Genomic DNA, 72,089 nt, shown 5'->3' with positions numbered 1-72,089 from the left:
GATTCCTTCCAGGATTCAAACACCTGGTTTTCTGAACTGTCAATTTTAATAAAGTTGACTTAAGGTATAAGTCTCAACAGGCAGAGCTATAAACTCATTTTTCTTAACCCCTGATTTGCATGCCTTATTTTGCTTATATTATCTGGCTAAATACACTAACGACCCTCAGACTTTATGGACCTGTGACAACACAACTTGACTAACTGAATAACAGAATTATTATCCAAAGTGTCTCTTTATGCCTTGCCTCATCTATAAAATGAGAAGTGGTAGAATAGATAATATGTAACACATACTTGAAACCATTTCTCTACTTAAGTGTATTCTTGTGTTCATGTGGATGGAAAGTAAGGCTAAGAATATGCATTTTGTAAGCTACAGTAGTTGTTATGGACCATAAAAGTGCATACAATCTCATACTTATGGAAGATTCAGATATCGTCTTTCATTTATTCTTATATCTATTAATGTACTCACTTGTTTGATAAGTATTTATCAGTGATCAGTATGTAACAAGTGAGTAAGTTAAGAGAGCTAAAAATGGTATCTAAATGCTTTCTCAGTGTTTAATTGTATAGTTTTATGGCTATAATGGTTCATAAAAAGTATTTTAGGAGTGACAACCTTTACAAATATAATTGAGTTAGAAGCTATGTTCACCACTTCATGTCTATAGATCCTACATCAGTAGTAGGTGACCTAGACATGAGAGAATAGGCTTTAGAATCCACCAGAACTGGCTCCAAGCCTTGGCTCTGCTTCGACCTACCCATGTGATCTTGGACAAGTTATTTCACTTCTCTAAACTTCAGTTTCTTCCTGTGAAATCTGGAGATTATAATAGAACTGATTTCAGAGTGATATGTAGGGATAAAATGGAAACAGCATATTTTCTGGGTCATGAGTACTCAACAGGCTTAAACCATTATTAACTGACTTACAGGTTATTATCTTATAAGCTTTGGAGCCCAGTCACAGCGCCAACACTCTCATTTGCTTCTCCGTTGCCCTAGTAAGATAAAACTCTTGAGCATTTTAATAGCAGCATTCAACAGTTCAACTTGAATAGAATGGAACTGAACTGATTTGGATGGCCATTGCCACAGATTAAAACCAACTCAGCTTCAGAAGTCAGAGATATCCACTGAGACAATACATTCCATAAGAGTTCAGTTTCATTTTACCAAGCACTTTTATTTGTATTATCTGCTTAATCTTCTAGACAAATCATTGAGATAGCAATTATTGGATTTATATGACTATTGAGTAAACAGGTTTAAAAAATTAAAGTGACTGGTCTGGTCCTTAAAGTGACTAGAACCCACATCTTTTGATGGCAAAGCTAGTTTTTGTGACCACAACTCTATCTTGGAAATCCACAAACCAAATTAGGTCTGTGCTGTGAAAAGTATGTCTAAAGAAAGTGAGTTCTGATTTTTACCCAGTCATTTTATCTGTGATACCACATATTTCATTCACTTCTCGGTTGCTTGGTGCCTAGCAGTTTTTACTAGTAAATAAGACAAGATACACTTTTAGACCCCAATTAAAAAAAAAAACCATTGATCAGTCACAGCAGGTGATCCATGAGTGTTCTCTGTGCAAAGTTAGGCATTTTTGAGCATTTATTATTCATTCATTCAATCATTCCTTTATCATCAAATTCCAGAATAGTATTTTCTTTTCTTTTATTTTTAATGGCAATTATAATATTACACCTTTATTAGAATTTTTATTTGCTTAAGTTATGCAAATTTCAAATGCACAGGAAAGGGCAAATTTCAAATGTACAGAAAAATTATTAAAAAAGAATTTTAGTTCTTTTATTTGCTTAAGTTATGCAAATTTCAAATGTACAGAAAAGGGCACAGAATAATATGATGTTCATGAATCCACACCCAGCATATCTACATTAATATTGTGCCTTATTTGATTATATTTTTTTAAAAGAAATAAAATGTTAGTTACTGTTGAAGTTAACATGAATCCTTCCCATTCACTTTTTGAAATTTTCAGGGCATATGTAGAGCCCATAAACACTATAAAGTACCTTCCTCTATGCATCCTTCTTCAATATATCATATATCATACCCATGATACACAGGTATCTTTTTTAATTTCAAAAGCTACTTAATAAATATTCCACAATTTACTTGTTTGTTGTCTGGTTGATGGATATTTATGTTGTTTCCATTTTTTTCCACTAAAACAAATAGTATACCCTTATGCACTATTAACAATTCTCTAAGGAATACTCATAGAAGTGGAGGTGCTGGACCAGCTGGTATGTGTATCCTTAAATTTAATAAGTCCTTTCAGGCTGTTTTTCAAACCATCATCTACATTTTAACAGGAACATTTTATGTCAGAGTTTTCATATGTCCCTGTATATTCAGCAACACCTAATTTTAGAGTTTTTGCCAATTTAATATGTGAAATAATTTTCTTCTTTCTACCTATATATCAATTGCAAAAATTTTGTTCCTATCTGAATGTAAATTGCAGATACTATGCTACTGCATTCCTAAACTGAATTATTTGTGTTAAACTGCATGCATTCCATTGAGTATATATATTATATATGTGTAATACACATATGTACACACACCCTCATATATACACATTTTAATCATTTAAAATTTTATTGCTGGATAGTGTTTCATTGATAGATATATCACAATTTATTTTGTCAATTTACCCATTGGAGGACATTTTGGGTTGTTTCCAGTTTTTGGCTATTACACATTAAGCTACTATGAACATCTGTGCACAAGTCTATATATAGGCAATGCCTTTTCTTTTTTCTCTCAAATACCTAGGATGAAATGCCTAGATTGTTTGGTAGGATAACTTTTAAAGAAATTGTCAGTTTTCCAAAGTGTACCATTTCTATCCCCACCAACAATGTGGGAGAGTTCTCTTTCTTCCACATCCTTGCCAGCACTTGCTTTGGTCAATCCTTTTAATTTTAGCCATTATAATAGGTGCATAGTACCTCATTGTGATTTTAGTTTACATTATCCTAATGACACACGATGTTGCGTATCTTTTCATTTCTTATTTGCCACCAGTGTATCTTCTTTGTTGAAATGTGTTTAAATATTTTGCCCATTCTTATTGGTTTCTTATTAGAGTTTTGAGAATTTATTCCTTAAATTTTAACATGCATAGGAAACTAAAATTAATCAGTATCGCTTATCTATACCCTAAACAAAACTTTGACCTTGCCCTCCTCTATTTTCAGTTTTTGCTGTTTAGAATTTTTGCTCCACTTTGTTTTTATATGTCCATTTATCTACTTCCTCCCCACCTTTATCCATGCCATCTCCTACCCTCTCTATTCTCTTCTTTTGGAACTCCAGTCAGAAATATTTGAACTTTTCAATATATCCTTTGTGTATCTTAATCTTTCAATGTTTTCTTTTTCTATATATCTCTGGGTTCTTTTCTGGGAAAAATTTCTCATAAGTCACCTTTCTATTCACTTATTTCTCTTGAACTACAGGACAGCTATTTTCTCTCTCTTTCAAGTTTTGAATTTTAATGACTGTATTTTTCATTTGCAGATCTATTTGATTCTATTTCAAATTCTGGTATCTTTTTCTTAAGCGTTCTATTCTTTTACCATGGTTTCTAGACATTCTTTTATTTCTTTATCATAAATATTTAGTAAATATTTACTCTCATCTTGATCTGGTATCTGTAGTTCTTGGCTCTGATCGTCCTGTTTGTACATCTGCTAACTCTCTCGGACGCAGAGCTGTTTCCTCAGGTCTATGTAGCTCATTTTTTGTACGTGCATCTCCTGTGGGTGTTGTTTTCTCTTGGGTAATTTCATGTGTCCTAGTTGTGAAAACCCAAAATCCCTGTTTTTGATTCTGGCAGGACCGCAGGGATTTCAGTGGTCCTGAGTTACATTTGGTATTAATTTATCTCCTGAGGCTCCCATACAGTGCAGGTGGTAAAAATTTGGATTCTACTTTTGGCATAGGCTTAGAGTTTGGTTTCTCCTAGATGCCTTTTCATTTCTTCCCACCTAAGGCTGCAGAAGAACATGAGCTTCCTTGAGGGATCTGTGGTCTAGAGGCTGGGGATTTTCCAGTTTCCTTGGACTGAAAGGGGCAGCCCTTGGAGAATCCAAGCTTTGTGAAGGAGTCGGCAGTCCAGCTTCCCACCAGGTATGGCCCAAGGCCATGTCGTCAGTCCATGTTTGAGTATTAGAATCCCAAACCCTAGGTCTTCAAGCGTCTGTCTGTTGTGAATTTAAGAAGCTCCATATATAACATTCTTCTATTCTCCTCCTGTGTTCTGGATCAATTTATAGACAGACGCTAAAGTTAGACAATGGAGATTAACATTTCACCTTTATCACAATAAAGCTGTTATAGAACAGAGCTTGGTCCTTGGCAACAAGAGAATTATAACACCTGTAATCAACCTTGCTCTTCAGGCAAGGCAGCATTGGGAAAATATAAATCCTAGTAGCAGAGCCTACACTCTTGAGTTTATTATACAATCTAGGGCGGATGAGAATGAATATTTTCTACAAGTAGACAGGTACCAAAAAGTAGCCAGAAGTGGCTGATCCATACTTGCCCTGGAAACAGACATGCCCTGGGAGAGTAGTTCCTTCTCCCATACTCATCAACCATTTAAAACACCCCTCTTCTCCTGAGAAGGAGTGAATGAGTGAAGCCAAGAGTATTTCTGTAATGGAAGTACTTGTACAGAGAAACATGGGGTGCAGGGGATGGGATGGAGTGTAGTCAATCCCTTCTAATAATCTCCACATATTTGTGTCTTCAGCTTTCATTCTCTTTCCTTTCTGAAATTTGGAGTGTACCCTTTCTTTGCTTTCATTTAACTACATATCTAAGACTTTTTAATATATTTTACCTGCACTTCTATGTTTGAGGCCAGGAGCTCCAACTGTCATGTTGCTGGAAGTTCCTGTAGAAATTGTTTTTCAGAGAGGGGCGGAAGATGGCGGCGTGAGTAGAGCAGCGGAAATCTCCTCCCAAAACAACATATATCTATGAAAATATAACAAAGACAACCCTTCCTAGAATAAAGACCAGAGGACACAGGACAATATCCAGACCACATCCGCACCTGAGAGAACTCAGCGCCTCACGAAGGGGCTAAGATACAAGCCCCGGCCCCGCGGGAGCCGAGCGCCCCTCCCCCCAGCTCCCGGCGGGAGAAGAGCAGGCAGAGCGGGAGGGAGACGGAGCCCAGGACTGCCGAACACCCAGCCCCAGCCATCCGGGCCAGAGTGCAGGGCGCTTGATACTAGGAAAACAGGGCAGCAAGAACAGTGAGCAGGCACTGGACGCTGGGCGACAGAGGACATAAGAAAAGCGCGCGACCAATTTTTTTTTTGCTTTTTTGCTGTTTTGTTTTGGCGAGCGCTTTTTGGAAGTCTTAAAGGGATAGGGACCCCAATACTAGGGAAACAGGGCAGCAAGACCGGTGAGCAGAGGCCTGAGGCTGGCACTGGAGAATAAAGAAAAACGAACGACCACCTTTTTTTTTTTTTTAATTAAAAACTTTCTTTTTTTTTTTAATTAAAAAATTTTTTTTCTCTTTTTTTTTTTGGTGGGCGTTGTTTTGTTTTGCCGGGTGCTTTTTGGAAGTCTTAAAGGGGCAGGGCGGGTCACTTAATCCAGAGGTAGGGAATCCGGGATCTCTGGGCACCCTAACCCCTCGGCTGCAGGGAGCAGGGAGGCCCCTTACGGAGATAAATAGCCTCCCAGCCGCTCCTGCTCCAACGCGACTCCACCATTTTGGAGTAGCTGCCCGAGCTAGGCCACGCCCACAGCAACAGCGGAGATTAACTCCATAGCAGCCGGGCAGGAAGCAGAAACCCTGTCTGCGCTCAGCTGCGCAGCACAAGCCACTAGAGGCCGCTGTTCTCCCAGGAGAGGAGGGCCACAAACCAACAAGAAAGGAAGTCCTTCCAGCCGTCACTCGTCCCAGTTCTGCAGACTATTCCTATCACCATGAAAAGGCAAAGCTACAGGCAGACAAAGATCACAGAGACAACACCAGAGAAGGAGACAGACCTAACCAGTCTCCCTGAAAAAGAATTCAAAATAAGAATCATAAACATGCTGACAGAGATGCAGAGAAATACGCAAGAGAAATGGGATGAAGTCCGGAAGGAGATCACAGATGCCAGAAAGGAGATCGCAGAAATGAAACAAACTCTGGAAGGGTCTATAAGCAGAATGGATAGAATGCAAGAGGCCATTGATGGAATTGAAATCAGAGAACAGGAACGCATAGAAGCTGACATAGAGAGAGACAAAAGGATCTCCAGTAATGAAACAATATTAAGAGAACTGTGTGACCAATCCAAAAGGAACAATATCCGTATTATAGGGGTTCCAGAAGAAGAAGAGAGAGGAAAAGAGATGGAAAGTATCTTAGAAGAAATAATTGCTGAAAACTTCCCCACACTGGGGGAGGAAGTAATCGAACAGACCACGGAAATACACAGAACCCCCAACAGAAAGGATCCAAGAAGGGCAACACCAAGACACATAATAATTAAAATGGCAAAGATCAAGGACAAGGAAAGAGTGTTAAAGGCAGCTAGAGAGAAAAAGGTCACCTATAAAGGGAAACCCATCAGGCTAACGTCAGATTTCTCAACAGAAACCCTACAGGCCAGAAGAGAATGGCATGATATATTTAATACAATGAAACAGAAGGGCCTTGAACCAAGGATACTGTATCCAGCACGACTATCATTCAAATATGACGGTGGGATTAAACAATTCCCAGACAAACAAAAGCTGAGGGAATTTGCTTCCCACAAACCACCTCTACAGAACATCTTACAGGGACTGCTCTAGATGGGAGCACTCCTAGAAAGAGCACAGCACAAAACCCCCAACATATGAAGAATCGAGGAGGAGGAACAAGAAGGGAGAGAAGAAAAGAATCTCCAGACAGTGTATATAAAAGCTCAATAAGTGAGCTAAGTTAGGCAGTAAGATACTAAAGAGGCTAACCTTGAACCTTTGGTAACCACGAATTTAAAGCCTGCAATGGCAATAAGTACATATCTTTCAATAGTCACCCTAAATGTTAATGGGTTGAATGCACCAATCAAAAGACACAGAGTAACAGAATGGATAAAAAAGCAAGACCCATCTATATGCTGCTTACAAGAAACTCACCTCAAACCCAAAGACATGTACAGACTAAAAGTCAAGGGATGGAAAAACATATTTCAAGCAAACAACAGTGAGAAGAAAGCAGGGGTTGCAGTACTAATATCAGACAAAATAGACTTCAAAACAAAGAAAGTAACAAGAGATAAAGAAGGACACTACATAATGATAAAGGGCTCAGTCCAACAAGAGGATATAACCATTCTAAATATATATGCACCCAACACAGGAGCACCAGCATATGTGAAACAAATACTAACAGAACTAAAGGGGGATATAGACTGCAATGCATTCATTCTAGGAGACTTCAACACACCACTCACCCCAAAGGATAGATCCACTGGGCAGAAAATAAGTAAGGACACGGAAGCACTGAACAACACAGTAGAGCAGATGGACCTAATAGACATCTATAGAACTCTACATCCAAAAGCAGCGGGATATACATTCTTCTCAAGTGCACATGGAACATTCTCCAGAATAGACCACATACTAGGCCACAAAAAGAGCCTCAGAAAATTCCAAAAGATTGAAATCCTACCAACCAACTTTTCAGACCACAAAGGCATAAAACTAGAAATAAACTGTACAAAGAAAGCAAAGAGGCTCACAAACACATGGAGGCTTAACAACACGCTCCTAAATAATCAATGGATCAATGACCAAATCAAAATGGAGATCCAGCAATATATGGAAACAAATGACAACAACAACACTAAGCCCCAACTTCTGTGGGACACAGCAAAAGCAGTCTTAAGAGGAAAGTATATAGCAATCCAAGCATATTTAAAAAAGGAAGAGCAATCCCAAATGAATGGTCTAATGTCACAATTATCGAAATTGGAAAAAGAAGAACAGATGAGGCCTAAGGTCAGCAGAAGGAGGGACATAATAAAGATCAGAGAAGAAATAAATAAAATTGAGAAGAATAAAACAATAGCAAAAATCAATGAAACCAAGAGCTGGTTCTTCGAGAAAATAAACAAAATAGATAAGCCTCTAGCCAGACTTATTAAGAAGAAAAGAGAGTCAACACAAATCAACAGTATCAGAAACGAGAAAGGAAAAATCACGACGGACCCCACGGAAATGCAAAGAATTATTGGAGAATACTATGAAAACCTATATGCTAACAAGCTGGGAAACCTAGGAGAAATGGACAACTTCCTAGAAAAATACAACCTTCCAAGATTGACCCAGGAAGAAACAGAAAATCTAAACAGACCAATTACCAGCAAAGAAATTGAAGCGGTAATCAAAAAACTACCAAAGAACAAAACCCCCGGGCCAGATGGATTTACCTCGGAATTTTATCAGACATACAGGGAAGACATAATACCCATTCTCCTTAAAGTTTTCCAAAAAATAGAGGAGGAAGGGATACTCCCAAACTCATTCTATGAAGCTAACATCACCTTAATACCAAAACCAGGCAAAGACCCCACCAAAAAAGAAAACTACAGACCAATATCCCTGATGAACGTAGATGCAAAAATACTCAACAAAATATTAGCAAACCGAATTCAAAAATACATCAAAAGGATCATACACCATGACCAAGTGGGATTCATCCCAGGGATGCAAGGATGGTACAACATTCGAAAGTCCATCAACATCATCCACCACATCAACAAAAAGAAAGACAAAAACCACATGATCATCTCCATAGATGCTGAAAAAGCATTTGACAAAGTTCAACATCCATTCATGTTAAAAACTCTCATCAAAATGGGCATAGAGGGCAAGTACCTCAACATAATAAAGGCCATCTATGATGAACCCACAGCCAACATTATATTGAACAGGAGGAGCTGAAAGCATTTCCTCTGAGATCGGGAACTAGACAGGGATGCCCACTCTCTCCACTGTTATTTAACATAGTACTGGAGGTCCTAGCCACGGCAATCAGACAAAATAAAGAAATACACGGAATCCAGATTGGTAAAGAAGAAGTTAAACTGTCACTATTTGCAGATGACATGATACTGTACATAAAAAACCCTAAAGACTCCACCCCAAAACTACTAGAACTGATATCGGAATACAGCAAAGTTGCAGGATACAAAATCAACACACAGAAATCTGTGGCTTTCCTATATACTAACAATGAACCAACAGAAAGAGAAATTAGGAAAACAACTCCATTCACAATTGCATCAAAAAAAATAAAATACCTAGGAATAAACCTAACCAAAGAAGTGAAAGACTTATACTCTGAAAACTACAAGTCACTCTTAAGAGAAATTAAAGGGGACACTAACAGATGGAAACTCATCCCATGCTCATGGCTAGGAAGAATTAATATCGTTAAAATGGCCATCCTGCCCAAAGCAATATACAGATTTGATGCAATCCCTATGAAACTACCAGCAACATTCTTCAATGAACTGGAACAAATAATTCAAAAATTCATATGGAAACACCAAAGACCCCTAATAGCCAAAGCAATCCTGAGAAAGAAGAATAAAGTAGGGGGGATCTCACTCCCCAACTTCAAGCTCTACTATAAAGCCATAGTAATCAAGACAATTTGATACTGGCACAAGAGCAGAGCCACAGACCAATGGAACAGACTAGAGAATCCAGACATTAACCCAGACATATATGGTCAATTAATATTTGATAAAGGAGCCATGGACATACAATGGCGAAATGACAGTCTCTTCAACAGCTGGTGCTGGCAAAACTGGACAGCTACATGTAGAAGAATGAAACTGGACCATTGTCTAACCCCATATACAAAAGTAAACTCAAAATGGATCAAAGACCTGAATGTAAGTCATGAAAACATTAAACTCTTGGAAGAAAACATAGGCACAAACCTCTTAGACATAAACATGAGTGACCTCTTCTTGAACATATCTCCCCGGGCAAGGAAAACAACAGCAAAAATGAGTAAGTGGGACTATACTAAGCTGAAAAGCTTCTGTACAGCAGAAGACACCATCAATAGAACAAGAAGGATCCCTACAGTATGGGAGAATATATTTAAAAATGACACATCCGATAAAGGCTTGACGTCCAGAATATATAAGGAGCTCACACGCCTCAACAAACAAAAAACAAATAACCCAATTAAAAAATGGGCAGAGGAACTGAACAGACAGTTCTCCAAAAAAGAAATACAGATGGCCAACAGACACATGAAAAGATGCTCCACATCGCTAATTATCAGAGAAATGCAAATTAAAACTACAATGAGGTATCACCTCACACCAGTAAGGATGGCTGCCATCCAAAAGATAAACAACAACAAATGTTGGCGAGGCTGTGGAGAAAGGGGAACCCTCCTACACTGCTGGTGGGAATGTAAGTTAGTTCAACCATTGTGGAAAGCAGTATGGAGGTACATCAAAATGCTGAAAACAGGCTTACCATTTGACCCAGGAATTCCACTCCTAGGAATTTACCCTAAGAACGTAGCAATCAAGTTTGAGAAAGACAGATGCACCCCTATGTTTATTGCAGCACTATTTACAATAGCCAAGAATTGGAAGCAACCTAAATGTCCATCAATAGATGAATGGATAAAGAAGATGTGGTACATATACACAATGGAATACTACTCAGCCATAAGAAAAGGGCAAATCCAATCATTTGCAGCAACATGGATGGAGCTGGAGGGTATTATGCTCAGTGAAACAAGCCAAGCGGAGAAAGAGAAATACCAAATGATTTCACTTATCTGTGGAATATAAGAACAAAGGAAAAACTGAAGGAACAAAACAGCAGCAGAATCACAGAACTCAAGAATGGACTAACAGGTACCAAAGGGAAAGGGACTGGGGAGGATGGGTGGGTAGGGAGGGATAAGGGGGGGAGAAGTAGGGGGGTATTAAGATTAACAGGCATGGGGGGGTAGGAGAAAAGGGAGGGCTGTACAACACAGAGAAGGCAAGTAGTGATTCTACAACATTTTGCTATGCTGATGGACAGTGACTGTAAAGGGGTTTATAGGGGAGACCTGGTATAGGGGAGAGCCTAGTAAACATAATATTCGTCATGTAAGTGTAGATTAGTGATACCAAAAACAAAGCAAAAAAAAAAGAAAAAAAAAAAAAGGGCAGTTCCTGTGTGGTAACCTCCAGCGAGTTCTACACAAGGGTATAAAGGGCATATAAAAGTGTAGGCAAAGGGTCTGTTTGTGTTTATACAGAGGATCAAAGCCTAATTGGGCTACTCTGAAAATGAACTAAGATACAATATGAAAAAGAACTTCCAACATCTGCACTCTCTGGAAGACTCATGCCAGAAGATGATCATCAAAAAACCCCAACAAAGATCCACGCACTGCTACAGCTGTAGATGCACTCATCCCACCAGTTCCTGGACTTGCCATGGGAATGAGGAAGGAGATATCTAAGCTGGCCTGTGCATACAGTAAAACAACAAATTTGACTGGATCTATACTGTTGGAACTCAACCAAGAATTTGGAGAAGTGCAAATTGTAGCGCTCCAAAATCTTACAACTACAGACTATTTACTGTTAAAAGAACATATGGCATGTGAACAGTCCCCAGGAATGGACTGTTTTAATTTGTCTGATTTCTCTCAGACTGTTCAAGTTCAGTTGGACAATATCCACCATATCATAGATAAGTTTTCACAAATGCCTAAGGTGCCTAACTGGTTTTCTTGGTTTCACTGCGGATGGCTGGTAATTACAGATATGCTTTGGTTATGTAACTATACTCCTATTATGTTAATGTGTGTGCACAATTTAAGTAGTAGCTTAAAACCTATACATGCTGAAGTTACTCTACAAGAAGATATGTCAAAGAAATAATCAATCTTCCCATGTTTTCTTCCGCCTGCTACTTCTATAGCTTTTCTTGTTCCTTCCTAATTACAACCCTTAAATAGAATTCGTGCCTCATATCAAATTTACCGAGTATCATAATTCTTCCAAGTGGTAAAGATACCTCAAGACAAATGCTGGGCATAGAAGCCACAGGGCATAAATATGCAAAGAAGTAAAAAGCTAACCTTTTCAAACAATAAGGCTTCCCTCTCACTTACCAACTTCACATTTCCCTGTATGGCCCCGGAAGATGACTGGTTAGCCAGAGACGGGTAAGATTCCTCAAGGGAGGAACAACCTAAGACAGGCACAGTCACAGGGGGGCCATCAGGTGAGAAATTGGGGATCAACAGAGGTGAGGCTTAGAACCTCACCCCCCCTGTTCTGAGAGAAATCTTCTGCATACGTGGATGTTTTATTGCCCTGGTCTAGCTTGGATTAACACACAGTCTACAGGCACACACCTGATCATCTACTTTTGCTCTCTTACAACACTAAACTATGTTTTCTACCTTTATCTTGTATCTACCTACCACTTCAGCATTTTATTAAAAATAATAATAATAAAGAGAGAAATGTAGTATCCACATATAAATCAAGTATAAAAACCAAATGAGTATTCATATTTGAACTGACTGTTTAGAGTTCATAATGCATGAGCAAAACCGAAAGTTTCTGTGATGACTGCCCTTGTACTGTTCAGTATGTAACTTATTCATTATGTAAGAATTTGTTCTCCATGTAAGAACTTGTTTGTTATGCCTCAGAAGATTGGAGACTGACGAAAATTAGGCTTGGGGTGGATTAATGATTGTGCATTGAACATTGACTCCCCTATACAGAATTTTATTGTCGTTAACAACCATTTGATCAATAAATATGAGAGATGCCCTCACAAAAAAAAAAAAAAAAAAAAGGACAGACTTCCAATGGTAAAATAAATAAGTAACCGGGATGTAATGTATAGCGTAAGGAATATAGTCAAGATATTGTAACAGCTTGGTAGGGTGATAGCTGGAACCTAGAATTATGTATATAAATGTTCTACCACTGTGTTGTACACTTGAAACTAATGTAATGTAATACTGTGCGTCAACTACCCTTCAATAAAAAATAATTATTTAAAAAAAAAAAAAAAAAGAAATTGTTTTTCACAAAGGAAACAGGGTGACCTATTAAAATTGGCAAGTTCTGAAGGAGAACAGGCCTTTGTAGACCCTTTTCCAAGACTTTTCTAGACCTTTTCACAAACTAAAAACTATTTCCTGATATAATTTTTTCTTTCATTAACTGAAAATAAGGATGGGTGTAAATCACAATATACCCAAATATTTACCTTCCAAATTTAGTAGGTAAATGCACTTTTAAATACATGCAATAAATACAGTTTAAATTTCCTGCCTTAAATCTTTTATCTTGGATAATGACATTCATACTCTCAGGCTTGTCTTCATTAATCTATTGCTATATACTGAAAGAGGTGCAACTTCATCAAAGCACACCTTTACAGTGGGATTTCTGGAAGATATCTGAAAATACTTCATAGACAATATTTTTGATGAGACTGCTTTTTTGAGCAATTGAATTTTAGTTTATATATAACATGGTTTTTATAAAGAAGAGAGAACATTATAAAAACAGCAGGGAAAAAAAACAGCAGGAAAGCATGTCTCTAATCCCTTGTGCATTTAGTCTAGGAAAATACCACATCCCTTTTTCCATCTTCATAAAATAAAACAGAACCAGCATTGATTGAATAAAGAAGTAACTTATCTATGCTCCCAAACCTGATCTTTTTTCTCTTTTTTGGAAATTGGCATATAGAGTTTGCCATCAACTCCAGTGCTTTCTTTCAGGTACAGAAGGAGAAACATTTCAGTATAATAATGCAAAGCAAGAGGACATTTTTATTGAAATTCATTTTGATATACACTGAGGAAACATGCTCTATATTTATTTTATGTAGTCAACCCCTCAATTCTGACCAGTTGCTCAGTTCTTACCCCATTTTCCAGCTTAGAAAACATGGGTCTCCAGAGTTTATAGGCACCCATGTGTTGGCACCATTGTTTTGATGTTTCAACCACCTACTTTAATCAAAGCCAAGTACAGTCTGCTGACAGGAAATATAGTAATACCCAAAGGACCTGAGGGAACAAAAAGATCTTTGAGTTGCACAAGGATCTAGATTATGCAAGCTGCAGAAATCCTGGGTGGATACTATGATACCTTTTAGATCGTCTTTCACCCTCCAGAGTGGCCAGTTACCTTGTAGATTCCTTATGGATTAAGGTTCTTAATTTTTTTGTGCCATGGACCCATTTGGCCTTCAGGTGAATTCCATGGACCCCATCTCAAAATAATGTTTTACAATGCATAGCAGAAAGAATTGATTAAGATATTGAAATACAGATCTAGCATCTGACACTGAGGTTGTCAAGCATTTCTAGTCTGTCCATCTCACCTCCCATGTCTACCAAACCTCTCCTATTCCTACCTTCTTCAAAGAAGGTAAAGGACAGACAACTCAAGCAGGTTTGCAGGGTATGGGGCTGGGGAGGAGTATGAGATGGGCTACTGAGATATTTCTGTGATGACATTGGTGTCTTCCTTGTCTTCATAGAGGCCTTCTCATTTACCTCCATCTTTCCCCAAATCAAGTCCAATTTTTCTCTAGTTTTACTTCTTTTCCATCCTCCCCATCTCTTGCTCAGCCCCGCCCACTTGCCTAGGTCCGCCCCTCCGGCCCCGCCTCTGTATAGTGTCCTCCTTCTCCACAAGTGCAGCCAGGTCCCCTATCGCTCCTCTGCTACCTGCCAATCACGCTGGCCCCCCTGGCGCCCCGCCCCGAGCCCACTCCCTGCCTGTCCGAGGCCCTCCCTGCCTGCAGAGGAGCTCTGGCTGCGGAAGGATGGCCGCTGCGGCCGGTGCCTTCGAGTTGGAGGAGTTCCTGGAGGCCCTCGACGAGCTCCAGCAGCCTCTGGGGGCTGACTGGCATCCGCTGGTACAGTCCGAGGACCTCAACATCCACCAGCGTCTGAAGGAGGTAGCGGCCCGCCCACCGGAGGGCGGAGAGGCTGCCGCGCGCCGGGCCAGCCTCCCGGCGGGGACTGAAAAGCTCCAGCCACGGAAGCCGGGCGCGGGGCGGGTATACGGAGCCGGGAGGGGCGAGCGCGGGTCCATGTCTCCAGCCCACTGCTCCGCGCCAGGCCCGCGAGCGGGGAGGTCGGCCGGGTCTAAGGCCCGACGGGCAACGGGTTTGTTAGATGTGAGCTATAGAGTTCAAAAGCGCGTCCGCTGGTTCTTAGCCCCGAGCTCTTGCCTGCAAGGGATGTGGACCCTTCCTGTCTGGTGGACGCCAGCGGTGTGTGTGTGGGGAGGTGAAGTATACTAGGGTTTGCATATAGGTGGAAAGAGACCGAACTTTTCAGAGACTGGATGTGACGGAGAGAGTGTGTGCAGGGAGGAGAGTGGCTGAGAAGGGACTACTATCATCTCTAGCCATTTCAGTGACTTGCTCTTTTTCGGCGGCTGCCCCTTCCTGATAAGTTGCACTTCACTCTGGTTGGAAGCTTACGGAAGAAAGATGAACTAAAAGGGTAGGCGGAGTGGAGTTGTTTATTAAGTAAGTCTGGGGGGACTCCTGGAGGCCTTCAGAACCAGGTGACAGTCTAGGGGGAAACCGCGTCGCCCCTGAAGCCTGTCATCGGTTATTCTGTGTGATAGTAGCTGTGTAGCAAGTAGGTTAAAAGTCACTTTCAGGCATGGTAAGTGAAATCAAGGTTTCCTGGCAGAAGACCGGAGTATTATAGTGTTACCAGGGAGGACCTCTACATGTCTGTGTGTACCAGGGCTACTGGGTATAGTTAGATGAACACGAAGCTCACAGACTAAAGCAGGCAGAATTAATTTCTGAGGGTAATTTCAGGAGGTACCTCGTGGCACAAATGGACATTATCTTCTCTCTGACCATACCATATTCCTTAGCAACCACATCCAGGCATTTGCCAAGTTTTGCCAGTTTGACTGCTCAGACACACCTGACGGCTGGCCCGTTTCCCTTACCTTTTCCCCTTTAATTTGCCACTTTGGGTGGCCCCTCTCACCTAGTATTGCCGCCACCTTTAACATCACCCGGACCTCCACCTCACCGACCCCTTCTGTCCTACACATTACAGCCCAGTGGAGAGTATGAAAGAGAGGCTGTGATCGCTCCCCCTCCAGTGGCACTAATAATAATAAGTGCTGTAAGAGCTGACACATCGCGTGCTTGCTTTTGTTCCAGGCGTTCCAGGCACTGTATTAGTGCTTTGCAGGTATTGACCTACTCAGTCCTCACATCAACCTCATGTAAGGTACTACAGTTATCACCTTTTTACCTATATGGAAAGGTTAACGTGATCGCTCAAGATTGGAAGTAGGATAGGAACTCAGCTGTGTAGCTCCAGACCTGTGGACCTCCCTGCGTTGACTCTGAAAGAAGATAAATGCTGCTGGGGGCTGTATTGAACTGGTTTGGTCTCAACTCACATTTCCAGCTTTATCTCCCATGACTAATCCACACACCTCCTGTCCTCCAGCCAACCCAGACCACCCCCTTCTCCCCATGGGTCTGCGTTGCTTTGCTTTTGTGCTTTTTACCCCTACAAGATCCACTGTCTGTGAGCCGAGACAGTGACTGGCTTTGTATTGTGTATTGTTTACACCGTGTATTGCTATGTATCCAGGCCCACCTCCCTCCTATGGGGAGGACGTGAGGGGTATTCAGAACAGTTCCTATCCCTAGTGACTGTACTGTAAGATGTCTCATTTCAACCTGTTCTGGGAATGAGGGTAGTCATGGTACACTGATGTAAATGATGAGTGCCTCCAGAGAACTTCCGTAAGTCTGGGGGGACCAGAAGATGCCTGTAGGTGTGCCCTTGAGCCTCAGCTGCTAGGATAGAGGGTCACTGCCCTGTGGTCACTGTGGTTTCTATTTGTACTAAAATGTTAACAGGCCTTGTTGGGTCAGGGTACAAGCCCTTTCCTAGAACCATACCCTTAGCCAGCATTATTTGCTGACCTTTCCTAGAAGCTTAGCCTTAGCCAGCATTATTTGCTGCCTGACCCACTTGGCTAAAACTTCATTTTGTTTCCAGGTTGAATCCCATCCTTTACTTTCCTCTGGGAAGACAATGCTTCTAATCTCTAGCATTTTTTCTTTTTTCTTCTGAATATTGCTCTCTTCAAAAGTGAAATCAGCTTGTCCCACATTATGCCTAGCCCTGCAGTTATCTCCCCTGAAGCCCTTTTCTGTCTTGTGGGCCAGTATTTAATCAACTATGCATGTTGCTATTATGGGTCTTTTCTTCACCCCTTAGCCATTTTATCCACACATGTGCATATGGCCTTGGGTCCCCATGTCCCCGACTAGGGGTGAGACTAGAAGATCCTGTTCCCTCTGTCAATCTTCATCTTAATCTACCTGACCATTGTCCCAGGTGACTCTAGGTAAGGTTTCTCACTGTAGTCTTTGCTTTCTGGCTTTTTGAACTCCTTCATCTAGGATAAATAAAGTAGACTTGTTTGGGGCCCTTTAATGTTGGGGGCCTAGCAGGAGGTCCCACTGATCCACCCAGCTTTTTTTTTTTTATTAAAGTATCCTTGATATACAATCTTATGAAAGTTTCACATGAACAACATTGTTGTTTCAACATTCACCCATATTATCAAGTTCCCCCCTCCACCTCATTGGAGTCACTGTCCAACAGCGTAGTAAGATGCTATAGAGTCGTTACTTGTCTCCTCCGTACTGTACTGCCTTCACCGTGACCTACCTATATTGTGATTGGGAATTATAGTGCCCCTTAACCCCCTTTTCCCTTCCCATCCACCCTCCCCAAACCCTCCCCTTTGGTAACCTCTATGATCCAACCAACCTTTTTTCTTGTTCTTTTTTTAAATTTTGTTATCATTAATCTACAATTACATGAAGAACGTTATGTTTACTAGGCTCTCCCCTACCCCAAGTCCCCCCCACAAACCCCATTACAGTCACTGTCCAGCATAGTAAGATGTTGTAGAATCACTACTTGTCTTCTCTGTGTTGCAAAGCGCCCCCCTTTCCCCCACCCCCCACATTATACATGCTAATCATAATACCCCCTTTCTTCTCCCCCACTTATCCCTCCCTACCCTCCCATTCTCCCCAGTCTCTTTCCCTTTGGTAACTGTTAGTCCATTCTTGGGTTCTGTGATTCTGCTGCTGTTTTTTTGTTCCTTCAGTTTTTCCTTTGTTCTTATACTCCACAGATGAGTGAAATCATTTGGTATTTGTCTTTCTCCGCTTGGCTTATTTCACTGAGCATAATACCCTCTAGCTCCATCCATGTTGTTGCAAATGGTAGGATTTGTTTTCTTCTTATGGCTGAATAATATTCCATTGTGTATATGTACCACATCTTCTTTATCCATTCATCTACTGATGGACACTTAGGTTGCTTCCATTTCTTGGCTATTGTAAATAGTGCTGCGATAAACATAGGGGTGCATCTGTCTTTTTCAAACTGGAGTGCTGCATTCTTAGGGTAAATTCCTAGAAGTGGAATTCCTGGGTCAAATGATATTTCTATTTTGAGCATTTTGAGGAACCTGCATACTGCTTTCCACAATGGTTGAACTAATTTACATTCCCACCAGCAGTGTAGGAGGGTTGCCCTTTCTCCACAACCTCGCCAACATTTGTTGTTTGTCTTTTGGATGGCAGCCATCCTTACTGGTGTGAGGTGATACCTCATTGTGGTTTTAATTTGCATTTCTCTGATAACTAGCAATGTGGAGCACCTTTTCATGTGTCTGTTGGCCATTTGAATTTCTTCTTTGGAGAACTGTCTGTTCAGCTCCTCTGCCCATTTTTTAATTGGATTATTTGCTTTTTGTTTGTTGGAGTGCGCGAGCTCTTTATATATTTTGGATGTCAAGACTTTATTGGATCTGTCATTTACAAATATATTCTCCCATACTGTAGGGCACCTTTTTGTTCTATTGAGGATGTCCTTTGCTGTACAGAAGCTTTTCAGCTTGATATAGTCCCGCTTGTTCATTTTTGCTTTTGTTTTCCTTGCCTGGGGAGATATGTTCATGAAGAAGTTGCTAATGTTCATGTCCAAGAGATTTTTGCCTATGTTTTTTTCTAAGAGTTTTATGGTTTCATGACTTACATTCAAGTCTTTGATCCATTTCAAATTTACTTTTGTGTATGGGGTTAGACAGTGATCCAGTTTCATTCTCTTACATGTAGCTGTCCAGTTTTGCCAGCACCATCTGTTGAAGAGACTGTCATTTCCCCATTGTATGTCCATGGCTCCTTTATCGAATATTAATTGACCATATATGTTTGGGTTAATGTCTGGAGTCTCTAATCTGTTCCACTGGTCTGTGGCTCTGTTCTTATGCCAGAACCAAATTGTCTTGATTACTATGGCTTTGTAGTAGAGCTTGAAGTTGGGGAGTGAGATCCCCCCACTTTATTCTTCTTTCTCAGAATTGCTTTGGCTATTCGGGGTCTTTGGTGTTTCCATATGAATTTTTGAACTATTTGTTCCAGTTCTTTGAAGAATGTTGTTGGTAATTTGATAGAGATTGCATCAAATCTGTATATTGCTTTGGGCAGGATGGCCATTTTGACTATATTAATTCTTCCTAGCCAAGAGCATGGGATGAGTTTCCATTTGTTAGTGTCCTCTTTAATTTCTCTTAAGAGTGTCTTATAGTTTTCAGGGTATAGGTCTTTCACTTCTTTGGTTAGGTTTATTCCTAGGTATTTTATTCTTTTTGATGCAATTGTGAATGGAATTGTTTTCCTGATTTCTCTTTCTATTGGTTCATTGTTAGTGTATAGAAAAGCCACAGATTTCTGTGTTAATTTTGTATCCTGAACTTTGCTGTATTCCGATATCAGTTCTAGTAGTTTTGGAGTGGAGTCTTTAGGGTTTTTTATGTACAATATCATGTCATCTGCAAATAGTGACAGTTTAACTTCTTCTTTACCAATCTGGATTCCTTGTATTTCTTTGTTTTGTCTAATTGCCGTGGCTAGGACCTCCAGTACTATGTTGAATAACAGTGGGGAGAGTGGGCATCCCTGTCTTGTTCCTGATCTCAGAGGAAAAGCTTTCAGCTTCTTGCTGTTCAGTATGATGTTGGCTGTGGGTTTATTATATAGGGCCTTTATTATGTTGAGGTACATGCCCTCTATACCCATTTTGCTGAGAGTTTTTATTATGAATGGATATTGAATTTTGTCGAATGCTTTTTTAGCATCTATGGAGATGATCATTTGGTTTTTGTATCTCTTTTTGTTTGTGTGGTGGATGATGTTGATGGATTTTCAAATGTTGTACCATCCTTGCATGCCTGGGATGAATCCCACTTGGTCGTGGTGTATGATCCTTTTGATATATTTTTGAATTTGGTTTGCTAATAATTTATTGAGTATTTTTGCATCTACGTTCATCAGGGATATTGGTCTTTAATTTTCTTTTTTGGTGGGGTCTTTGCCTGGTTTTGGTATTAGGGTGATGTTGGCTTCATAAAATGAGTTTGGGAGTATTCCCTCCTCTTCTATTTTTTGGAAAACTTTAAGGAGAATGGGTATTATGTCTTCTCGTATGTATGTCTGATAAAATTCCGAGGTAAATCCATCTGGCCTGGGGTTTTTTTTCTTGGGTAGTTTTTTGATTACTGCTTTAATTTCTTTGCTGGAAATTGGTTTGTTTAGATTTTGTGTTTCTTCCTTGGTCAGTCTTGGAAGATTGTATTTTTCTAGAAAGTTGTCCATTTCTTCTAGGTTTCCCAGCTTGTTAGCATATAGGTTTTCATAGTAGTCTCTAATAATTCTTTGTATTTCTGTTGGGTCCATCGTGATGTTTCCTTTCTCATTTCTGATTCTGTTGATGTGTGTTGATTCTCTTTTTGTCTTAATAAGTCTGGCTAGAGGCTTATCTTTTTTGTTTATTTTCTCAAAGAACCAGCTCTTGTTTTCATTGATTTTTTTCTATTATTTTATTCTTCTCAATTTTGTTTATTTCTTCTCTGATCTTTATTATGTCCCTCCTTCTGCTGACTTTAGGCCTCATTTGTTCTTCTTTTTCCAATTTTGTTAACTGTGACATTAGACTATTCATTTGGGTTTGTTCTTCCTTCTTTAAATATACTTAGATTGCTATATACTTTCCTCTTAAGACTGCTTTCGCTGCGTCCCACAGAAGTTGGGGCTTTGTGTTGTTGTTGTCATTTATTTCCATATATTGCTGGATCTCCATTTTAATTTGGTTGTTGATCCATTAACTATTTAGAAGCGTGTTGCTAAGCCTCCATGTGTTTGTGGGCCTTTTTGCTTTCTTTGTACAATTTATTTCTAGTTTTATACCTTGGTGGTCTAAAAAGTTGATTGGTAGAATTTCAATGTTTTTGAATTTACTGAGGCTCTTTTTGTGGCCTAGTATGTGGTCTATTCTGGAGAATGTTCCATGTGCCCTTGAGAAGAATGTGTATCCTGTTGCTTTTGGGTGTAGAGTTCTATAGATGTCTATTAGGTCCATCTGTTCTAGTGTGTTGTTCAGTGCCTCTGTGTCCTTACTTATTTTCAGTCTGGTGGATCTGTTCTTTGGAGTGAATGGTGTGTTGAAGTCTCCTAAAATGAATGCATTGCATTCTGTTTCCTCCTTTAGTTCTGTTAGTATTTGTTTCACATATGCTGGTGCTCCTGTGTTGGGTGCATATATATTTATAATGGTTATATCCTCTTGTTGGACTGAACCCTTTATCATTATGTAATGTCCTTCTTTATCTCTTGTTACTTTCTTTGTTTTGAAGTGTATTTTGTCTGATGCTAGTACTGCAACATCTGCTTTTTTCTCCCTATTGTTTGCATGAAATATCTTTTTCCATCCCTTGACTTTTAGTCTGTGCATGTCTTCGGGTTTGAGGTGAGTCTCTTGTAAGCAGCATATAGATGGGTCTTGTTTTTTTTTTTCATTCAGTGACTCTATATCTTTTGATTGGTGCATTCAGTCCATTTACATTTAGGGTGATTATCAATAGGTATGTACTTATTGCCATTTCAGGCTTTAGATTCATGCTTACCAAAGGTTCCAGGTTACTTTCCTTGCTATCTAAGAGTCTAACTTAACTCACTTAGTATGCTGTTACAAACACAATCCAAAGGTTCTTTTCTATTTCTCCTCCTTTTTCTTCCTCCTTCGTTCTTCATATATTAGGTATCAAATTCTGTACTTTTTGTCTATCCCTTGATTGACATTGGGGATAGTCAATTTAATTTTGCATTTGCCTCACAATTAGCTGCTTCACCCTCCCTACTGTGGTTTTACTACCTCTGGTGACAGCTATCCAACGCTAGGAACACTTCCATCCATTGCAGTCCCTCCAAAATAGACTGTAGAGATGGTTTGCGGGTGGCAAACTCTCTCAGCTTTTGCTTATCTGTAAATTGTTTAATCCCTCCTTCAAATTTAAATGATAATCTAACCAGATAAAGTAATCTTGGTTCCAGGCCCTTCTGCTTCATGGCATTAAATACATAATGCCACTCCCTTCTGGCCTGTAAGGTTTCTGCTGAGAAGTCTGTTGTTAGCCTGATGGGCTTTCCTTTGTATGTGATCTTATTTCTCTCTCTGGCTGCTTTTAATAGTCTGTCCTTATCCTTGATCTTTCCCATTTTAATTACTATGTGTCTTGGTGTTGTCTTCCTTGGGTCCCTTGTGTTGGGGGATCTGTGGATCTCCATGGCCTGAGAGACTATCTCCTTCCCCAGATTGGGGAAGTTTTCAGCAACTACCTCTTCAAAGACACTTTCTGTCCCTTTCTCTCTTCTTCTTCTGATATCCCTATAATGCGAATATTGTTCCACTTGGATTGGTCACACAGTTCTCCCAATATTCTTTCATTCTTACAGATCCTTTTTTCTCTCTGTGTCTCAGCTTCTTTGTATTCCTCTTCTCTCATTTCTATTTCATTTATTGTCTCCTCCACCGTATCCAACCTGCTTTTAATACCCTCCATCATGCTCTTCAACGATTGGATCTCTGACCTGAATTCATTCCTGAGTTTTTGGACGTTTTTCCGTAACTCCATTAGAATGTTGATGATTTTTATTTTGAACTCCCTTTCAGAAAGAGTCACAAGGTCCATATCATTTAAATCTTTCTCGGGAGTTGTATTAATAATTTTACTCTGGACAAGGTTCCTTTGGCATTTCATGTTTGTATATGGCGCCCTCTAGTGTCCAGAAGCTCTATTCTGGAGTTGCTCAGCCCCTGAAGCAATGTTGGGGTTCACAGGGGAGAGGTACTGGTGCCTGGGGGGAGGAAAGAGCTGTTCCCCGCCTCCCGGCTGCTGTGCCTGTCTCCACTGCCTGAGCCAGTGGGCCGGTCACACAGGTATGTTTTTGTCCCAGAGCAGCCGGATATGGATCCCTGCTTTCCACAAGCAGCCGGAATCCCAGTCTCCCCAGAAACTCTGCCTGTATTAACTTTCCAACCCGGTAGGCATGTGAGTCTCATGAAAGCACCATGAAATGTAGGTTTGTGCTCCCAGAGCAGATCTCCGGAGCTAGGTATTCAGCAGTCCCAAGCCTTCCACTCCCTCCCTGCTCCGTTTGTCTTCCTCCCGCCGGTGAGCTGGGGTGGGGAGAAGGGTTCGAGTCCCGCAGAGCCACAGCTCTGGTACGTTACCCCATTCGCTGAGGTCTGCTTTTTTCTCCAGGTGTGTGCAGTCTGACAAAGTCCTCTTTCCTGTTGCTCTCTAAGGATTAGTTGCGCCAATTAAATTTTCTATTTGTATCCAGTTTTAGGAGGAAGCCTCTGTCTCTCCTCTCATGCTGCCATCTTTAATCCCGATCCAACCAACTTTTGATAGTGCTGCATAAAGACTTGATTCAACCCCATCAATATCTGCCTCATTCATCCTATTTCTTAATAACCGTCTAAAGATTTTCGCTGCACTGGGATGAGTTTCTTGATTCTCTCCTCTCTCTCTACCCATTTTCTTGTTAATGACTTTAATTTTCTCCGTATCTGTAAGACCCATAAGAGGAAGCTGAGATAGGTAATCTGATAAGGTTTCTCAGATTGCTCGGTTTTGCAGCAGTAAAGTTGTGTGGTGTCCATACAAAAGGGGCCCTCTTCATCAGAGTATTTACTATGATGTGTGGAAGGAGCATATTCAATGGATGACTATCCCAGGAACAATAAAGCCAGTCTGACATGGCTTGCATACAAAGCGTATTAGCCTCTTTATCCAGGGGTATCACTTAGAATTTATAGGAAGAATCAGACAGCTCCTTTTCTTAGGGTAAACAGAATTTACAGTGACTGTTATCCAGGCTGGCCGTTACCTCAGGAATAACATGCTGTGTGTCTGGATCATGCACAGCCACCTGTGACTGGTACATAATGAGCCGTGGTCATCATCTAAATGATGCTGTCACAGTATTATATGCTTTGAAAAGACTGAAATAAGTGTAGGGGCACTTGAGTTTTTAATGTAACAAGTTGTATTTTAAAATTAAAAAGATTGTAGGTTTTTTTTAGTAGACAAATAATTCTGTTTATAATTCTAAGAATCATGTTTTTGGACAGATGGCTATTTTTGATATACATATTGTGATACTTTTTCATTTTCCCTTTTTCTATTAAATCACACAGTGCCAGAGAATTTTGTTTCCTTCCTCTCTTCTCTTTTTCCTCTCCAGGTTGAAATGATAATAACTTACCTTTACATGGTGCTTTAATTTACAAAATGCTGTCGCATATCAGTTTCATTTATCCCTCTAAACAAATCTGGAAGATAGGCAGGAACAGGCTTATTTTCCTATTTTATGGATGGAAATAAGCCCCAGAGAAATGTGCCAGAGGGTGTTTCCCAAAGCATCGGCACATTAAAATCCCCAGGGAAACTATAAAGACATCACAACCCCAATCCTAGAGTCCCAGATTTAATTGATTGGGGGCGGGGCTTGGGTAGTGTTTTTGAAAAACTTCCCTTTTGTGTAGGGGTTGATTGTTTAATTCTCTTTATTTTTGTGTGTGTTTGCAATGATTCATAACAATGTTTTGTCATTGTTTTGTTGCTTTTGTTTTTTAATGTTGAAGTCTCCCAGGAGAGTCAAATGAGCATGTCGGATTTTAACGTCTGAAGGAGAGGGAACATGAAGTGCTAAGGCCCCCACCCAGGCTAAGCAATCCTGTGTTCCAGAAAGAGTCAGAAGGCCACAGGACTGGGGTGACACAGGGGCTGGAGAGTGGCCAGGGGCCAGGCCCATTTACTAGTGGGTTGCTATTGCCAGTTACTTTTCATTTTGAAATCTCAGTTCCCTCATTTTCAAAACAAGGATAATAGCATTCAGGGTCGTTGGCCTCTCAGCACTCACCAAATGACATGGTCTGGGGCAGAGTGGTTCTCACACTTGAGTGTGCATCTGAATCACCTGCAGGGCCTGTTAAAATTCAGACTTGAGACCCCACTTCCAGATTCTGATGTTGGAGGTCTGGTGTGAGGCGTGAGAATTTGTATTATATTTCTTTTCTTTTTTTGTATTTTATTTCTGATCAGTTGCGAGGTGATGCTGAAGCTGCTGGTCCAGGGGCCATATGCTGAGAACCACTAATGTATGGGGAGCATCTGGCCTAGTGCTCAGGGGGTTCTGACATGGAGAGGCAGGAGCATGTCCTACAGATGAGAGGCGATGGAAACAGAAAGGCTAGGCGAAGGGAAAGAATATCATCAGACAAAAGCAATGCTCATTTTAAGACTCACTCTTCCTGATTTTTCGGTTATTGGCCACTTCAGAGCAAATTTGGTGCCCCAAGCACTGCCAAGAAGTCTCCCTGGTAGAAGGGCCATGGGTCAGTTACCAAAGCTTTCCCAGTGATCTGCAGGCAGGCCTGGCAGGAGCTTTGGGCTGTATCACCACACCTGTAGGCGGTGTGAAACGGGTGTGCCGAGGCTCACATCTTCAATTTGGGCAGGAAAGGCTGAACCAAGAAGATCTGGCTGATGGCTTGACATCTTGCCTTTTTAAATCTTAATGTCTGGGCTGTGAGATGGGGCTGCCTGCAATGTGCTTTTGTGCTTTAATAGGTCTTCCAAGCAAAGAGTTTGGTGAGGGAGAAACAGCGCTTGCCCAGGGCCTGTGCTTTCCATGCTGTGGACCTGCTAGAACACCCAAAGCTGGACGTTACTAGTCTATCCAGGCTGGCCTGAGAGAAAAGCTGGCCTTGACGAGAGAAGCACAGATTTAAATCCCACTGAAAACAGACTTACCTCAATGGGTGAGAATTTTTTACTTATAAACCTATTTGCATCATGAGCATCCTCACCTTAGGATTACAGGACTATTCTCCCCCTGTCCACCCTTCTACCTCTCTCCTAAGGGAAGAGTGGTCACCAGTGGGATGGATAGAACAGTCCGTGAATCTAGGACACATACTGAGCCATATTGGACTAGTGGGCAGGGCCACCGTACCTTAAAGCTGAGCACCTGTGTGTGGCATTCTACTTCTTGCCACAGACCAAAGCCAGCTCTCTTTTATTCCCTCTCATAACCTTGTTTAACTTTGATAGCTTTATTGAGGTATTATATAACATTCATTTTAAGTGTACAGTTCAATGATTTTTAGTAAATTCGAGTTATGCATCCTTCACCACAGTCTAATTTTAGAACATTTGTGTTACCCCCAAAAGAAATCTTTTGCCCATTTGTCATCACTTCCTAGTCCCACCCCCCATCCCAGATAACCACCAACCTGCCTCCTGTCTCTATAGATTTGCCTTTTCCAGATAGTTCCCAGGATTTCGTTAAGCCTCAGTTTCCTTATCTGAAAAATGGGTGTACTGATGGTCCATTCCTCATGTTATCATTGTGTGGATTAAGTGGATAATCCCTGTAAAGCACTCAGCCCATGCCTGATATTTAGTAAGCATGCAGTAAGTATTAGCTATCATTATTATTTTACCTAGCTATCTGCAATCCTTAGGGAAGAAAACCACGTTTTCTTAGATCTAAAGTGTTCAATCAGATTTAGTCAGTGTTCATTCAGTCTTGGCCCACACTTCCCAGTGGCAGTTGTAGCTTTGACTCATGCCATTCGACTGATGCTCTTTGGTGAAAATGCTTATTTTCCGTACTGAGTCTTGCTTTCTACAGAGTTGCTGGAGTTGGGCAGTTTGCATAGTCATAGACTGGGGAGGTTTCCTGTCTCCCTAAGGAATGGAAATGAGCTCTTCTGTGAGAGGCAGAGAAAATTCAATGTACACTCAAGTGTGCATTTACAGGACTAGAGAAGTGTGATTCAGGAAGGCTGTCTTGTAGTTAGTGATGTAAATGCAGATAAATACCACGAATTCAGGAGAATGACTGATGCCTTTCTCTGGATCAGGTTGCGGGGAGGTAGGGAGTGTCTATCAGGGATTACTCCTCTGTAGGGACTGTAAATGCCAAGTGCAAACATTATGACGTTTTGACATTTCTCATACATAAACACATAAGCTCTTACAGAATTTATTCTTACGACAAATAGGTGTATTATTAGCAGTAGCGTGTCAAAATATTTTAACCCATGAATGCAATTGAAAACAAATTGTACAGTTTTTTATGCATTTGAATCACCATTGCTAAGAAAAATAACAGCTTGATATTTAGACAAGTTAGCCAGAATAACAGAACATCTCAAAAAATAGTGACAGCAGTAGTAAATTGCCGAACCATGCCTACCCCTACCCTCATTTCTTCAATTATGAAGTGGAGATAATGATATGCTTACTTCACTGGATAATTCTAAGTATTAATCACAAAGCACAGTGTCTCGCTTAGAGTAGGCACTCTATAGATGTTAGTTTTCCTAAAAATGTGCATTACATTACAGTCCTGAATCCTCTGCTCTTTAATCTGGGAAAGGACATCATATGTACCTTATTGATAAAAATGCTATCTGATATTGACTAAGTGCTTACTATGTACTGGGCCCTATGGTAAGAATTTTAGGTGGATTCTCTAATTCAATCCTCAAAATCATTTCCTTAGATCAAAACTCTTATTAGACCTATTGTTCTGCTGAGGAAGGCAAAGCTAGCAGGTGGGAGATCTTAGACCCCATGGGGCTGACTCCAACCCATGTGGTAGTCACCATGCTGTATTTTCTGGCTAAAATGGTTTTTGAGACTACTCCTTGGAATAATATATGGAAAGACAGCACGGCACTAGTCTGTTGAAGTGATAATATTCATCCTTTCTCCATTCCTGCTTTTTCCCTGGTCCTTATCTGGACCCCTCAGAAGCAGCATCTAAAAAATACCTCTTCTGGCTACTTGGAGGCCTTCCCGACAAACACACCAGACTTAGGGCCTCGGGAGCATCTCAGTGGGAGGTCCCTACTGGGTGGTCTAGGGCAGGAGCGCTGGCTTGAGGATCAGAAGGAACAGGTTTCCATCCAGGCTTTGCCACAACAGCGTCATCGGCTGACTTGTGGCAAGTTACTCAACATCTTTTACATAAGGATCTAAGGGCCTTTCCAGCTCTAAGATCCTATGTGATGAGGCTTCCTTACCTCAGTCATTAGCTTGTGGTTTGGAACAATGGTTTGGAGAAAATGTGCACCGAGAATACAGCTAAATGGGAGACACTGTGGGTAGTAGAGGGGACTGGTATCATCTCAAATTCTAGCTGAGTCCAAGGACTCAGGCAAGCAATTTAGCCTCTCTGAGCTTAATTTCTTAATATAAAGATAGAGATAACACCAGTGTTCCTATTTTTATCACAGGGCTTGGTTAAAAATTGCATTCGATAATGAACAGAAAGCTGGAAATGGAACTCTGCTTAGAGAAACAATTACTAGTATGATTGAAATAATTTATAGCAGGTCAAAGTGGTTGGATAGCTTCTAGCACAGAACACATGGCTATTGAGTGATTCCTGACAGGTCACCAAGGGGGAGTACATGCCAAGCTGAAAAGCCAAATATATCCCTGGTTTGACTTCTAGAGCTAAGGATGTAGTGGATCCTAGCAGGTTTATAATTTTTTTCTTGAGTTCTTTAGTGGAAGGAGGTGGTACTTCCTTTAAGAGAGTGTGTGGAGTTTTAGATATCTCTGTGCAAAATTAAATATACTTCTATTTAATATCCATTATTTCATACTTCTCTTCCTTGATGCTGCATTTTAGCAGTGCTTATGTACTGCTGTGCTGTCTTAGTGAATTTACATATCATCATATTTCCTTGTAAATATTCATTAGTCTTATCAATGCTATGCTGTCTACTTTTTTACTTTAATGTCAAATAAAAAACAAATCTGGATTTAGGGAGTAGGGACTTTTATTCAAATGGATTATTGCAAACTGGAGGGAGAGGTTTTAGTAGGGAGAATGCTTTGATCATAGTACTTGTCAGTGTCTCAAGGGTTAGGCAAAAAGAGTTTTTCAGTTATTGAGATGAGTAAACAAAGCTAGAAACCATGTGTGGGGAAGCAAGATGAAAAGTGACGTGAGTGGATAGATCAGAGAATATTTTACCTTGAGGTCAATCTGTTCTCAGGAGGGACTGTCTGCTGGCTCAGGCTGAGGGTGAGCTAAAGTTTAGGAGAGAGAAGCTTAACCAGTTTGGTTAACAAGTATTTTGTTCTGATTGATCAATGGGGATAAGCAGTTCAGCTAATTATTTCTGAGGCAATAAGGAAATTTAGAGGGTCTGTGTCTGGCTGTCATAGGTAAGGGGGGCTTCTGTGAGTCTTATCTAAGCCATGGGAAGTGGTACTTCTCTACAATAAGCTCTTTTCTGGAACACAAAGTGGGGGATTTCTTAAGCTTCCCTGTTTTTCTGGATCATAGGGCTGAAGTAAAATTCATTGTTATGAAGATGACTTGTTTCAATTAGACTTGCTTTTAGCGGCAAGTAACAGAAAGCTGGACTAATAATAACTTAAAGAAGAGTTTATTTTTCTCACCTAACAAGTAGTTCAGAGATCAACAGCTGCTGGCATTAGTTTAGCTGATCAATGATGCCAGTGTAACTCTTTGAGTCTTTTTACTCGGCCTTCTCATGTTTGTTACCTCGTCATCACAAAATAGCTGCTGCAGCAATAAACATCCATATTCAAAACAGAAAGGTGATGTCATATGACTAGCTCTACCTGCATAGGAGACTAGGAAATTTATTAGCTGTATACATTGCCATAGTGGCTCTCTTAGCAAGGAAGAAGGGAGTATATGCTATACCAAATCCTCTATTTCTTCTGGTAATTGTACTCACAAGATGTTGACAGATTCTTTACCAGAGAATAATTCTTTTATTATCTGAAGTGTGGGAAATTAAATGTCCTATGATGCATTAGAAAAGCATACAGTGTGTTTTATGAAGTGATAATGAAATGGAGCCATTCTTGGAAGTGGCTTTCTGGAGTTGCTTTCAGAAAAGCCAAGAACCCCCTGAGTAAACTTATTTGGGGTCATTTATTAAAATGGTGTTGTGTTAAGTTTAGAAACAACTGTAACAAGTCCTACAGAGAGTTTATATCTCTAATTTTTAGATCTTACACATCAATAATAAAAACTTTGCCCAAATCGAGATAAAATTTATGCTTTTTTCTTTCAAAGTGTTTGTATAAACAATGGTACCTAATCCTGGTGAGATGCTCCTTCGCTACTGGTGAGAGTATAAGTTGATACAAACTTTCTTAAAAGTTTATAAAACCTTACAATGTTAACACCCTTTACCCTAAAATGTATCTCTAAGGAAGCTTTCCTAATGAAAAAATTAGAATTGTGAACCAAGTTGGTCCATATAAAATAATAGATTATTCTAACAATACTTACATTTATAAAAATATTTGAAAACAAATAACTTATGAGAGTAATTAAAAGGTGTGATCTCTCCATCGCTTTAATGTAATATTGTTAAAAATAAGAATACAAGCTGCTTATACTATATTATTCCCATTTTATAACATATAGAAGTATTTATTTACTTAACAGAAATATGTCAAATATTCTCAATAGGTATTTGTGGATTACGGGATTACATGCCATGTTTGTTTTCTTTATTCTTTTAGACATTTTCCAATTTTTCTATAATGGAAATGAATTATTTTTGTATTTATAAAAAATTATTTTTTAAAAGACAAAATAAAAAATGTGAGTATATTTGCTAAGATCTTTTTTTAAAAGAAATAATGGGTGAAAAGTACTTTGATCCAAGAATTTGCTTAGCTGTTCAGCACTTGAAAAGAACATTTTATTGATAGACTAGGAAAGGTGTTACCAAGTGTTTTGTGCCTCTGGAGTTCTGGCATTTCTCAGTCCTGCCACGAAGGGAATGTTTAAAGGAAGTTGTCACAATAGTTCATTCTTCTGTGCTCACGTAAATCACATTGGTCTATTTTTTTCTTCCTAGAGGGCTTTCTGTTTTTCTTTTCTGTGATATGTATAGGACTGAGGTCACTAAGGGCTGTAACTACATTCAGGAGGGGAAGGGAAACAGTTTAAGGAAACAGTTTGTCTTAATTTATCCAGATAACCAAAGCTAACTCATGTAAGGTTGGGGAGATCTTTATCTCAACACATAATTACCCTGTTTGCTTAATATGTATAGAAAATAACCACCCAATATTCCTGGACAAGAAGCTAATTGTTTCTCTTTCAAAGTTGATTAAAACATGTGGGTGTAAATGTGTGCGTATGTATAAACCCTCAATGTCTTCCCATACACGTGAAAAGATGGGTCAAAAGGGAGATGTTTTTCCCTAAGTCTGCCCTTCCAGTGGGGCATCCATTGCACAGCACGTAAGGGGTTCAGATCTACGTTTGTCATTTGCTTTTTGGAAATCGTTGATATAAAGTCAGATACTTTTCATGTTGGAAGATCTTAATGAATTTGATTTCAATTTTACCTTCCATTTCTTGCCAGATACTTAAACATATATCTGAGATTCCTAAACTAGGATATGTTTATCCTTGGGTTATGCTTCTTGAGCTAAGAGGCCTTTGAAGCCTCTGGATCTCTAGAAAGTTCACCATGTTTAACCACTGACATCACATAAGTACCTGGCATGGTGTTTAAGAAGATGGTTTTATTCATATTCGATTAGCAAGGAACACTGTGTTAATACATGGTAATATGAATCTTCTAAAAGCTTTATTTATATATGTTCATTTTGTTTGCTTTTGCATTGAAATTAACCTAAAAGCCATTGGTTCACTCTTAACAATCTAACCTTTGGTCAAGGTGAGGGTCAGAAATTGTTAGTTGCCACTGTACAGAGAGTGAAATATGTAGTGTGGCCAACTCCAGCCTCGAACCCTCACAGACAGGGATGTGACCTCACATGAAAATAAGAGAACTTTGTTGTTGTGCTGTGGAATCTAGAAATGGTCTTTTTCTGAATAAAAGGGACTTATGTTTTGAAGCTGGTGTTTTTCCTTTTCAGTCCTTTATCTATAAGTTCTTTATATATGAAAAAAGAACAGCTGTTGAAAAACTCTGTCTTAGAATTAATAAAACAGTATGTTGGGTTTCATTATACCCCATGGATGTCTAAATGTGCCCTGAATGCTAGCCGTCTGTGACACCCTGATGTGGATGTTTACAAAACATCTCAAACTCAAGTAAAACGCTGGATTACCCACTCCCATTTACCTGGTTGTTCAAACAAAGGTTCTTAGAGTTATCCTCAATTCTTTGCTTTCTCTTTCCCCACAGCCAATCTGTCAGCAATTTCTGTTGACATTACTTCCAGATTATATCCCTAAATCACTGATTTCCCTCTCTCACTGTTGTTACCTCCCTGTTCGAATCACTATCATCTCTTATCTGGATTATTCACTGGTCTGCTAACCCCTCTCCTTGTTCCTGTGGTCTGTTTTCTAGGAAGCAGCAAGAATCATCTTTTCAAAGCCTTCCCCTGTTTAAAGTCGTTCACTGGTTCCCCATAGCAGTTAGAACAGAATCTTTACCCCTACCCTGGTTTACAAAGCCTTTTGGGGTCTGGCCCTCACTACCTCCCTGACCTTAGCCCCTACCACTGTCCCCCATCCACTGTTCCCCAGACCCCCTGACTTTCTGTTCTTTGAGCATGCCAGTCCATCACCTGAGGGCCTTTCCCTACCAGGAATGGGCTTTCCTCATCTTTCCATGGCTGGCTCTTTCTAATATTTAGAACAAGATGTTCTAATAAATGTTATCCCTTATACAGGCCTTTCTAGACCACCTGATTATGTAGGACACCCGCCTCCCCCAACTGGGCACCATTTATCATGTAATGCTTCTCATATTCTGTTTAAATTATTTGGATAGTGTTTATCACTATCACTACCACCAGTGCCTACAGCCAAACATAGACACATGAGAGCAAGGTCCTCATCGGCTTCACCACTGCGTTATTGGGACTGCGGGGAAGGTGCTCAGCTGGTGTTGCATCTACAGCTGTTTTTCACGGGCTGTGTAATACAGCTCTCTTTCAACTTGGGAACCAATCGGTTGTTTCTGCCTGTTCTGTTCTTACAGCGGACTGGACTTTATGAGTATAAAGTCTTTGGTGTTCTGAAGAAGTACACACCGAGTCTTCTTGCAGATGTCTATATGGATTTAGCCTACAGAAAACAGTGGGACCAATATGTTAAAGGTGAGTGACATCTCCTATTAAAAAAAAAATCAATTAGAAAGTACGATCTCTTGTTATTTATTCAAACCAATAGAACAACAGGTTTAATTCTACTGTGTTATGTTTCATTTTTAATTTTGACATAAAAGTCTTAACTGTTAGGCTGAAATGTGCCTTTGCTATTCCTAGGGCTTGTTCTTTGCATATACTTAGATCCACTCTCCAGTTTGCTCTGAGGGCTACTTTGTTCTCACTGTAAGATCATTGTCATGCCACATAACTAGATGGTCATGGAAGCCTTCTTGGAGGAGGTGTCCAAGCTTTGTTTTAGAAGTTGAACCAAAGTTCTATAAGCAAGAATACATATACGTGAGGAGGTGAGAGAGTGATGGACTATGTGATTCGAGGGCAATCGAGGCCCAGGGAACAGCATGAATAAAGTGAGGAAAGCATGAAACAGAAGTATGTTAAAAAATTGTGAGTGATTTGGTGGTGTTGGGTGGTTGGGGTAGCAGAACCTGGAGTTAGGATGGGAGGAAGGTTCAGGTCCCCAAGGACTAGCCTAGCCACCAGGCTACAGTTCTTAGGTTTTACCCTGTAAGTGACAGGGAACCATGAAAAGAATTCAGCAGGGGATCCTCCTGCAACTCAGAGCTGGGAGTGGTTTCTGTCAATTCAACCACAGTGGAACAGAACTGTGGAGCTAGACAAGGGGTATATAAACTCTGAAGGACACTTTCCATAGTCAGGACGCCTGGTTACAAGTAATAAAAAGGTATCAGATGCTAGTGTAAGAGAAGGAAAAAGAGTTTATTGATTCATGGCAGTGAAAGTTCCATGAGTTTCTGGCTTCCAGGACAGCTGCATCCAATACTTAAATAATTTCTCCGTCTCAACTGTTTTCTTCTCATTTGACCCAGTTCTTAGGCAGGTTCTTATGTCATGGTGAAGACGACAGTCAGAAGATCCAGGCTTATATTCTGACTCTATGTATAGCCCCAGAGGAACAGGAATGAGAATTCCCCTTTCCTACTGATGGCCACCAGAGTCCCAGGACTGGCTCTTATCACCTTGGTGTGGATTACATGCTTACTTCCTGTGGACATTTGTCATGGTTTCGGGTCACTTAAATGGTTTCACATACCCTTCCTGTCTAGCAGGAATTGTGATATTCACTTATTCGAGGGGGAAGCCAGATGCTCCCAGTCTCCCTAGCAGCTGTGGTTCAGTCATGTGATACAGATGTTGCCAATAAAACATCCATGTGGCTTCAGTTTGGGGGAGAGCAACTTGAGGACGCTGGCAGCATGCAAAACCCATTTTCTGGTGACAGTCATGGCTAAGACAGCTGGCTTTGGGGGAACAGTCACAGAGCCTCTGACATTTGGTCCTGGCATCAGCAGTTCATGCTAGTGTCCAGTCCAGGGGCAGCAGCAGTTTGGCTTTTTGGAAACAATCCTAAGGCTAATCCTAACTCTGATCCTCCTAGATACCTGTGATCTACCTGAGAGCATTACTGAAATGCCATTTGGCTAGCCTAAACTTGCTTCAGTGGCGAGCTAAGCCCATGGCCAGTTGCACCATCCCTGAACTAATCACAGTGGCCATGCCTTGCTCCTTCTCCCAGCCCTGAAATTAATACCGAGTCCATTATGCCTAAACCACAGAGTCCAGAAAGAGGGGAAGAGTGATGCCCTGAAGGAGAATTGAGATGCTCCCAAGTCAATGCTGAGCAGGCAAAAGCAACAGATGTCCACTCCTTCCCTACTTTCCAGCCTATCTTCAGCCTCCTGTGGCACCAGTGGGCTGGCAAGCTCTTTAATCCAGGATCTGCTTCTAATAGATTTTCTTTCAAAAACTGAATTAAATAATACATTTCCGCTATCAGCTTCCCCTCAAGGGACTCCCTTGGTCACTCTAGTAACCTTGGCCGGCTTCTTCTCTAAACAGTTAGTAAGAAGCTTACTGCACAGCTTGGGGTCAGAAGTGTGCATGCCATTGAATTCCTTTGCTGTCTCCCTCCAAGAATTGGCTGCTTTTTGCACACAATGGTATTGATGGAACATTAAGGAAGTTTGGTCACTTACAACTGTGGTATAGTGTAAAGAAACGTGAGAGAGAAACAAGAAACAGGGTTAGTCACAGTTATGCCACCTTCTAGCTGTTTAGGAAATACACTACCCTTTCTGGAGTTTTTGTTCCCCAGCTGAACACATTAGCCTGGGTGGCTCAGTTCCAGGGTAGCTATACTATGTCAGGAAATCTGAACAGGGAAAAAAGATGGCAAAAAAACTACTGGTACTCTAGTGACATCTGGTGGTTACCCTGATTTTAAAACCTGAGAGTTTATTTTTGGATGCCTGATTTCACTGCATTCTGAGAATCTTGTTTGTGCTATACAATGGAAGTTTATTGGGCTCTTTTATTTTTACTGTTGTTTTCGTATCTTCTCAACTCTGTTCCTGGGCAACAAGCTTTCAGTTGTTTTGAATCTTTTTCTAGAATTCTGTGCCTTATGAGTTAGTGGTTTATCATATCCTGCGAGGTCATGATACTTGAGCTTCTCGTTAATGGAACCCAAAGAGGCTTCCAGATTCATTAACTTTTGTTCTCCTTAGAACTCTATGAAGAAGAATGCAACGGAAAGACTGTGGTCTACTGGCAAGTGAACTACCCCTTTCCCATGTGGAACAGAGACGTATCCTTTCCCAAGGTGTATCATTTCTTGGCGTTCTAAGGGTTTCTGTGCCCCTTGGCCATTGCCCAATGGTGGTATGTTAAGCAAGTATGAACAACATTGTCTTTGCTTCTTGGAGAAGCATCTGCTAAAGCTGTTGCTTTTTGTGTGGCTTTTGGAGACCTCAGAGTGTGATTTCTGGACTGACCACGTGGGGTGCCTGTAATTTTGGTTATTGGAGAGCAGCTCATACTTTTCTGAGTTTTCTGAGGCTTGAGATAGTTGGGCTCCAGAATTGGGGACCTGGAAAGAACTTTTTATAAAAAGTATTTAATACACTCCCTCAACCTATAGAGGAGAGAGTGGGGCCCCAAAGAGGAAGAGTAACAAGAGACATATGGAAGAGTATGAGTGGGATTATTGGCAGAGTGGGGACTGGAACTCAGCCCCATGGTTCCCCTTTCCCCTCCTCTTTCACTCACCCGGCAGCAGTCCTTCCTTGACTGTTGGCTCTGGACATTGGGTATTTCTTCCACTCAAGTTCCTCAGTTATGATCTGAAGCAGTTAAATGGAATATGGGGTGTTTCAGCTGGCACTCCAAGGTTCTCAGAAGCCACTTGGGACTATCCTGGGATAGTGGGATGGAAATGTGCTGGGTGGCAAAATTTTGACTCCTTCTCTGTCCTCTTCAGTCACAGAAGCTGAGTGTTTTACACACTGAATTTATATATACGATCCTTAAACGGTCTTGTGGATTAAAAGAAAAGTCTGGAAACCTATGAATTGGGTGATCACTAGGATCTTTTCTAGTTCTAACATTCTGTAAGTCTGTTTGTTCCTGAATAATTATTCCCTTAGAAGGAGAGAAAGTGTGCAGGGCATGTGGTGTGTGTATTGTTTATGTGTGCTTTTGTGTCTTAAGTGTATGTGTCCATCCTGGCCCCAACTAGATTATAAACTCTATGAGAGTTTAGTTCTTGGCACCATTCCCACATACTGCTGGATAGTTTGTGTATACATGGTATGTATTTCAATAAATTGTAGATTACTTAATCCCTTAGATTTTATGTGGTTTTCTCTAATCCTGACAACAACCATGTAAGGTAGATATATCATCATCCCTATTTCACAATTAAGGAAATGGAGGCAAAGAGAAGTTTAATATGTTGCTCAGGTTCATACAACTAGTGGGTGGCAGAGACAGGTTCAGGACCCCAGTCCAGCTGTTTCTAGAGATGGTGACCTTGACCAGGCATGGTCCCCCGTCTTTAACATCACAGCAACACTAATGGGTAGGTAGTCTCCGGAGTAGACACTTGGGGCTCCTTCAAGTTCTATTTCACTGGCTTTCCAATGCCACGCATTCCCATAATGAGTTTCTTAGTCTTATATATGCATGTATGTCTCTCCAATGAGGCTTGTTACATTTTTTAGAATAGAGAATGGTGCAGTAGAAAAGACCATTAATTTTGGAGTAAAAGATCCCAGGCTGAGTGTGAGCTCACTCCCTAGTTTGCTGTGTGACCTTGGAAAAGGCCCTTCACTTCTCTGGGCTTCAATGAACTGGTGGCTCTCCAGTCACAGGCCACATGGCATCCTGGGCCTTCTAACCCTTCAAACAACTGTACCAAATTTAGGCAGTATATCAAGTTAATTTTGCCTCCATGGAGTGTCAGCTGATGCCCATTCCATGAGCTGAGCGGGTTGTAGGAGACAATGGGGCAATATTTACCATGAGGAAAAGGTAAAAGGCTTGGGAGAAAGGAAAGCCAGAATCAAATCAACATCACTTCTTCCCCGAAACAGTTCAGGATGATGCTCGTCAGTATGGAGAGAGCAGAGGTGACAGACCTTCCCACGCGGTGCCTGGGGGTGGGACAGCTGTGCGTGCTGTGGGGGCTCTCAGGTGGCATGGGGCTGTCAGTGCTGCTGGTACACTCAGTGTGATTGTGTTAATCTTACAGTGATGTTACTTTTTTGTTGTTTAGGCTTTGAATTCCTTTTAATGTGAAACCTAAAGTCCTGATGAGCCCTGTCCAGCTATGAAAGCCTGATTAGGTTTTGGAGCTGGATCTGGGTTCAGGTTCATTCACTTCAGCTGGGCAACTTTCTTTGCCTCTCTGAGCCTCAATTTTGTTCTCTGGATGGAGATTCTTAAGCTGAATTCACAGGGACTTTGTTAGGATCAAAACTGGTGCTATATGTAAGACACAGGATATATATTACATGGTAAGGGTAAGCGGTGACTCTTACTGCCTCTTAGGATTTAACTATCTTCCCTAGAATAATGCCACAGACATAGTGGTCCTCTGTGTTTGTTGAGACGAAATAGCTTTGTTATTCTTGAACCAAGGTTAACTCAGAGAGGACATCTGCCTACTAAATATTCATGTTTCTTCCTAGGATCAGTAGGTGTAGCTGACATTGCTTGATTATCCTTTGTGCATAGAAGTCAGTAACTAGAGCTTTGCTGGAGGGCAGGACAAAGCAGAATGGCCCCATTGTTTATCAGTTGCTTATTTTGCTTCAGTCTTTCTCTAACACCCCCACCAAGCCTGCCTGCTGGGCAGTGCTGCCCCCTTTTCCTACCAAGGGATACTGAGCATCAGAAAGGTTGAGTAACTAACCCAGGATCACATAGTTAAGTGACCAGTCCTCTGCTATCTCTGATATCTTAGTGCCTTCTTGGAGAAAGGAGGAGTGGTTTCCCCACATAATTAAAGCATCAAGGCAGGTAATCATTAACAGGTAGGGAATGCATGCTCTCAAATGAGAACACCAGGTATGAGCACAATCTTGCAACGAGGTAGGGGGACCGGGCAGGTAAGTGAAGTTACAGCACAAGGGGGCAAGTGCCAGCAGGAGGAACAGAATCATTTCTCTTTGCTTCTGGTATGTGGGGCTTTCCTTCTGCCCTTCTGAACTGCTGGCATCGAGGCCATGCCTTAACCAGTAGTGTAGTATGTGTACATCCGGCAGCGGCGAGAGCTGAATGTGGAAGGGAAGAAGGTCCACGTGATCCTGGCCGAGAACGTCTCTGTGCCGCAGTTTCCTGAGAGGTCTGGCGTGGTCCGGGTGAAACAGTACAAGCAGAAGCTGGTGCTCGAGAGCGACGGCAAGGAGGGGAGCAATGGTAAAGCATGAGGGCCACGCTGAGTGTGAGGCACAGGGAATGCACCATGCTTATTCCCTGAGGTCTGAGAATGGCTGTGGGTGCAGAACAAATAAGGGATCAGCACCTGGGGAGAGACTGAATTCACCCCAGAATTGAGGGCTAGAGGGCAAGATGGATGTTTAGATCTGAGTCAATCCATTCTTTGTTGACTTGCATTTTCCAGATGAACTCAGAACACCCAAGTGAACCAAAGGGCATAGAAATCCACCTCAGGCTGGTCTTGGGAATACATATGGTGGGCCTAGGGGTGGGCAAGGAGGCTGGCAGGACTGGCTCTGAGGATGCAGCTCCTCCTCAGCAAAAACCCAGAGACTAAGGACCTGTCTGCCTCAAATCCCAGCCTGCAGGAGAAAAGCTGTGGGCAGAGCTGGGCATGTGGCCACTTGCTGTACTAAAATGATGTGACCTTGTGTCTGAGGCAAAATCTGAATCATAGTTCTGATGCTTGGTAGATCCGTCACCTTAGATGCATCACCTAACTTTCTGAGTCTCCATTTTACCATTTACAAATGGGTTTAATTTCATGAACTCCTAAAGATTGTTAAGATAATCACTGAGAGAAATACTTAAATGAGAGACTATAACCAAGTGTCTAGCACTTGCCAGGCATTTAATAAATATGTGCAGCTGTGTTTTCAAAAATATTTACATGTAAATATCCTGTAAGATGAGGCAGATGAGAGAGGTCCACCTGAATCACATGTTACCTCCCTTCTTATACTTTCAGGGGTTGCATATAAAGGTGGAAGGTTTGCAGGGCTTGTTGCTGTGTCTTTCTGACATTTTTCCTCCTTCTGAACTGTCTTTTCTTTCCCCTTCTAGTCTTCCTGTATTACTTTGATAACCCGGGTGGCAGCATTCCGTCCTGGCTCATTAACTGGGTCGCCCAGGTGAGATCCCGGAGGCAGGAAGGGGAAGTGTGTTTGACAAATGTTGACTTAGCCCATGGGGCTGTCAGATGGAAGAGACGTGCTGTCTCAGGCCTAATGGGGCGCTTTTATGAAGCAGCTTGGTTGAGTGACTCCGGTTAGCTGTGGGGTTGCCAACACTCAGGACAGAGGTAGGGACAAAAGACAGAGAATCATTAGCTGGAATGCCAGCTCCTCCCTGCTGGTGCCCCAGACCCCACCAGGATCATTCTCTGGAACCTGCAGATAACAGCCTGCTCCCTGTAGGAACCATGGTGACTTTAGACCCTCTCTCTGTGTATAGAGTAGTAAGAAAGGCCATTCTGGCTCTGGAGACAACCAGATGTGTCCAGGGCTGGGGGAATCCCCCAGTTTTGTTACTGTTGTTTTGTTTTGTTTTGTTTCTGTGTCAGGAGAGGGACCTGCCGTGGTAGCTGGGATCATTACAGGCTGTCTAGGAGCCTGGTATCTTGGAGACCATTCAGCTTGTTCTGTGTAAGCCCTGCTTCCTGGATGGAGGGCTGAACAGATTCCCTGGGCAAGTGAAAAAGCACATGTGATTTTGAGCCCTGGCCCTGCTTCTGACTTCTGTATAATACAGAGAAGCCATCAATTTCTTCCTTTTTAAAAAGGGAGATGGATACTTAACCCGTAGAGTAGGAATAAATAAGGTAATATTTGAGGAAAGCCTTACACAATGCTCAACACTAACTCTATAATATATCCTTGCCCCCAAATCCTTACATTTTCTCATTCTGTAAAGCAAGTCATTCTCTTAGTTCTTTGGAAGAATCCCACAACCCAACCCAATCCTATTTCCTGTGTTTTTTCTTTTCAAAAATCAATGTCTCAGAAGTATCTTAGCCTTTTATTAGCAAAAGCCAAAAGAGGAGACAGTATCTTGCAACAGTGACCCATGTTGTCTAGTCTCACCTATGTCCTGGGTCTTACCTTTTGTTACTATCTGCGGCAACACTGATGAAATCAGGTCAAGGGCCCTATTCTAATGTTCATTGTTCCCAAAGCTATCTCTGCAAAGGCGTCCATATCCCAAGGAATCAGGAGTAATTGTTATGAGGACATGGAAGTGACCATCTCCTTTGCTTTCAGAGTGGAGTTCCTAACTACTTGAAAAACCTGGCAGAAGCCTGTGAGAAATACCGCGAGAGGACCTAAGCCATGTCTCCAGAAGTGCCACAGCCCCCCAGGACTTGCCGTCCCTTTCGCTTTTCTGTCTTCAGAGGCCTGCACGCTCTCCAGCATGTTGTTCCCAAGTTAGCCTGACGCCTGGCTTCCTTTCCCACTCTCCCCACCCCAGCCCCGGCTGCCTTCTTCCACTATTGAATATGGGTCAGATTAGGGAAACCTTTGCTTGTTTGTTTTTAAAAAGGGAAGTCCTCACCAGAGAACTCAGTCATTCCATTGTGCCATTTTAGGGAGATGGGTGGGTGAACAAACGACAATAAAATGTAAGAATGACCAGTCCCGGCAGGCTGGCTCCTTCCCAGAGGTGATGTCTTGCAACCCAGCTGCTGGATACTGCACCCCCTCCAGAGGGGACCCCCAGAGCACCATGCATGCTGATGCCCATTTGCCTTCTGCTTTGGTGACTTGATTTGTTTGGGATTCCAGGTGACAATCCAAGAAGTCCTTTCCCATTGCTACTTGTGGATGATCACAAGTTGACTTCAAACCATTTGAAAACCATTACAGGCCTAAACACTTAATGTGATAACCACTTTTTTTCATCACTCAAGTCTGGGTTCTTCTCTTTCCCATGTGCTTCTGGGGAAAGGCTGTCCATACCTCACCAGCTCTGCATTTCCTTTGAAACTGAGGCATCAAGATGGCTTGGCTGTCAGCAGAGTCAAGATGCTTTGCACACAGCATTGTGACAAATATCTCTGTATGCAGTAAGATGAATTTCTCTTCTAGAGTGATTGAAGATGTTGAAGGAATAATAGTTCATAGCCAGGGAAATATTAATTGATGGCTTGGTTGACTCTCCACCTGTTTCTCAGGAATTCTACCTAAGTTGTCTACCTCTTCCACCACCAAAAGACTTCCAGTCTGCTACATTTTCTTCTGAATTTTGGCAGGGAAGATACTCTGTGGCTAAAGGCACAGCCTTGATGATCTCAGGGAAAAATTTTAACCACTGTGATTGATGGCACTGAATTTTAATTAGCAGGCATAGAAATTCGGGATGCAAAGCCAGAAGCAGAGGATTTATTAAAATGTGATCCCTCAGACTGTATACTTTCTCTCTGGGAAGGACAGTGTGTTGAATACTAAATAAATACAGAGTGATTATACATATCCTGCTTGCAGCTTTCTTCCTGCTTTGTATCTTTTGTGAGAATGAATCCTTTAGGTCTCTTTTTTTTACAGATCGCATCTAACCTAACTCATGGACTTGAACATACAAATAATTTTAGGCTTACTTACATGCAAGGTCGTGTGTAGAGTGTCCTCACATAGGGGCTGATGCAGGTACTCAAACTGACATTGGAATTCAGCTCTGTTCTTTCTCCAGTTATCTGTGGTGTTGGGCTGTGTTTGGTGGCAGGATTGCTGCTAGCAGCAAAAGGTAGGATTGTACCTTCCAGGTTTACACTGAGCCAAAAAGCGACAGCATTTCTTTCCAGTAGGTCCCATTATTCCCTCTAACCCATGTACCTATCCCTGCTCCAGTCATGTGGTCATATGGATAGAATTATGCAAATAAGTGAATACCTCTTAAATTTGTCCTTAAACTATCACCATCAGTACTGTAGCTGGAATTTTTAGTTAAATGAAATCTAAATGTCTCAAGGAGATGTCAAATTGAAATTTTATGGATAGAGTCATTAAAACATAGCACTAAAATTATAGTCTTTGAGCAGAGAATCAGCATGAATAGTGTCATGCAAACCATATCTATAGACACTGATAATTTGCTAAGAACTCAGAATACTAAGAATACTGTGTTTCTAAGTAAGGTAGTTAGAAAACAAAGTCATGAAGTTTGCTAACATTACTAGAGCCATGGCTTTCAGTATTTATGCTTGCTGATTTGGAGAAGAAGATGGTCCTATGCAGAATTGAAATTGGAGTTCTGTGGGAAACTGAGAACCCTGGAGCCAACTGTAAATGCCAGGGGTGCAAAAAGTGTATAACTGATGCCTTAGAGGCTATACCTGGCTCTTCAAGCATTCCTCTCCACTGGGGCTGGATGAAGCATTTGCAGTTTGAGAGTTACAAATAATGTCATTCCTCTAGCACTTTGTTTCACTTATTTTTCCCATGTCTATCTCTCCAAATAGACAATAAGATTTTTGTGGGTAGAAATAGTCACCTTGCATTGATCATTAGCCCCAAGGATACTATATCGTAGATGCTGAGGTGGAAGCTAAATGAATGACTAACTAAATGGTTTAGGGCAGATTGACCAAATGACACATGCCCAGAAGGCTAAACCCATCCAGATATGAAGGTTTAATCTGATTATATTAAACAACAATTTAATATTATTTAAAAATTTAATTCAAGCCAAATTATTTCCTCAAGCCATCATTTTGGGGGGGTTCTAGATTCCTCAGGTTCCCATTGATCCTTCCTTGAAAGTTTAAGGTCTTTTCTTTGAAAAGGGGTGGCTTTGCTGGTGTAACTTTGGGTTATGGTGTAATGTTATGGAGCTGGAACAGTCTGGACCCAGTCCAGCTGGATTAGTCAGGATTTTAGGATTTTAATGACAGAAGTAGCACTACTGTCAGAGCTAATTTTTTCCCACAGGCGTATTATTCACACTGTATAACAATGCATCATTATTGACTCCCTTGGAGCTGGAGAGTTCTAGCAGAGGGTCACTTCCCTTGAAAATGTTCCTATTTCACAGTGAGAGTCCTGGCCTGGTTCCATGGCTGAGATTCCTCATCCAGAATCCCCATCAATGATGCCTGCCCCTCAAACCTGCTTTCCATCTGGATTTGAGAAAGACAAAGCAGGAAGAGCCCATTTGTTTACTGTGTTTCTGATATTACCACCCAGTCTGCTCAGAGAATTCTTTTTAAAAACTTTGAGACATGTATTCACTTAACAGGTATTTCTCAAGAGTCTGATGTCCTTCTGTCAAGGGGATGGGCATGGCAGTTCCTGGGATGAATCAGACAGGCTTGGTGTCTGCTTTCAAGGAGCTTATGGTATAGTGCAGAAGACAGTGAACAGACTGGGAAAGATGATGAGTTTTGAGAAAAGGCAAATAAAAGGTGCTTGAGGCTGGAACATGGGGGCACTAACCAAGTTTTAGGGGTCAGGGAAGAACTTGCTGGAGTTGCTAGTTGAAGATTAGGGAAGAAAACAGTTCCATGTGGAAATAATCATTTGCATAAAACCTCTCACAGAAAAGCCAGTCACATCTGAAAAGCAACTGAAGGCCAGTATGGCTGGAGCACTGAAGTGAAGGAGAGGCATCTCATACGTGGCTGAAGAAGTAGGCAGGCAGGCTATAGGTGATCCCATGGCAAGGATTTTGGACTTTATACCCAGAACACCAATAAGCTTTGAAGGATCTTACACTGAGGAGTGACCTGATGAGATTTATTCATTCTTAAAGCTGCTCATTTTTCCTCATGGTTCACCATCTCTAAAAGTCCCTCCAACACTGTCATGGGGATACTATCCAAGGCGCTTTACGCCTTGCCACTTGTTACTTGAAGCCTGTCTTCACCATCAGGCAGCATGCAGAGAAGCCCAAACCCAAAGCTAGTTGCCAATGTGGAGAATTACCCTCTGAAGTTAAGCCAGAAAAAAAGAGGGGCAGAGAATATCCTTGCATGTCTTCACTGTCTCTCCTGGCCCATGCTGGTGTACATCATCCCGACAATATGACCAGATTATGCAGCCATCAGAGCAAAGCCATTTAAAGAGTCGGAAGTGAGAGAAGAAGGAAAGGCATAAAATAGGTAAGCAGGTCCACTTTCTCCAAAGTTGCTTTTTTTATGCTCCTCCCCAACTACAAGGAATAATATATTTTTGCTTGAAAATTCACAAGTGCATTGTTTGTTTAGGTCCTCAGAGTTTAGAACCAACAAGATGGGAGGGCTTCAGAAAAATAGTTTCTATTGCTAGACTATTTATTATTTTTGTATGACTTCCTTGAATACACATAATATGTGATCCATTTCTTCAGATATAATAGTGGGACAACAGCTAAGCAGCATGCTATGTGAGTGACTATTCAAGTTCTCTGCTTGTTACACCAGGTTTAGTGCTAGGCAGTGGAGTTTGTAGAGATGGAATGGATTCTTCCATTAGGGAATTAGTCTACAGAGGACATGGAATATGTGCAGTTTATGATAATGAAAGAATGTGATCACCAGCATATGGAAGGTTTAGGAGTTTGTGGCTAATTGCTATTAAAAAACAGAAAACAGAGCCAAAATGGAGTCACATACTAAGCCCCAAGTCACCAAACCAAGACTTAATTACAGCTTGGCTTGTTCAGAAATGGACTCTTAAACCAGTCAATCAGGAATTGCCTGATCAACACCAGTTAAATAATCTGCCTGATAACCTCTGCCATCCCCTAAAGGAAAGTAACCTTGCAATAACCAACCCACTTTTTCGTCTAGTGTAACTTTGTGATTGCTACTCCCTTCTACCTATAAAATTTTGCACAGTTCCTTAGAACACCTTTCTATCTGCTAGATTGGATGCTGCTTGATTCCAATCGATTTTGCTCAAATAAACTCTTAAAATTCTTGATATGCTTCAGTTAATCTTTTAACAGCTCTGGTGTCAGAAGAGGAAAGTGGAGAACCCAGGCAGCTTCCAGGAGCAAGGAGCACCCAAGGCGTAGGTACCCGTTCAAGACTCTTGAGTTCGCACCTTTCCACCGCTTCTGGAGGTCCTGGGTAAATCTCTCTGAGGTCTAGCTCTGCAGCTTTTGCTTTATTAGCTTTCAGACTTAATTTGAGAATTTCTTTCTCTGCCCTGACTTGGAAACCGGACCTGGTTCGGCTTCAGAATGGGTCCGGCTTGGAAACCGGAATGGGTCTGGGGTCAGATTGGGTCCGTCTCAGAAACTGGAACAGGTCGGGGGTGAGATTCGGTCTGGTTTGGAAACCGGAACGGGTCTGGAGTCCGCCTGGGTGCAGTGTGAGGCCGCAGGTGAAGACAAATTTTGTTTTAAGGCTGAACAAACAGGTTAACCTTATATAAGGTGATCCTGAATTGTCGTGGCCACAGTGGAGAATTTTTAACCTAGATAAGCTTATCCGTTTAATGAGGTGCCCTAGGGGAAAAGGGGTCTGAGCCAAAGACTCACCATTAAGGGTAGAGGGAAAATTATTTTTCCTCTTCTAAAGTTTCTGGTGACCAGGATGAGACCCGCTGGGACACTCCACTCCAGAGCCTGCAGACCCAATCCTGGGAAAACTGACAGAAGCTGACAAAGGGTAAGAATTTTTGCTAGGTCGGCACTCTCTCTATCTCTATATTTGGTAGATGGTCGAGAAAGGTAGGGAAAATTTTACTTTGTCTCTTCCTCAAATTTAGGTGGGCAGGCAAAAAAAAGCATTTGTAGGAATTAGGTCTTTAAACTGTGACTCACAAATTTGCTTTCTGGTACCCATTGGTTTTTGAGCCTTTCTTTCCCAGGGACAGCCATTGCCATCTTGTTTGTCTTGGTTTTGCATAGAGAACGTGGCTTGGCAACAGTCAAGTAGAGGGCCCCAAAATTATGGCTGGACAGAAATGGAAGTTGAGCTCCATTTGTAGATAGGGTCCTACTTACTTTGGCTAGCTCTCTGAGGAACTGTCTTTCTTTCAAGGTTCATGTTTGGGAGTGGCTCTGAATCTTGAGAGTGAGTTATCTTTTGTTGTTCAATATGGTCAGGAGTCTCTGCTGTTTGTCCAGGCTGATAGGAATTATTTTTCCTAAGCTGAAATGAAACTATATACCCAGAGGAAAGAAAAACATTCTGGAGCCTTTGCGGAAGGATTTACTAAAACATCTTTGTTTAGACACACAGATCTAAATCTAGACCTAGGAACGTTTTGGGTTCCAGCTTAGTTTATGATCTTCTCCCTGATATAAAAAAGAAAATTGAAGGTACTGTAGTTGGATGGGTGGGGCAGTCTCTTGATATTCAGGTTGCAACCCAATTCTTTGAGGAATTAAAAACAGATTCTCATGTCTTACCAATCGAGTCTTCATAAGAACAGAAATGTGGCTGTAGAGACAATTCAAAGCTCCCTTTCTACCAATCCCCAAACCTCCCCTATTTATTTCAGAAGGCTTGCAGATATAATAAAAGATAAGGAGTTAGGGAAAAGCCTTTGGTAGAACTTGCATTCTTTCTCTGTGCCTTTTGAGATGTTAAGTACTCTTTCGGGCCTTTTCCAGGGACCAAAGTAATTCTTTTCAGAAGAAAAAAAAAGGTGATTTGGAAAACTAGGCCTGTGAAAAATACACAGTCACTTCCACAATTATTAGTAAAAAGCTCTCTGAGCAGGTAAACTTATTCCATCTGCCAGGAACACAATTGGATCCAATTATCCTTTAATAAACTAGTGACTTTCACATTATTGAACCTGTCTCATAGCTAAAATTTTACAATGAAAGCTATATGATCCCTGTTTGCACCTGTGTATATCTATGTGTGTATGCTATAGATACGTGATTGTTTTTTGTACTTCTGGATAGTATTGCCAAAATTAATTTGTAAGGAGCTTTGTTTAATTGGCTTAAAGACAAGCAAGCATTATATAAATTAAATATACTGTCAGGAAGTTAGAAACTTAACCCAAATATTTTCCAAGTTCATGTGATCCAGGATGATCTTTGGTAAATAAAAACTAGTGTAAGTTTGTTGGTTTACTTAAAACAGGCATATCTTTAGAGTTACCAGCATTAAATATAAAACTTTGATTCTACCTTGATTTGCTAAAAGTCAGGTATGCTCATGTTAACTATTACAGAATTTGTCAGTAAGAAGGATAGATGGCTGTTTAATGTCGTGTGAAGTTTTCATGAGTAATCTAAACATAATCATTAAGAACAAGTAACTATTGGGATTTTTAAATTGAAATATAGTGTATATACACTATATATTGATTTCACGGTTACAACAGTGATTTGACAAACATATACATTATTAAGTGAAGTTCACCATGATAAGTGTAGTTACCATCTGTCAACATACAAAGAAAGATGTTACAACATTATTGATTATATATTTCCTATGCTGTACTTTCATCCCTGTGACTAAATTATTTTATAATTGGACATTTGCACCTCTTTAGCCTTTCACCTATTTTGCCCATCCCCCGCTAAGCCCCTTCTGTATGCCAACGACCAGTCTGAAGAACAAATAAATTAAATAGATGTAAGATAAAAGCTTATAAATGAAATTTTCCACAGATACTATGTTTTGGGAAACGTTTACTTAAAAATAATTCCCAAAATCTTTTTGGGACTTCTCAGCTTATATAATCATGGTAGCCAGTTCCTTACATTAAATCTTGAGTTTGGACAGAAATCTGACAAAATTTGGGGAGGATTTCCTTCACAGGCAAAAGGAATAGCCTGAGGCAAAACACAGAGGCAGGGGTGTGGGAGGCAGATAGTATGAGCAATCAGGGGCAATAGCTAATAATATCTAACCCTTACCGACCGCTTACTAAATGCCAGGCACAGCTAAGCACTTCACACACATTAGCTCATTTCACCCTCAACCCTTGTTCTTGCATAAAGACTCCAAGAGAGCAGAGAAATTTGTCTTATTCCCAACTATCTTCTCAATACATAAAACACAAAAAATATTCAAACTGTCTGCTGAAGGAATGAATTAATCAATGGTGAGCACCAACCCTAAAGCTCCATGATCTCAATGTGACTACCATGCCAGAAACAAAAGTATCAAAAAAATGTACACGTAATCTTGTTCCACCTAATTCTCACCAAAGAGCAAACTTTAAGAACAAATGAATGTTTAGGTTTTTTCTGAAAGCTTGAATTGTTTTGTCTTTCAGGAATTTTTTTTTTTTTTGCTGTATTTTATTACTTAAAAAAATTTTTTTAGTGTTTTTTGTGCGCCTCCATTCTGATTCAGCACCTTTGGAGGATTTATACCAACCATGTAAAAATCCACACACTAGAAAGATATTAGTTGGTTTATACTGGTTTAACTGGTTGGCGGGTGGCAGGGGAGAGGCAGGAGGCAATGCAAGAGGAGAAGAGAACTTTTCATTTGCAGGCCAGAATATGGAAAGTTAAGAAAACCTGTATTCCCCCAGGGACAGATACGAAGTCTGGAGGGGTGGGGGCAGCACACCAAATCCATTTTCTCCTATCTGTTTTACTCGGCACCTCTCTAGTGGTTTGTAAACTGAGAAAAAAAAACAGTGGAGACCATGCCAGGCAAAAACAGTCCTTAGATCTCAGTAGAGGCCATATAGCAACTTTTGTTTTATGTCAGACAACTTATGAGGGGCTGGATCTGTTTTCAAGTGGTCAGGGATTCTGTTTACCAGTGAATGTGGTGTTTCATTTTCCGAGGGAAAGTGAATGATACTCTTCATTAGGAGCCTGTATTTCAGGCCCGGTATTGAATAATGATTGGACTGCTGAAAGGTTCCAAGTAGGAGCTCACTCTCCACTACACTGCTTGGCTCGCGTTTCCATTTCAGCTACTTTAAGCTCTTGTAAACAGCATTTGTTTTCCATTACAAGCTAGAAAATGTGACTGTGCAGCAACGGGGCCGGGTCCCTGGAGAGGACCTGCCAGGGAGGCCGTTTCCTCACATCTCATTTTAGTTTGTAACTTGTTGGTGAAGTTGAGTAATTGCTGAAGCTCCATGTCTTCCCATCCTATTCTGTTCCACTAACTTACAAAAAAGCCAGCCACCCGCTTGAGGACTAGAGGATCAACCAGATGTTTCCTGTGCAAAGACAGCATGCATTTCCCCTCGCACATCATCTTGTGAGAGGGGAGGGCTGGTAGGGCGCTCACCCCGTCTGACATCATTGGGTGAGGCAGCCTGGGGGAGAATTTCAAAGCCGAGCAGCTTGGCCAGGGATGGATTCAGCTGGCAGACCTGTGCCGGGATTAACTGACCCAGATACCTAGGGAGAAGGAATCAGCAATTAAAGTGTGTTTATTCTCCAAGAGAAATTAGACCCTCCACTCCCTGAATATCCGTGAGACTTTTCCCAGTGGCCCTGAATACAGAGTCAGGTTCAAGTTCACCATATTGCTTCTCTTCCAACTCCTTGTTTTCCCTGACTTTTGCCTGAGGTTGAAGTGGGACGAGCTTATTTGATTGCAGTGAATAATAATCAAGTAATTTAATAATAATAATAAATCAACAAATCCTTCTTTCCCAAACAACAAAGGGGAGCTCAAATCCTAAAACCCCAGTGATTTCAAATTATCTTCTTATAGATCACCAGCTTGTCAGATTCAGGGTGTTAAGAACCAGTAAAATAAAATAATTTTTTAATATAGAAAAAAACTGACATGGAATTGACAGCTTCCCCTTAGAAAAGTCCTTAAAAGTGAAACAAACAATGAATAGAATATATTTACTATCATTATGGTTTTATAGAAGAAAGGTTAGTTTAAACCTCTTTTCAAAACCCTCCAAGGAATTTAGAGTTTTCTTCACACTCATAACCAAATCCAAACTCCTGAGACCTAAAAAGTTCCATGTGAGCTTGGCTCTGGCCTCTGCCTACTTTTCAAGCTCCATCTCCTCCTTCTCTTACTCCTCTCCAGCCTTCTCTCTGCCCCGCAAACATTCTTTGGTCTTTGTCTTTGCTGTTCCCAGCATCTGGAATGCTCTTCCCAGGTCAGTATACAGAGCACAGCCTATGCAGGAGGCAGCTTTCTGACACAGCTTCTGATGATCCCTACCTCCTGGTATTCATGTACTTGTCGCTTCCCCTGTGTATGAGCTGCACCTGGGGACTCGCTTCTACAGAACTAAATAGACTTGATGTTGCATAGAGATTAGGTCATAAAAGGCTGACCTCAGTCTTGCTCGCTCTCTCTCTGGCTTGTCTCCCTTACTTGCTCTGATGAAGCAAGGTGCCGTGTGTGAGCTGCCCTGTGGACAGGCTGATGTGACAGAGAACTGAAGGTAGCCTCTTGGCCAACAGTCAGTCCACCATCCTGGGAGGAGCTGAATCCTGCCAACAACCTTCCTGAGTGAGACTGAAAGCAGGTTCTTCCCTGTCAGTGTTTGCAATGCCTGCAGTCCCAGGGGACACCTTGACTGCAGTCTTGTGAAAGATGCTGAGCCAGACGCTGGAACCAGCTGAGCCATTCCCAGGTTCCAGACCCACTGAAACCGTGAGATAATAAATGTTGTTTTGAGCCAGTACATTCTGGGGTAATTTCTTACACAGCGATAGATAACTAATACACTGCCTCACTTTGTGTAGGTGTCTGCTCAGATGTCTCCCTCTCTAATATAGTCTCTCACTTCTAAAACTAAGCAAAACAAACAAGTGTGATCACACATGATTCTTTATCCTGTTACCCATCTGTATAAATTATCACTATCTATGTTTATATTTTTATTTGTTAGTTGTCTTCCCCATTAGAATGAAAATTCAGTGAAAATCATATCTGAACATGAGCACTTACTCATGTCTGAATAAGATGAACATAGATTTACCCTGATTGATGCTTAAGTTTATTTGACAAATACTTATAATGAAGGCTTAGTGACAGTAGGTTTTTTTATTCTTGTTCCCTGGTACTTGAGCCAGTTAATGTTAGCTGTTGGCTAATTTCTTTGTGTTTTTCTTCTAAGCTGTTCTGTTTTGATACTGCATCTTTCTATACCTTTAATGAGTATTTGATTAAGATGCCAATGCCATAGGGTGAAGTCAAGGCTGTAACTTCATATGCTCTACTGAAATCCATTGGTGGAAGTACATAGTTATTTGAGAAGTTCTTACTTCACACTATGCAGAAGTTTGACTTCCTGTTATTTTCATCTATTGGATTTTGCTTCACTCTCAGAAATGATAAAGAACATATCGATTCCTTTTCCATAAGCCCCATTCTACTTGCTCTATAAACTCTGTTCCCTTGGGTATAGAGTTTGATGAATGTATTGTCTCTTTTTTGTGACTGACTTTCCTTGGATGTTTGGTGTTTCTTCATTTTGTGCTCATTTTTGTAGTTGAGACTGCAAGCTCAGTTCTCTGCTTGCTTGAGAGGAGGCGTGCGAGCTGTTGCTGCAGTCCACTCTCCCTTGTTTCCAGTGGGAGTGGGAGGCCCGTGGGGCCATCAGCCGTGCTCCCAGAGATGGTCTCCTGCAGCGCCAGCAGCTAGGACTGCCCTGTCTGTCTCAAGCTCCCTCTGACTGTTCTCATCGCAAGGCAGATTCCTTTGTTTCTGGTGGGAGTGATGTGTGTGTGTGCCTGTGCATGGTAGATGGTAGTTCATCAGCCTAGATGCTCCTACTCTCACCAGAGACAGCAGAGGTGAACTACCTCTGAACACAGGTCATCCTTGCTTCCATCTTTGACAACTGCATTCTTCCGTGTGAATCCTCACCTCCTGCTTTTTCCAAAATTTGATATCATCCATTTTCTGTTTGTTTCTGGACCACAAAGTATAACAAGCCTTGTGTTTCCAATCTTTAGGTTTCATATCTTATGTATGTATTTATGTGTTATTTTGCATATTAAAAAATATAAACTATGACTATGTATTTTAGATACATAAATTATATGTAGGCAGTTTAGCTACCATCTTGAAACCATTTCTGTCAGCCCTTCATGTATTGAAGATGATTATCATATTCTCCCTTGTTCTCTCCTCCTCAGTCTGAATATCCCAAGTTCCTTTTTTTCCCATGAAATAATTGGTGTTCATTACTGCAGAAGTTTAAGCTGTACAACACATATCATTGTGAAATGACCACTACAGCAGGTTCAGCCAACATCCATGATCTCACACAGACAAAAGAAAAGAAAAAAAAATTCTCACTGTGATGAGAACTCCCAGGATCCACTCTCCCGTATACACCATACATATGATATAGTACAACTGTATATCATACAACAGTATTAACTGCTGTCACCACATTATATCCCAGTTCTTTTAGTAATTCTAATCTACAATAATTTTCTGACCCCTTATCACCAAAAACTCCCTTCTCTGTTTTTGCAGACCCATTAGAATTTATTCAATAGCACTATTATGGTTCCTAGTGTTACGAGGATACTCAGAGTTCAGTGGGACTATTAATTCTTATAATCTATATTTTTCTTCTGTTAATGCTGTCTAAATCTGGTTTATATATTTTTAATTATATATTTATACTACTATCTCATAATAATAAATTTCCTTTCTTCTCTACTTCCAAATATTAAATACATGAACTCTGTTAAGCAATAGCTTCCCCATCCTCTACTTATGAAATTGATCACTAACCCAAATGAAAGACTTCACATTAACCTCTGTTGAGTTTTACCATGTTAGTTTTAACCCTGTTGTGATCTGTCAGGATATGCAGAAAGACTAGCCTAAATTCATTCTTGTCAAACTGACAATCCTCTTATAAACTAATCTCTCATGAATTACAGTTTCTTCCATCTATAGAACATTTTCTTCTGTGTTATTAACTTACCAGAGATAATACTATATTAGGTTCTTCAGCTGAAGCCCATTTTACACACTAGGGTTATGTCTCTCATTCACTCAATAAAGATTTATTGGGGCCCACTTTGTGCCAAGAGTCAAGCTGGTATTGGCTATACAGAGGTAAACAAACAGACATGGTTCCTGATTACATGGAACTTACAGTAGAGTATTTACATTTTTATAATTATTTGCATCCTTAATATTATACCTGTAATTGCTAGTGATTATATAAATTCTGACTATATAGTCAGAATTTTACTTAAAAAAAAGTAACAGTCTTGATAAAGCAAAAACAGTGTGTAAATTGTAGAATCTAAGTGGTGGGTCATCAGTAGATGGGTATTAACTATTCAATTCTTTCAACTTCTCTGTACATTTGAAAATTCTCATAATAAAATGTTGGGGGAAAATTTGCCTATCATTTACATTTCTTTTTTAGCCCTCAGCCATGGAACTGTACCTATCCCTCTTTTAAAGTCTTTCAATTACTTTCCTTGCTTTCTATGTACTTCAGGATTTCACATCCTTTTTCTCCCAGGTTTCCTGCAAGAAATGATCACATAATAGAAAGAACAGTTGCATTTGGAGATGGACTAGAACTCCAAGCCTCGCACCTATTGGCTCTCTGTCCCCAACAAGTCACTTAATGTCTCTGAGTCTCCATTTGTCTCATCCCTAAAATGGGGATAATCATACTCATGCCCCAAGTTGTTGTGAAAACTGATTAAAATTATGTATGCAACCACCTACATGTTTAAAATGCATCCTGCCCCACTTCCACCACTTTCTCCACTTACCTGCCTTGCACATAATAACATTATTTCTTCCCTTACAAATCTCAATTAAGTGGCTAATACTAACTTAGGCTCTTTTCTTCTTTTACTCTTTGAAAAGTAAAATTCTTAGAAACTCAAATCCATAATGTATTATTAGATGTTATTGTTTAGCAAATACAGTTTCAGGAGGTATGAATTCATCTGTCACTTTCAAGTCCCCTTTTTGTTCATGTATGAATTTGATGTTAAGGAAGTGCCATTTATATTCTGACCAGGTACGGTGAAGTTGCTGCCACATAGTAAATGCTTTATTGCCGATTCCTGTCTTGATTTAGTTCATTTATGCTGTTATTTTTCTGTCCTGATCGCTCTGTCCTCAGTGTTAATTCCCCTTTCGAACCTGCAAAACTGCTGAACAAGAAAAGGACTGCATCCTCCAGTGGGAGCTTCCTGAATTCCTTCCTCCAGCTCTTACTCATAATGTTCCCAACTGTCACATCATATCTCAGAATATCTTAAATAGCTTACTACTAGATAGTAAGCCCAAGAAAAGCACTCCTCCTTCTTTCCATTCCCAGCGTACAGGACTGGGAACACCCAGTCGGCATCGTTAGAGCTAATTCACGGATGCTTGCATGGATGAGTGACTTGAGTCTGTTGTCCCTGGGTCTCGCTTTACGCTCCATGAAATATGAAAGATAGCCCGGGGGACTTCAAAAGCCTACGAGGGCACCTGAGTGCTATGGTCTTTCGCCTTTGTGTTATGTTACTCACATGCAGTACCTTTTTTATTTCAAGTGTTTGTCTCATGCCAGAGCTTTCTGTGTGGTCAGAAACTTTTAAATTTTTAAGCAGCTTGGATTTGGGTGCGTATACATCTCCCTCTCTGGCTCTCTGCCCTTAACTGCACCAAGGATATGGCTGAGTTGATATATCTAGGCAGTCCCTGACACAGGCCCCGCTCCAAACAAACAAAAACCAGTGCATCTCCCCATTTCCTTCACCCTTTCATCCCCTCCACCTCCCAGATTACGTAGTTCAGAATATTCCATCTGTCTTGTGACCTAATTCTGAAGGAGGATGAATGGATTCATGTGTCCTGGAGCCTGCTGGGTCTCTGGATAAGTATGAAGATGCTCCTGATTCTGAGTCTCAGACCTCTTTATCCTCCATCAGCTGCTGAGTCAGAAGTGCCCAGAAGACATTTAGATTCTAACATTCTCTGATACTGGGAGCCCCACCTGGCTGTTCTGGAGAGTCAGCGACACTCACGGAGGGTGAGGAGGCAAGTCAGGGAGGCACAAGACCTCATCTCACATTGCCCCTTTCTCCTCACCCTTTGTTTTCCAGCCTTGCTGAACATACTTATTATTTTCAATGCTCTATACTCTCATGTGTCCCTTTTTTCCTCTACTTGACACCCTCTTCAAATCCTCTCTCTTTCCCTTCCTTGCCTGCTAAAGCTTGCTCATTTTCATCCTCTGGTGTCAGTTGAAAATTAACTTCTTACGGATTTCCTGATTCTTTTATAAAACTTAATACAGTGTTTGGCGATTGATTATTTGTGTGACTTCTTCACTTAACTGTAAATTTCATGTAAGAGAAGATGCCCTCTTTCTTCTTCATTGTTGTATCACCAGAGCTTAGCACAGAGCTTGACGCTTAATAGTTGCTCATCCTGTATCTCTTGAATGAATTAATGAGCATAGCAGTCCCCACTCTTGTGGAAATTGAAACGTTACAGGATGCACAAAATAAGCACACAAGTAACTCATACATTAATACCTTTCATTTTGCAGCAAGGATCCTGTGGAGATATCATCATTTCTTCCATTTTGCAGAAAGGAAATTTAAGCTTAGAGGTTATATCATATCCCAAGATTACTGTACAGCGTGACAGTGGCAGAATTGGACTTGAACTCTAGCCTTCTGACTATTAAATAAAGTGCTTTCTCCATAGCAGTGCAACAGCATATGCAGCAAGCATTACAAAAATGGGTACAAAATTTACTGCATTGCAGATGTGGGAGAATTCACTCCTAGATAAGATAATATTTGAGTTTGGATCTGAAAGACAAGCTTTTTTAAAATAATTATGTTCAGTTATCAAAACCAAACCAAACAGTAATCATTACATATTATAATAAATTCAACTAATACAAACATATTTAATGTAAGATGTAAAAGTTCACCCCCCTTGCTCTAATTACATTCCCAAGACATAACGGTCATAAACCTTATCTGTGTATATGTACATGACATGGGGGTTTATTTGTTTTAAAAGGAATCACACTATGAATGCTTTCTGCAGCCACCTTTTTTTTTTTTAACTTCAATACAACTTAGACAACCTTCCATCTGGAATATTTATATTTACCTATTGCATTTTTAGCTGCTGCATTTCATTGCTTTGTAGGAATGTTCTGTAATTTGTTTACTAATCCCTTTTTTGTGGGCAAGTAGGTAGTTTTCCATTTTCTCCTTTATAAATAATTCTGCAGTAATTCTCCTGGTATATATATCTCTGAGTCCTTGGTAAAGATTTTCTGTGTATCAGATCCTAAAAGTAGAATATCTTGTCATGGGTTATATGCAGTTGAAGTTTTGAAAGAAATTGACAAAAATGCTCAGAAAGTGAAAAAGTTGAATTGAAAGGCATAAAACGTTCAAGGTGGGGAGAGTCACGTAAATAAAGGTACTGAAAAGCCTAAGTCACATTCCTTTATTTTTCCCAAGATGTTTCAGCATTTTGCCCCTTTGTGTGAACTCTAATGACAAATTCCAGCCCCTGCCGAGCGACCACAAGCTATTTGTCAGTATGTCTCTTTATCCTCCCTCCTGTCCCTTCAGTGATGAAGTCTCCAGAGGTTAAACACTCTCATTATTAATCTTACCACAGGAATCCCTGAAAACCAATGTTTGCTGCCCTTTGGTTCTTTATTTTAATGACTCCTCACCACACACAGACCCCTTATTGTGCTATTCACAACCTTCCAGATGAAACCAAAGGCTTGATTCAACTATAGTCAAAGTAAACGAATTCTCCACAATTCCACACACATGCATACACTAGCCCTCCCCTTTTCACCAGCAAGTAAAACTTAAAACTGAACCAACATGACATGAGATGTTTCTAAAGAATTATCCCCTTGCCATCAGCTTTACTAAAGGCCCAAATGTGCAGTTGCATTTAATGGTGTTTATTTTGAAACATGCGATGTTTACCCTTGAAAGCCTATTATGCATCTCTCACCTTACAGTGAACAAAAGGCCATTGTAACTTCATGTAGTCTGGCTACTTGCTTAAATTTAGGTCTGCACTTAAATGAGAAAAATACTTGAGTATCAGTCATCTTGGAATCCAAGAGACTTATTCATAGAGAATGTGGGGCTCTATTCATAAATGATTTATGTCTTTGCATAAAGGGGAGCGGGGTTGTGTGTGTTGCTCAGAGAACCATCGACTCCCTCTCCTGAGTAATTTATACAAGATCAATATTTATCAAAGTGAGCCAAGAATTGTGCCATAACTCCCCAACAGCCAAAAATACTTCATTTACAGTTCCTTCACCCATGGAAGGGAGCATGACGGATTGAAATGTTTGTGTAAAAGCTACTTAAAGTGGTTTTCACATGGTTCCTCCTGCTTTAGATACAGTGCGATGCTTTGGCAGAAATTATAGATTTTTGTCATGGATGTTGCTCAATGACTAACACAGAGAAGGTATTTAAAAAGTGCATTTGTTGAATTAATGACTAAAAGGAAATAAGCAAACGTTTCAAGAAGAAAGGAGGGTTTCCCCTGTATTTATTCTTTTAACATGTATTAATTGAGCACCTGCTAGGCATTATGCATTGAATGAGGACACAGTTATTACCTGGAATGCCCTTCCAGACATATGTGTAAACAATGAAAAGCATATGGATGAAAAGTGCTGTATGCTCATTAAAGGTTAAAAAGAAGTGTTCTGGGGACCCAGAGGAAGGATCAACTAATTCTGCCCAGAGAAGTTTAGAAAGAATCAGAGTAAGTAGGAGTTAAATAGGCAGATAGTAAATGGGGAAGGGAATTTTAGGGAGAAGTAACAGCATGAACATTGACCAGTATACTACTGCCTGAGAACTACTATCTGAATGCCCAAGAACTTTCCCTGTATTGAAAATGAAATTTATATATATGTTTAGAAAAACAAGGCATATCAGAACATGTGGAAAATAGCTATGAGGGCGATATGATGGCAGTCTCTTGATTTCGAGAATTCTCCTTTGATGCAAGAGTTATGCCATAATGCAGTCTACAAAAAGGAGCTGTGAATGATAGTCTAACCTTCAAGGCAATAAAATCATGCTGATAGATTATGGTGATTTTTTATCATTAGCATCATTACCATGACTGCTATTTGGAAACCACTAAGTTTATAATAGCTGAGTTTTCAGAAGCATTTATAAAATTAATACAACTCATAGATTTCTACTGGAAGAAACTAGTCATCAGCATTCTAGGATGTCTTAGCTTCTATCCTTCCTCACATGGGGCTTGACAAGACTGACAAACGGATCAGCAACATATGTATAATTTTGATTGAGATTGGTTCTATTCTCTGCCTTCCCAATCTCTTCTGGGCTCAAAGAGAATCCTCAGATTCTTATTATTTTTCTCCCTATTAATAAGTTTAGGAGAACCCTGTCTTTGTAAGACAGTAAATCTCTGATGCCCCATCCTTTTTGATGGAATGCACTGTTGGGGATTTGAATGACCTTGTTAAAGTTTCCACATGAAACAAGTGATTAACTGAGCAATAAGTATACAGCTGACCTTTATAAATGCAAACATTATGGGCCTGGACAGATAGGTGAAATGTGTCTGCTTTTTCAATTCAGCATTCTTAACTCTGGTTAAGAGTTAGAGTCAAGACAATTGTAAAGTGCACAACAGTTACCTTGCATTTAATTCATTACATTTAAAAATTGTATTTTTCAACTCCTTCAGATTTAAAATAAATTCCAATACTTTAAAATTGCTTCTAATATTTTTTTTGGTACAAAGCATTTTCATATGCATTATTTTAGTGTATCTTCCTAAAATATTAAGAGTAAATAAAGTAGGTATCAGTCGTAATAAATACAGTGTTGGTAAGAGTAGTGGTTCTAATAATGATGGTGACAATTGCAATTTATTGTTTCTTATGTTCTAGGTCTTGTGATATCTTCTTTACATATATAACATTGTCTAATCATTCCAACAACCTTACGAGGTAGAGAACTAAAACCTAGACATTTGAGGTGATGTGTCCAAGGTCACACAGCCCGTAAATATTAAACATGTTTTGGACTCGAAATGTTTTGTCTTCTGGTCCAGACTCTTTCATATATGTATTGCCAAATGTGATGTGTAAAATGCCCTTCCTGCTCCTTAGGTGGCACACCTCACCTCTGTTAGAACTTGGATCAGCCTCACCTCTGAGATGCATTCCCTGCCACTTCTTTTTAACATGAGTTTAGTTATCCAAAAAAAGGAGGTAACGTTATGTGTTGCAAAGACCAAATGGGTTAACCTAAAAGGCCTAGGAAAATCTGGCAAGGAGCAGGTATTCACTGGATTGTGGTTCATTTCTCCGCACTGACCTCTAGCCTCCTGTGCTCTACCCTAATTATGAGGAGTTCAAGTGACAAAAAGAGAGGCATGTTAGCCCGAGACTCCAGAATTTGGAATGTCAGCACATTATTCCAAATCACTCATGTTAGCCAGCAGGTTGTAAAGTTTTCTCTCTGTACAAAGTTCTTACCAGCTTTGCTCTGGACCTTAATCCTGCCACCACTAATAGGGAATAAAATGTCCCAAAGGAAGATATTTGAAGAGAAGGGCAAAATGAAGAACACTGGGAGGTGAGTCCTAAAATGAGCCAAACCTTACAAACAAAGGATTGTACTTTTTGCCTCCCCCACCCCGGCACATTTAATGTATAGTTTCCAAGAGGTCAGCTAAAGCTAATGCACTCAAACCAGTCTAATATTGGATAACTGCTCTGGCACATTTCCCTTCAATACCTGGTGAGGCAGTGGTGTCCAAGAAACGTCGAGGCAATGCAAAAAGCAAAAGCCCAGCCATTCCCGAATGCTATGTCACTGGTCTCTTCCAGCTGTGGGTTAAAAAAGACTAAAATAATACTCTACCTTCTTTTCTTCTATCTCCAAGTAAGAAAATAGAATTCTGACATGAAAAAATAACAGAGTTTTCATCCTTTAGTCCTCAAAATGGTGATTATCTTTTCATTTTTTTCTCCTCCTCTCTTAAATCTTTTTTTCCTTAAAAGACAATCAAAAACAAACTCATTATAAATTGAGATGAAGTACTATTTTGTCCCTAATTGGCAGTTCTCTATGATTTTACATTCCCTTATCTCTTGGCACTGTGGTTCTCCTTGAGGCAAATAGGATTAGTTTTATAATCTCCATTTTATAGATGGGGAAGGAAGTGTAGAAAGTTCTGTAACATACCAAGAGATATTTCAGCTAATAATTGTGAAGCCAGGACTAGAACTTACAACTTCTGAGTTCGGATTGGTTTTCAAAATCAGAACACCCTCAGAATGTTTTTGTTTTTGCTTTTGTTGTTGTTGTTGTGTGTGTGTAAGTGTGGTTTCTCTATATGCACCAAGTACAGAGCTCAGCTCTGTAGGAAAAAAATACAGTTGTTACTACCTAGAAACTTACCTTCTGGTTGGCATATAGATGACATTACCCAAAGTAGACAGCAAAGTCATTGCTATTAAGTGCAGACAGGACTGAGCAAACCAATGATAGAAGTAACATGAGAATCATCAGGGAAGGCTTCTGGTAATAGTGAGAGTCCACCCATCTGTAAGACCCAGAGTCCTGGCTCTCCCATCTGCTGGTACAGCCAGGGGTAAGGAGGCAGTCCCATTGAACAATCTGTGCTTCTAGGAAGTTCTTTCATTGAGTATGATTCTAACAGCTTTTATTACCCTTTACTGCCTTGATCATAGGAGTTACCTTGATCTACTTATTGTCACTAAAATGTGACAGGGCCTATGACAGCTTACCTACAGTCTGCTCATGAGGGGTGCTCCCTATGGATGTAGTATTTGGAAAAGCATTTCCAAGGACATGGATCAACATGCTGGGAGATTCCCTGAGCGTCTGCTCGAGGAAAACATGAGTCAGGAGGGAAAAGGGGGTGAAAACTTAAAGACCGAATCATATGTTGACCTTAAGGGGCAGGACGAGGATAGAACAGTAGCTGGGCTGTAAGAGTTAGTGGCTGAGGGGTTAGGAGAATGAAACCAAGGACTGATGCAGGAAATAGGTGAAAACAGGAAGTTTAAGCAAATTCTGAATACTTTGGGTAATTCTTTTTTATAAATAGAGTTACAAACAAGCTGCCAGAGTTCTTTAAAAGCATCAGGACAGGCTAGATAGTATTTACCAAGTTATTCACCCTCCACATAATGCCCTTTCTCTCTTATCCACGACTTCAATTCCTCAATTTCCTGAAGGCTTAACTCTAGTATTTTCTCCAGCATAAAATTACTGCCAGTCACCCAGAGGATAGGATTGTTGCTCAGTCATCCTGTATTTAAACAGCTTTGTATCATCACTTCATTTGTCACATACAAAGTCTTTTCTCCAAAAAGAATATATGTTTATTAGAGCAGACGTAAGAACAAGATGCCTTTTGAAAGTCCCAAAGAGCTGAGTACAACAACCATTATTGTTATAGCAAACACATATCCAGCCCTTACTGCATACCTTGCTCTCTCCCCAAGCACTTTTCATACATCTTATTTAGTCCTGACAGCAACCTATGCAGTATTTCCTATTATTATCCTATTTTACCCATGGGGAAACTGAGTTCTAGAGGGTCTAAGTGATATTCCCAAGGTCACCTTGCTTAAACCACTAAGATGTTGGCCTCTGAGATTTTCCGTGGCCCAGAGCAATTTTCACAGGCACTTTTGCCTTGCTTGGCTGCCAGAGAAGTAGATGTTATGTGGAATCTGAATGCAGCACCTGGCTGGAAAGGGTTGCTTGTTTGATGATTCACACTTTTAAATAAAATAATAAAACCACCTGGCTGGACAGCTTCACTTCCCCATTCCAGCTGGGATGTGGTCAGTATGGTTCCAAAACACACTTGGGTGATATTCCAGCTTGAATAGCATAATTTGCACTTTCAGTTGTCAAGGTTCTGCGTGGTGGTCTTGTGATCATTCTTCCATAAGCTTGCTTGTGCTTTGGCCCCCAGTCCTGCTGCTCTTTGCTGGGAGCAGCATAGGGGAGGTGGGATGCCTTCTCCTCCAGTTACAAACCTAAGCTAAAAAGGGGCAGAAGGTGAGTGACCCAAACTTAAGTCCTGACTCAGCCATTATTTACCGAGTACTTAGTATGCATCAAGCATTTTCCTGTGTCTTACTACATTTGGTATTCTTAGCAGCCATATGGGGTGAGGGTCAGCATCTATATTTTGCAGATGTGGAGGTATATTCAGATATGCAAAGGAGCTTGGCAAAGTCATTCAGCTGGTAGAATGGAAGAGTCTGATTCCAGGTTCCCTGCTCTTGCTGCTACATCAAGGTTCATCTAGCTCACTTTGAGGTAGATAAAGTGAAGAATAGAGGGGTAATTTAATACAGATTATGATAATAACAAGAATCACTACTAGCATTAAGTTCTCACTATGTGGTAGACACTGTGAGAACGCTTTATAAGCATCGTTTCACTTCATACCCACAACAGCCATATGAGATAGGCACTAATATTTCCCCATGTTACAAAGAAAGAAAGCAATGCTCAGAGATAATTGAATCATCAGTTCAAGCTAACAAATGATAGCACCAGGTTTTGTAGTGTTTTGTAGCTGTCGCTTGTTACAACAGCAATGCATAAATGTATAACATGGGAGTGTGGTTAGATTCTCCCCCTGCCCTCAATCTCTAAGGCAAAGTGTGAGATAAACAATTTGAGAAAACAGTTCAAACTTGCAGCATTGCCAGTGGAACCAATTCAACTAAAGTTACAGTTCTCAACTCTTACCTCCATGTTCTAAGCTGACTGGAAATTTGCAGACACTCTGAGGCCGATGATGGAGTTATTGAGATGCAGCCTCACCTGGCTGGGAGGTAAGGTTGCCTAGGCCAGTTGCCTGTGTCAGTAAGTCCTTCTCATCCCATCTGATTAGGAAGAAAGTGAGGAAGAAATGTGGGTCCCCTGCCAAATCTTGAGAATTCACAACTCTGTCTTTGAGATGGGAAAAAGATCTTTGGTTTGAATGAGTTTTCAGAAACTGCTTCTGGAAGAGCGTCAGTCATATGCCTTCTGCAGCCATGCGGGTGTCACTCCCCTCCAGGAGGGATGTTGGCAGCCACAGAGAATTCATTGTGGAAGCTACTCCCAGAGTGATTGAGAACAAAGTTGTGCCTGGCAAGGGACAAAGGGAGAAAGCAAAGAACTGGCAGATGGAGGATTCGTTTTACGTCCCTTTTATTAACATAACGAACTAAAAAGGAGCAAGGTGGCTCTGTGTGTACACGCTATTTGTTACACTGTTTTTCCTTTCCCCTCATTAAATAAAAGATTTTATTTAGACAATATTATAACTACATTAGAAGAAGTTCTACAGAGAAAATATTCACATTCTGCTTTAGGTTTTTACGATCCTTGCTAGTCTTTTCTTTCATATAATGCCCACTTTTATGTGGCTGTAATCGTAGATGAGAGTGTTTTCATTGATGTTGCATGATTCTTAAAAACATTTTCTTATCAGAAGGTAACTCAGTGTGTGGATGACCCAGGCTATTACTTTTTCTTGCCTTCTTTTCACTTATATCCTGGTATTTTTATTACTATTCTAGAGTATGAGCTTATTCATATCCATTCTAGAGGGTGAAGAAGGCCTGAAAATCTAGGGAAGTGTGAATTTGTCTACTCTGACATGTATTAATGGCTCCCATTAACAATAAGACAGCTGTTAGGAGAAGAAGGGGGGAAAGAAAGGGTCCAAACTGTTCATTCAAATGAGTTTTTATTTTAGTTTTTTTTCAAGTTAGGAAATCCAAAACTGAAGAAATGCACTAACAAGCTGACAAACAGCTCTGAGCTCTGGAGGTTGGCAGCAGTTCAGCACCTGCTCCCAGGGGAGGCACCCCATATCTGTGCCAGCAACCATGCCAAGGCTGGGGGGTAGTGGGTGGGGGGAAGAAATGCCTCACATACCTTGGATCTGTTTAGTCACTGACTCAGGAAATAGGTCTGTGTCCCTCAGCTGGTAGCATCATTACCTTTGCCCGGGAGGTCAAGGGTTCAAGTCCCACACCAGAAATTTGGCAGCTTCCCAGAGCCAATGCTTGTACTGTCTTGGAAGTTGGATGGCAGTGTGCACTGGAAAAGAGAGCTTTTTCTCCCTGGTTCTTCCAGGGAAATGGGGATCAGAGGAGCAGGAACGACACCCTTTCACTCAGTTCGACCACCTAGTTTGACTCACAAGCTTTGAAGAACTCTAGTTTGGAACTGGCAGAACCATCACTCACTTTCAGTCCTTTCCAAGAGGAGAGGAAAGATTGGGCTCTCTGCCCCATGCTCCATCATTTTTTTAACTTAAGCCTCAGCTCAGCCTTTGTTCCAACTACAAGAAATATGGAGACAAAGAGCAGCACAAACTGGTGGCAAGTCTTCATCATCAGAGTGAGGAGGCAGTGGTCCACGGTCACAGTGGGGACCCAGCCTGAATCCAGGGCCACACTCTTCGTGAGTGACCGCTTACAGTGCTTATACCCAGCACAGCGTGACCATTTAATGTGACCTATAAAACAATGTATCATTTAAAATAGCTCAGTTAATTTAAAGGGTTAAATAGCATGATCACATTTGAAAGTACTTGGAATTATTTATACACCCAATAATTTTGTTTTTGACCCAGTATTGGAAATTGGGTGGGGGGGGGATGGTGGCAGAGAGGGTGTGCAGTGAAGGTGAAGGGGGTGAGGGTTCTTTTTAAATGAACTAAGACCACCTCAATAAAAGATAGATCATGTGAGCATGAAGTATAATTCTTCTGCCTGAAGAATTTCTATGGCAGCCTGAATGGCCTGAAAAATTGGTCTGTGTTGTCCGTGCAAGGGGCAATATTTTAACTTAAAATTGCTACAGGGCTTGTTCTTGTTGATTAACTTTGTGCAAAAGCCTGGATCTCAGAACCTTTTTCCCAGTAACAGGAGGCTGAACGGGATAGGGGTGGTTCACTTGGTGCCATTTGATGGTGAAAGTGTCCTTGGAATGGAGAAACTACAGTGACAGGAGTCACCTTTCAGTTTGAAGATGTAGCTCCTTTCCTCCTTTCCCCTTTAAATAAACCTTGCTCGCGACCAGCTGTGAGGGCGGTACCCGCTTGCACAGGGACCCTGCCATGCGGTCCAAGTCTGGCGTTTCTGCTTCCAGGACACTTTTTGCCATCTTCCCGTGGGTTTCATTTCTATTCAGTTATTAGAAGCTCTTTTCCTGTTCCTAGAAGGCCCTTTCTTCTACCCACCGAGACCTAAACATGCACCAAGAGAGACTGTGATGATACTAGGGGAAAGGAAATCCTTCAAAGCCAGAAGGAAGTTAAACTGTTTGGGAATTCCCTTAGCATTCTGTGGTACCTGTCTTTAGTTTTCATGTTTTCTACCTGAAATTATTAGCATCTTTCCTGTATTTGTGAGGTCAATGTTTTGTTTGTTTAACAGTTTTATTGAGATATCATTTGTATACCATACAATTTGCTCATTTAAAGTGTACAGTTCAAAGGCTTATAGTATAGTTAGAGTTCTGCAGCCCTCACCACAATCAATTTTAGAACATTTTCATTACCCTCCAAAGAAATCCCACATCCTTTAAGCCAGCACTCTCCAATCCTATCCTCCCGGCTCTAGGAAACCACTAATCTACTTTTTGTCTCTATGGATTTGTCTATTCTGGACATTTCATAGAAATGAAATCAAGCATCTTTTTAAGCATCCTGCTCTTCTTCTACAGAGCTTGTCCAAAGACCTTGTACCTAATAGGTCTTTGGATAAGGTTAAATTAGTTACTTGTATCAGATATTTCAGATTACCCTTTCTTAGGATCAGTATGTCCCATGAAGTGGGAAACTAGACAGTCCTAGATGAAAAGCTCTCCAATGTCATTGCCTAGAGTGTGCTGACTGGACATAGGGTGTGCCAACTGGGCGTAGAGGGTGCTGGGCTGGACATAGAGTGTGCCAACTGGACATAGAGTGTGCTGGGCTGGACATTCTCAGAATGGAAGGACAATCTGTGATTCATAGCTTCCCCTGGGTCTGCTCCCACAGACATGCCCCCCTACATTTCCAGTCTGTTCAATGATATAACACCGACGCCATAAACTCAACAATTCAGAAATCGATTCCTTAGAAGACTGGAGTTCTCTCATAAGTTGGCACACCACACTGAGTGTTAACAGGCAATAACACTAAAATGCACTAAAGACCATGTAATTTATTCCCAACATGCTGTTATTCTTTCCAAAACATTAGCTTTGGAGCAGAACATTTGCTAAATGTTGTCTTTATTTCCAAAGCTTGGGGTAAAGATCATATGCAACCAATGACTGAGAGATAATTGGCCACTTTACAGTTTCAACCTCAAATGAACTCCCCTGTCTGAGTAAATTTCCTGGTAAAAGATCCCATTTTAATAGAATGTGAAAGCTGCAAGAAGGATGGAGCTTACAGATCACAGTATGGTCTGTTAGATAAATGACCAGGAGTAATATTTCTTAAAACCACATTTTGTAGACAGAGTTAACAGAAAGCCCAGAAAAAAAAAATACCCAGTGATTCAGCATTCATGCTTAAATGAAAATAACATGTGTGCCTTCAGTCCAAGACGTGCCAGGGCTCGGAGGGAAATTGGCAAGGATTAATACCAAGAGCCTTTGGGGGGCTGTTAGGCATTGTCATCTGGGTCTGACCTCACAGCCTTCTCTTAGAGGAGAAAGCAAAGTAGCTACATTAAAGCTTCGCTCTCAGAGTTACCACAACAAGCCCAGAAAGCCCCTCTTCTTGCAGCTGGCTTCTTTCACTGAGCTGGCATTGAGTCAGGAGTGAAATTATCATTTTATTTAATAGTTGAAGGAAAGGATGGTTGTAGTTTTTGACCTAAAGATGGTCTCTGGCACTGACAGTGGGTCCTTGGATGTTGAGAAGTACCTAAGAAAGTTAGGGTGCTCTTGCCCTGTGTTTAAAGTGAAGCTCATAATTTCCTCCTTTGAATTATCATCTTTCCTGAGGTCTGCCTCATGGTGACCTGCTAACTCTGAGTTGTGTTTTGCAGAGTGAAAAGTTGGTTTCATTGTTTTATGTTCGAATTTCATAGGCTAAACTGCTAGGTTGAAGATTCAGATTCCCCGTAGTGGAAGGGAACAAGAAATTGTCCCAGCTATTAGTCTATTTGGGTAGAGAGGTAGTTTAAATATCTACCAGAGAGGGCATCTGTCTATAGAAGCTCATCCTAAAGATTCAATTAGTTATTCCAGAAACACTGGGCCAGGAAGTATCTGAGTCCTGGGAGACAGAGCAGAGCTAACCATGGCCCCTACCTGGAGGAGCTCATGATGTTTTGGTGACTGGTTATGGAGAACAGGGAAGAGAACATATATGTGGTGAGTACTGTGACATAGATATGTATTAGATATGATAGAGCACAGAGTGGGGTGAGTCAGAAGGACTTCCTAGGGGAAGTGATTCCTATATTGGGCCTTGAAGTAGGAATAGAAGTTGGCAGGCAGCTAGAAGTTGGCAGTTGAGTAGAAGAGACAGGGTTTTTCAAGGCATAGATAGCAGCATATGAAGAATTACAACAATAGAGATAGCATGAGGTGGTTCGGTAGGCTTGAGTAGATAGGCAGGTGTGTTTTGGAAGATAGGGTTGGATGAGTGGGCAAAGGCCAGAGCAATAGAAGCCATGTATTTGAAATGAGACATACCACTTTCCTAGCTCTTCCTGGCTATTCTAACATGGCAACAGAGGCTGTGAGGTTGATCTTAACAATTACATCTACATGCATGTACCTCTCTTTTGCTCTAGAAAGACAGATTTATAATCCAAGTCTGGCTCTGACACTTTCTGTGTATGTAACCTCAGACAAATCAGCCACATGGTGCTTCTGTTTTTTCTTCTGTAAAATGGGACGTAACTAAGAACAACATCATGGGGTTATTATGAGTATTATCAGGATCAAGCAGAGTGCCTGGCATTAAAAAGGTCTCATGAAATATTTGTGAAATCAAACTGGGTACAGGAGTGAAAAGGAAACTCTACTGACTGGAAAACAGCCTTTAGCTTTCCAAATGCCAGAGCTGCCAAAGCAGTCTAGGACACCTGGAAAGAGGTAGAAAAGGGAACTGAACCCTGAAGAAGAGTGACAGGAAGCTGGGGACCCAGAACCAGGAGACAGTAGGCCAGCAAAGCAGATCAAAGTGGGAGGGATGCAGCATGTGCCAGAACAACAAGGGCACCACTCGGTCAGGAGTGCAGACAGAAGGGAGGAGGTGGCGGATGCTTGCTCACAGGGCGCTTCAGGGAATGGGTGCACAGCAGCCCATGGCTTCCTCTTTCCTGATGTCATCCTGGTGTCCTACCAGGCTCTGGAAAGAAATCAAAAAGAGGAAAAAAGAAAGGAAGAAAAAGAAAAATGAGAACAGCTGCATTTTTGTATAATAACAACAATACCCTTTCATGATAAAAACACTCAGCAAACTAGGAATTCAGGGGCACTTCCTCAACCCAAAAAAGAGCATCCATGAACAACCCACCAATAGTATCATTTTTAATGGTAAAAGACTGGAAGCTTTCCCCCTAAAATCAAGAACAAGACAAGGTTGTCTGATCTTGCGACTTCTATTCAAAAAGTGTACTGGAAGACCTGACCAGGGCAATTAGGCAAGAAAAGGAAATAAAAGGCATCCAGATTGGAAAGGAAGAAGTAAAATTATCTTTATTTGCATATGATATGATCTTGCATATAGAAAAACAATCTTGAAAAAGTTGAAAGATTCATAGTTTCTGACTTCAAAATTTACTATAAATGGACATTAATCAAGACAGTGTAGTACTGGCATGAGGATAAACATATAGAGCAATGGATTAGAATTGAGACCCCCAAAATAAGCCTTCTAATTTACTATCAATTGATTTTCCACAGAGGGTTTCAAAAATTCACTGGGGAAGTATAGTCTTTTCAATAAGTGGTGCTGGGACAACTGGGTATCCACATGCAGAAGAATGAAGTTGGACTCCTACCTTAAACCATACATTAAAATTAACTCAAAATAGACTAAACACTTAACTACAAAAACTAAACTTATAAAATGCTTAGAAGAAAACATAGGGGGAATCTCCTCACATTGGATTTGATGGTGATCTCTTAGGAATGACACCAAAAACAGAAGCAACAGAATAAAAAAATACATAAATTGGAGTTCATCAAAATTAATAATTTTTATGCTTCAAAGAATACCATCAGGAAAGTGAAAAGACTGCCCACAAAATAGGAGAAAATGTGTGCAAATCATATATGTGATAAAGGGCTTATATCTAAAATACGTAAAGAACACCTACAACTCAATAATAAAAAGGCAAAAACCCAATTAAAAAAGAAAAGGATCTGAATATTCATCCAAAGAAGATATACAAATGGCCAATAAGCACATAAAATAAGCTCAACATTGTTAGCTATTAGGGAAATGCACATCAAAACCACAATGAGATATCACTCCTTACCTACTAGAATGACTACAGTGAAAAAGACAATAACAGATGTTAATGAGGATGTAGAAAAGTTAGAGTCTTCATACACTGCTGAAGGGAATGTAAAATAGTGCAGACACTTTGGAAAACATCTGGCAGTTCTTCATAAGGTTAAACATAGAGTAACCATATGCCAGAAATTCCATATACATACCTAAGAAATTCCATATTTACATACCTAAGAAATATGAAAACATAGTCCACACACAAACTTGTATATGAATGTTTATAACAACATTATTCATAATAGTCAAATAATGGAAACAACCCAAATTTTTGATAACTGATGAATGAAAAATAAAAGGTGGTATATCCATACAATGAGAAACTTTTCAACGATAAAAAGAAATGAAGTATTGGTCTATGCTATAACATAGATGAACCTTGAAAACATTGAATAAAGCAGTCACAAAGGACCATATATTGTATCACTACATTTATATCAAATGTCCCAAATAGGCAAATCCATAGAGACAAAGAGTAGATCTGTGGTTGCCTAGGATGGGGGGAAAATGGGAGTGACTGCTAATAGGTATGGAGTTTTTGGGGGGTGATAAAATGTTCTAAAATTGTGGTGATGATTGCACAACACTGTGATTATATTAAAAGGCATTGAAATGCACACTTTAAATGTAAAATTTGTATGGCATGTGAATTACATCTCAATAAAGCTGTTATAAAAATAACAATAGCAATACAAATAGCTGCCATTAACTGAGTGCTTTTTCCAAATGCCAAGCACTGTGCTGAACTCTATAATCTTACCTAAGTCTCACAATAAAAATGCCAGGGAAGTTTTATTATATTTATTTGCAGTGGAAAAATGTAAGTTTGGAGATGTTAAGGAACTTGCCCAAGGTGACAAAACTAGTAAATACTACGTGAGTTAGGAGCTAGGACTCTGGCCTATTTTTGTCACACTTTGGGTTTCAAGATCTTATTAAAAGAGCTTGTGAGCCTTCCTGTGTTCCAAATCTGGTGTTTGCGGTATGACCAGCCACCCCACAGTGGGAGTCAGTGGAATCTCTGCTTCCAAGTTTCTCACCGTGGAGCTGCAGAGAAGTGTTGGCCCCCAGTTGCCGCTGAATATGGGATGGAGAGGAATCTGTCCTCAGTTAACTGTGTTCTGTGACCTTCTCAGGACATATTTGCCCCAGAGACTCCCGGAATCCCCCGCTCAGATGTGTCACAGCTATAATTCTGGGAATGAGGTTCCTGAAGCTCCACCTCCAGCACCTGATTTTACAGATTATGTCTTGTGTCTGAAACTGAGTCCTGTTAGCTCTTAGCTCTGTCAGCTTCCTAGTTCCAAGAATGAAAATGTGAAAAGGAAGGTAGGTGTTAGGCCCACAAAGACAAGGACATCAAATAGCTCTCTCACCAAGAAAAATTTGGATGCGTTTTGGGAAAGTGACTTTGAAGCAGATGGATTACATTTTCTGTTTGAG

The 72,089-nt window shown here is 40.7% G+C and overlaps 1 protein-coding gene across 2 annotated transcripts; it reads left to right on the top strand.

The window, feature by feature from the left end:
- The first annotated feature begins 14,760 nt into the window (after window positions 1-14,760).
- On the top strand, window positions 14,761-42,714 carry PCTP (phosphatidylcholine transfer protein). 2 transcript variants are annotated; one of them, XM_036879837.2, is made up of 6 exons: window positions 14,766-15,029; window positions 33,538-33,655; window positions 36,253-36,332; window positions 39,274-39,445; window positions 40,310-40,377; window positions 41,506-42,714. In XM_036879837.2, the coding sequence occupies exons 1-6, from the start codon at window positions 14,895-14,897 to the stop codon at window positions 41,569-41,571; spliced, it is 639 nt and encodes a 212-aa protein (XP_036735732.1). In that variant the 5' UTR covers window positions 14,766-14,894; the 3' UTR covers window positions 41,572-42,714. The 2 variants fall into 2 exon arrangements, with proteins under 2 accessions (XP_036735733.1, XP_036735732.1); XM_036879838.2 differs by lacking the exon at window positions 40,310-40,377 and having other exon boundaries at window positions 14,761-15,029.
- The last annotated feature ends 29,375 nt before the right edge of the window (window positions 42,715-72,089 follow it).

Source organism: Manis pentadactyla, chromosome 4, assembly GCF_030020395.1.
Source record: "Manis pentadactyla isolate mManPen7 chromosome 4, mManPen7.hap1, whole genome shotgun sequence".
NCBI lineage: Eukaryota > Metazoa > Chordata > Mammalia > Pholidota > Manidae > Manis > Manis pentadactyla.
The sequence above is the reverse complement of the archived record's forward strand: the minus strand, read 5'-3'. Positions and strand labels throughout refer to the sequence as shown.

Excerpts from the sequence above, each read along its gene's own strand:
- PCTP (XM_036879837.2), top strand. The coding sequence starts at position 14,895 with ATGGCCGCTGCGGCCGGTGCCTTCGAGTTGGAGGAGTTCCTGGAGGCC. Across the intron at positions 33,656-36,252 it reads GTGGGACCAATATGTTAAAG|AACTCTATGAAGAAGAATGC; the intron begins GTGAGTGACATC and ends TGTTCTCCTTAG. Across the intron at positions 39,446-40,309 it reads CGGCAAGGAGGGGAGCAATG|TCTTCCTGTATTACTTTGAT; the intron begins GTAAAGCATGAG and ends TTCCCCTTCTAG.